Genomic DNA, 72,089 nt, shown 5'->3' on the forward strand with positions numbered 1-72,089 from the left:
ATTGCCATGATGGTGATGTGGGGCTATTTGAACAGCCCGGTATGTTGCCGGGAAATGTACACAGCATTTTATGAGCCCTGGACTTCTTCCTTTACTGGACAAAATGTCATTTCAATGCAAGTCTTTATATGTCAATTTAAGTGTAAAACAAATCACATGGATGAAATTGTTGCAGCTTTCAGATGTGTTCATACCCTGCACAAGGTCTCCAAGTTAAGTACTGCAGAGTAATGTGTTAATTTTTTTGTATTTCCTCATGAATATGATTTATGAATTGTACATCAACTTTCATTTCATCAAATTGTTTCTGCTTCCTCATTTTGTTGGAAGTTACATCTACAATTTTAAAGGAACGTTTTGTTAATTTGAAGAATTTCTCCAAGCATTTGCTGACTATTTTTTCCCCATTCTTCTGTTCTTGTAGTGTTGTAAATTTCATGTTTGTTTTGCACTTTGTCTGCCGCCAGTCAACATGTTTGAAACATTCAGTGACTGAACAAATTGAAGTAACTTGGCCTCCAGATGGATGGCTGTTTTTCACCTGAATTATCCTTGTGAACCTTGTCTGTGACCACGTGAAACAAAATGTGCAAGAGATCTTTAAGCAAACAAGAGTCTGTTTCTCTGACCGCTGTTGGTTTCCTCTGGAGTTTGTCCTGACATTTGGGAGTTGTCATTAGGGGGCGCTGTTGCATAACAAGGTGCTTTAAAATGCTTGAGGAACCAGGACAGGCATAACCTGCAAGGTCATCATGAATGAACACATACATGAATGGATTTTAAAATAAGAACAATGGGACGTATGTATTAATATGAGATTTACTTCTATTGTGAAATGGCCAGTGTTTAGAGACTAGAGTAGAGCACACGAATGCTTTGTGACAAAGTTATTTGCCAGCTTTTATTTGCATGTGCTCAGATATGTAATCCTGTGTGGTAGCAGTGGCTAAAAGGTTGTCTATATTTATGAATAAACAGGGGAAACCCCCAAAAGGGCATGTTAATAAACTGCAGAATTAATGTGGCTCTGGGTTCTATTTGGTGTAAAAGGTGCCTTTATAACATTTTTATTCTGAGATCCTAATTTAGCATTAAAAGGCAAGGTGCTCAAAAGCTCCATGCTGCAATGCTTTACATGCACAGCTACAAAGAAGGCGGTATATTGAAACCCATGATTTCCTGCAAGCTAGGACATACAGTCTGTGCTTCCCAATGTGAATCATTTCGCTGTTGAAAAATCAGCGAGAAAATCTCATTTCTTACGATATGTTTCACATAATTCACTCGGATAAAAGACTGGCCTTTATTGGCCTGTGCTTACAACGTTTGACCCCCTGTTGGACTGGCAGTAAAGCTCTTTGACCAACTGCTGTCTAATTTTTCTGTTGCCACCAAGTTAAACGAGAAGTGGTTGTGTTTCGGTGGGGTCTAAAGCGCAAGCAATCCAGAACCTGACGCCCGCAGTCAAGGGGTGCATGGCACAACAAAGACAGGAACGAGGAAACGTATGTTAGCTTGCTTGAACTTGATACAGAATATGAGCGTCCCATTGTGTTCACGTGCCCTCTTACAGTGCCTGAGAAATCTGCTGCTAGGCCTTCTTCATCTCAGTGAATCTTAGTGTTTCTGTAGCTTTGCCCTCACGTTCTGCTCTGACCTACAGTAAGCAACTCGCTATAATCAATGCACTCTGCTCCGAGGACTTACATAACTCATATAAACTGGACTAGGCCCCAGCTGGCTTTTGGTCCTCAAAAAACCACGTGCTCCGTTATTAATGTAACCATCCACCCGTGTTTGTCCACAGTTCAGAATGTTCATCAGGGTAACCATCAAACCGTGCTATGGTTCATAATTTAGGATTTTGATAAATATAACCACGCAACGGTGTTTGAATTGTGGTTTATCAAAGCAATGTTCATCAAAGTAATCATATACGGATGAGTAGCATGGGCGGCAGTGTAGCGTAGGCCTAGTGGTAAGGAGCAGGACTGGTCTCCGGTTCGATTCCCCACTGGGGCACTGCCTTTACAAACTTGGGCAAAGTACTTAACCCGGAATTGCTTCAATCGATGTCCTGCTGTAAAAATGTGTAACGTAAAATTGTAAGCTATGTAAGTCGTTTTGGATAAAAGTGTCAATAATGTAATGTAATGGTTTGGCTGAGTATAATTTAGGATATTCACATCATGCAGCTTAACGACAGGAATTGGCAACAATATTTTACTGTACCGTCCATATTTGGTCATCTCTAAAATATGGGGACAAAAACCTTACAGTCTTTCGTGTTAATAAAACCAAGTTCAAATCTCATTTATACGGCTTGATGATGTTTGTTTAGGGCGATTAACTCCCGGCAGTCATTGGCTACACCATCAACGTTTCACTTTGTTGTAACGGACTGCTTTGTCCTTGGTCATTGTGTTACTTCTCAAATCAATGCATGTTGTCTTATACATTAAATAATATTGGATGGATTTGTGCCATGACGAAAGGGTCGCCCGACAGGAGCTGTCTACACCAGTTGTTTACAAATATAAAATATTTACCACTCTGTAAAAATAATCAGTCGTTTAAAATGCCACAAGATTTATATGCGTGTATCAAATGGCGAAACGCCAACGAGAACAGTTGTAATTGACCCCACACCGTGACAGACGGCGACAGAGCAACTTGCGTGTGTCGTAGTAGGCCTACTGTGAGCCTGAGTCATATTCTCTCCAGGCCCCCGACGAAGATGTGGGGCTGAAGGGAGAGCCCTTTCAGGTAAGGGGGGAGGAGTTTGCGAGAGTCAGTGGGAAGCTTTTGAAACCTTTTGCTATTTACATGTATTGAGGCAGTCTTGCCGACATGTGGTGCAGTTACTGTGTTACTGCAAAGACTGCAAAATTGAGGCGAGATTATAAACCCTGTCGGAGTGGAGTGGATTGATTCTAGCCAGTTATAGGTTAGAGAAAAATAGCCCTATAATAACTACTGGAGACTAAATACTAGCTTTGCCAAACTGCTGTAATGCTGAAAAGTACAAAGCACAGGTACGCATTTGCACAGGGACAGATTACATCAGAAAGATATTGAAATCCGTATTGTACATTTCAGATATAAAATATGACGATTAAAACTCACTTTCATTACATCCTACATGATTTGTTTTCAAGAAAAGCCTTGCTTCACTTAGGACTTCTCAAGCATAGGCTACTTCCAGAGCTGTAATTTTGAAAAGATCTGTAAAGCCACTGGAGCCGTTTTGAAATACCTATGCAGTTGCTGAATTTTCAGAAAATAGTGTTTTTCTACATTTACATCTTGTGACGTGCTGACACGCTCGCAGATCATATTAGGAATTCGCAAAGTATATTCGCTTTTCCAAATGTGAAAATATGTTTTATTTTTTTACCTTTATTAATTTGGTAATCGTTACGCACAAATTGGCAATGCTGGTTTAAAAAAATAGTACAAGCGACTCTTGCACAAGAAAACAATTATTGTTTACTCCCCTGAGCCTATTTGGATCATAAAAATCACCAATTTCTTCAGAATTTAAACACCGTTCTTTGGGAAAAAAGGGAAAATCTCACAGAGACCCTCGTGACTGATTTCGTCTTCTTTTTTAATGTATTTATTAGGACAGAAGAAATGTCTTCATTTTGCGCAGTGATGTTTATTCTCTTTGTCTCTGGTTTGCGGTAGTTAAAGTCCTCTTACTGAAATGGGACCGATTCCCGGCCAGCGCTGCATGCTTTCCATTTGCACTGACTTTTTTTCCGACAGACAGAAGTTGTATATACAGGATACTAGTATTTCCTCTCCGGCTCCAGCCTCAATTTGAAGGATTGTAAAAGGCTGAACGCTTTCCAACTCTGAGGGTTTAGCATCGCTAGACCAAAACAGCCCACAGTCACTGACAGCATGCGGTAAGACTCACTGGCACAACCGCTTTTTAATCTTGGCTTTAGTTTCCAAGGCGACTTACCAGAGACACCCCAAGTCACCTCACTTGGTTCAAATAATACCACAGTCCTGTTTTTAACTGGAAACAAAAGGGAACACAATGTTAGTGGTCAAATAAAGACCGCTCTTTTCTAGACTGCAGAGCATTTACGTAAAAGTACTGTCATATGAGGAAAAATGCAACATCTTTAAAGCTTACATAAAGCTTGATTACACAGTATAATAAGATGATAACTTAATTGTTTGAGTTGTTTTCAATTGTTGTCAAAATCTGTTATACCCTATGTACTGTTACTTGATTGGACTTTTTTTTTAGCAAATCACTTCCATAATTTTGGTGAAGACAGCTAAGTAGTAAGGTTTTCGGTAAGGCGTTAAGGACTTCCCACGGGAGCAAATGGTTCTAAAAAGTGACCTTTCACCTTAACAGATTAAATATAATTCTCCTCCTGGATTGTACCAAAACAACAATACACAATACTGGAGAGAACAGAGACCTACAAACACAACAACATAAGGGACAACAACACAACCTCAACACAAAGACACATCATTTGTGTTTATTTCTCAGTTATTTCTCAGTAGTGAGGCCAGCTTTTCTGTTCTGTAAAATGATGTCCTAAGCCCCATTAAAACAAAGTACTTGCTCTCCAGCATTGTATTGGTTTGCTACATGGACCAGAAGGAAACCTGCCCCCTACTGTCTCAACAACACCACCGCAGGCAGCAACCTCTACATTCTGTCCATACCTTAGCCTGCTTAGCTTCAGCTATCAGGTAGGAGAGAGTTGTATCGTACAATTACTGAGCACACCTTAACCTTTGGCTTACAGATAAAATTTAATGGTGCATTCAATCAGGTTCAACTCCACGGTGGACAGCAGGAATTTAGGTTGTGCTCTTGTAATTTTGCCTTCCTTTCCAGTAACTCACCCCATGAAGCAGTCTATGGCCCTTTGGTGATTGCACTATATTGAGTAACATGCCACTGGTCAACTGATAGTACACTTGCAGTCCTCTGTGGTTGCAGTAGCCATGTCATTTTGGGTTTGAAGCTCTCCAAATGAAGTTTTTGCAGGATATCAGCACACCTCATGAGCCTCCACTCCCAGTGTGATTTCACAAGGCTCTGAAGTAATTGTCTTGATCATTCATACCATTCTTACTCTGCTGTCAACCTAGAAGGAACACTCTGAGTTCAGCCAGACAGATATCTTAACCAAATCTGAAGATGATATCAAAGGCATTGCCAGTAAGTAGGTAGGGTAGAGTGCTGGTGAAGCACAAAGGGTGTGATTTTGTTATGCATGATGTCAGATAATGCAGCATTGTTAACTCCTCACTGGGTTGCCAGAGTCTGTTTAGTTTGGGTCTTTGATCGGTATACCTTACACCACAAAATCCTTGCAAATGTGGTATTTCAGTCCAGGCACTGCAAAGTGTGAGGGGACAAGATTCCCTCTTCGTCCCAGCCTGTTGAAAGAACATTCACCACCATTCTTAAAAATGAAGCCAGGCACGCTTCCGAACGGGGGTTAGCTGTGTGACAGAGTGCCATCCAGGTCTCGGTGTCTGTCCCTGGCCCATGGGGTCCAGGGTACAGACCCGCGATTGTTCTTCTAGAGGAGGTTATTATGGGACTTTAGAGCTTAGCTGCATTGTTTGAATTCCAACGCCCTGCAGTCATCGTTTTTTTTTTCCTGCCAAGGAGAACAATAGGCTCGATAACTACCCCCTAATATGGAATGAAAACAGGCCACAAAGTGCCGCCTCAAGAGAAAGCAAGGGAAACTCACGGCCAATCAGGACAGGAGAGAGGGCCTATGGGGCGGGGGAGCTGGGTACATCAATCAGGTCAGGCACAACAATCAAGCACTATTTAAACTGATGTGATGCAAGATATATAAATCAATGTTAGCCTAGTACTTACTTCTGTCTTTGTGAAATTTGGGTCGGTTGTTTTATAATTAGTAAGTACATTGAGGCTGATACCTATTGGTCAGCTGAGGTGGGTGGTGGTGTTGATTACTGGGCAGAGACTATAACAGAGTTCAGTGAGATTCCGCTATGGACAGTGACATGCACACCTGATAGGGCCCACATAAGTCACACGGGCCTTTTTTGTGTCCGATCATATCTCTTGCAGCAAGTCATACTGTGCGATTATGAAGTTCATGCATCCACATTCTATTCAAATAGATTGTTTTATTAGATATTAAAACAATCTATTTGAATTCAGCTGGCTTGGATGTGTTTTATAGCTACCCATAACAGCATGTGCTCAGTAGCCATGGTATAGCGTTCTGGAGCTTAAAAACCCCTGGAAAAGTTCTTTTGAGAACAGCTGTTTGTCTCATGTGAGCATTCTCATTCTCATAAGGGAACAGATGGTCTGAGTTGGGTTGGAGTGACCTGTTTACATTCCAACCTGAGCCATGTCCACGAAACTCCTATTGTCCTCATATTAATATCTGTTACCAAGGTTTTGTTTACCTTTTGCTAGACTGAGTGGCGCTTTGCAAAGATCAACTAAAAGCATGTATTTCAGAGTGTCAGGATGTGCCTTGACCTTTATACAGAGTAATTACACTTGTCTCCAGCAGACTTGGAGTTAACTGTATGATCAGAATGTGTTAATATTGGGATGTAATGTCATGTTGCCATGGATTCTGTGCTTGATTTCTCTCAAATGCATCTTTCAGCTTACACTCAACCTGTTCTCTGCAAGCTGTCTGTAATCAACAGCTATCAACAACAGTAATAATAATAACACTAATAATAATAATTTCAATGTGATTAAGAGTAGGTCACTGCACATCTATAATGGTTGTAGAGTGATCACTCATGTGGCGTATAAAAGATATATGTATACATATACATAAGAATGCTTTTCCATAAATGGTTAAACCAGCTATGTTTTTAAATGTAGCCAAGCCTTATAAGAACATTTTGTAATTTTTGGATGTAGGAGACAATAGATTATTTCTCCTATCTTCAGCTCATTCACTGCAATAGACAGTGCCTAGAGATACAATGGCACTGCCCCACCTGAGAGTTGAATTTGTAACTCTAGAATTGTAAATTTAATGCCTTAACCACTACGCGACACTGCTGCCCTACCTGGGAGTCCCATGCAGTGAATGGATTAGGTGCATGGATTGTTTGCATCTGACATGCACTTACATTACATTCACTGGAGTGACTTACAATAAGAACATTCAGAATGGTTAGGAAAGTAGCCATAAAGACTGTATTGGATTATTTGGGAATGAGCAATGGTGCTAGTTCAGGCAGGGCGGAATCGCTGCGGGTGTGTCCAGCAAGAACACAGACATCAATATCCAGAACTGATTTTAATCAGGTGGGGTGTGTGTGGTTCTGCAAATACAAATACAAATACAAACATAAATCTCTTATTGCAGTTACATATATAAATGATTCATATTATACATTAAAGTACAAAAGTATATAAATAAAGTAGCTCCATTTGCATATTTATTAGATAACTGTACAATAGAAAATAATACTACTTATTTAACGAGTAACCATTAATCATTAACTTCGCATGTACAAGCGAAATTTGGGTTATTCTACATTAACTGGAGCTACATATTATAGCCAGAGGTAGTAGAGACAGTTAAATACAATTCACTAGTAATTGGCTACATCGAACATACATGATCAACTACGAATGAATACTCAACATTCTTAACAGGTGTTTTGTGAGTCGGGCAGTGCAACAGCCCACTAAGTTATATTAAACTGAGTGATAAGTTTTACGGTCGGAACGGATTTACATATACTAGGCAGCTAACGCCCAGCACCAACTATACAGGCATATTAATACTACATTCCTTCACATAACAGGGAAACATTGTCCATAACTGGTCCTAAAACATAAACGTTGGAGTACTTACATTTAGGATGCACTCACACAAACCGTAGCAGGAAAAGAAACTAGCATCCCCCCTATACGCGATGTTTACTGCTAAAATTGACGCAGTGTCTTTGGCACTCCTTCATTAGGAATTAGGCACATTCACGTGATAGCCGCATAGGTTGTAAGGACTGCTTATTGGTAGAACAGTTGAAACGTAACTATATTCTACATGGGCTTCGCAACAAAGACACTGAATCATTAGCGTCACCCATGTAATGTACTGCCACTGTGGGAGATACTGTTCCCTACAGAGGGAATAAGTGTTGTCAGAATATGCACAACCTTAAACTATCACCACCAATCTCCAGCCACCAAGCTTGCATCGCCGTAAGCTTGGAGGGCCAGAACATGTTTACTGCTCAGATTTAGCACCTGGAAAATGCCTAAACTGCCATTAGGCTTTTGTCATAACCCACCATCTGTGGTCCTGGTAGTGAGGAGCTTGTTCCACCACTGTAGGGCCAGAACAGAAGAGGGATGTGAGGGATGTGATGGATATGAGCAAGGTCTACGCTGTCAGTATGCACCATTCCTGTTACTACTTGGGGCTACCACACTCTAGTTCAGAGCTATAGTATAGACAGAGTTGTTTTTAGGTATAGATCTACAGAACTAACCAATCGAATCTTGGAGGTAGCCATCTTGTTATATTTAAGGAAGTCAGCTGGCTAATCAAATGATGGTTTAAAGGAATTATTATGACTGGGCGTAACTAACAGATATCCAGCTAACTGTTGCTATAACGCATTGATTCTCAATCCTGCTCCTGCCCGCCTGCTCCGCACGTTTTCCATCTTTCCCTGCTCTACCTACCTGACCGAACTCATCAGTGGCACTTTTGATTAGCCGAACACACCTGATTTAATGAAGAGCATGTTAATTATTTCAATCAGGTGTGTTTGGAGCAAGGATAGACTGAAGATAGCAGGACAGGGGGCTCCAGGAGTAGGAGTGAGAAACAGTATAACGGATATATTTGTTAAATGGGGCAGTCGCATCGTTGACGTCTTGTTCGAGTTCCCGGCACGGAGCGATCGCACTAGTCAAACGAACTGGACTTTGGGGGTCAAGCGTGCTCGGGCACGGTACGGATTGCTTAGTGTGAACAACCACGAAAAATGGAGAAGGTAGCGGTGAAGTTAATTGTGCTAGTTTCTGAGCGCAGCGAAGTGTACAACATGACAGTTAAACTGTATCATAACATTCACCATAAAGAGGCCGTCTGGAGTCAAACTGGACGGATGCCAGGAGTTTCTGGAAAGTGTTTGTGTTTACTGCTTGTCGTTAGCAAAACTAGCCCGTTAGCTAACGTTAGCTCTGCAACAATGTGTAGCCAGCTAGATCGCTAACAATGTACATGCTACTGTTGTTATGGCAACAGAAAACACTCTCAGCTGCTTTCTGGAAGCAAACGCTGCCAGCGTTTTTCATCAAAAAAGACGCTACGTGTGAACACAGCCTTAGAATATCCCCTAGCTAACTGTTACATTAAGCTAGCTGGCAAGCTCTAGTTCGAGTTAAACTGTCAAGCAAGCTAGCACGTGTTGAAATCTCTCAGTATTGTCAGGACAATCGCGGTTTGAGCAGAATATCAGAGCTGCTCAAATTACACCATGGCTAGGTAATGCAGGCTACTTTGACCATTTCCTAGCTATAACATTAATTAATGAAAAGGAACTAGCTTGCGGTCTTTGTCTTGCCTCTCATAGGAACAAGGTTTTGTTTAATTTTAGTTTATTAAGCTTTTTATACTCCTATTTTCACTTAGATAATGTGTGTGTGTGTGTTGCACAAATTTATTTCCTTTCGATTTCGAAGTTTCAGAGGTCTAAGTTACGTACAGACATGAGTGAAGCAAAGAGGAGGAAGCTTACAGACTTCTTCAAAAGGTACGTCAGACATCACTACTGATCTAGTTTAGCTAGGCACATGTAACAATGCCATTTGTATCTTTTGGTTGCAATATATTCACTAGTAATCCAATCATGATTTCATTTCTTGATATAAAAGTACCAAACTGAATGGCCAAGCTAGTTCAAGTTTATTGTCCCTTGGCACATTTTCAATCTGTTGTCAGATTTGTCATCATCATGTCATGCCAGCAGTGCTTTCACTTAATATTAAGGTTTTTCTTTTCCTTTGTCAATTCTCCTCATTTAAAGTTGAGCAGAACAGGGCAGGTGATGAGAGAGGAGCAGGGCAGCTTGGACAGGAGAGAGGGGCAGAGGAGCTTGAACAGAAGAGAGGAGCAGAGCATCTTAGGGAGGAGAGAGGTGCAAGGCAGCTTGGACAGGAGAAAGGAGCAGAGCAGCTTGGACAGGAGAAAGGAGCAGGGCAGCTTGGGGAGGAGAGAGGAGCAGAGGAGCTTGGACAGGAGAAAGGAGCAGAGCAGTTTGGGGAGGAGAGAGGAGCAGGAGAGGGGAGCAGTGTAGGAGCAGCAAGTGAGAACCTACCTGACTGCTGGAATAAAAATCAATTTGAATATTTCACCAAGACCTACCCATTTCCTATAGTTAAAAATAAAAAAATTGGGGTGCAAATCATGCAGGGAAGCAGGGTCACTTGGGGCAATGAGAACAGGAAAACTGAGGAACACATTCTCTAGTGAATGGCAGAACTGTAGGGTAGGCCCATATGGCAACAACAATGAGAAGCAAATGAAATACTGTAAAGACAAGATGAGAAAGCTCTAGAATCAAGCTTTCTTAAAACACAAGCTGAAATTTTAGCTTCAACTCACAATGTTTTCAGAACAGCATACTATTGCAAAAAATAACCAGCCTTACTCCGATCATCCAGGACTAATAGAGCTACAGATGATAAATGGTGTAAATGTTGGCCGTGTTCTTCACTCAAATGTCACATGTACAGACATTGTACATTTTATATCAGAAGAGATGAGGCAAGCATTATTGGCAAGTATCAGAGTGACCCGACCAAAGCTCACTGTTATTGTGGATGAAAGCACCTCATTAAGCAAGAAGTCTTGTCTTATTGTGTACCTCAGAACCTTAGTTGATAGCTGGGAGCTGTTGACCTTCTTCTTAAATCTTCCTGAGCTAGAGAATACAACCGCAGATGGAATCACTAGTGACCTATTGAACTGCCTGCTGAAACATGATCTTGATGATGCTTTTCTTAAAGAATGTCTGGTGGGATTCTCCTCAGATGGAGCCTCTGTAATGGTAGGCAAAAAAATGGAGTGTACTCAAAACTGAAAAGTAAGTTCCCAGGCCTCATAGGCTGGCATTGTCTGAACCATAGGTTGGAGTTGTCTGTATCAGATGCAGTAAAGCACTGCACAGAGACCAACCACTTCACAGCTTTCCTTGACAAGTTATACTGTCTGTATAATCAGTCACCAAAGAACTTAAGAGAGCTTGATGCTGTAGTCTCTGAAGTAGGTGTATGTTTGAGAAGGATTGGTTGAGTCTTAGGGATAAGGTGGGTGGCTTCATCTTTCAGAACAGTAAACGCTGTTTGGACAATGTATGCTGCACTCTACAATCACCTTACAGCTGCAAGTAAAGATATGAACTGAAATTCAAGTGAAAGATGTATGTATTAGGGGCTAGCCGCAAAGTTGAGTTCAACTGCTTTTGTTAAAAACCTTGGGCTGATGATGGACGCACTTGAGCTTAAAGACCTGTCTGAGGCTCTGCAGTCCAGAGACATTAGACTGTCTCAATCAGTCAATTTGATAAAAAGGCAGCTAGATGTTTTCAATACCATGAGCAGGAACCCAGACAGTGGTCCATTCTACAAAAATGCATGTGAGGCTGCGCAGCAAGGTGCTTTCAATGGCATAATACAGAGTGACAGCAGACAGAAGGTATGCAAACAAGCATGCAAACAAGAATGGTCACAAGTGAAGAGGAATCACTCTTTCAATGTGTCAATTTTCAAGTCAGTGTGTTGGATAAAAACACATGGCCAAGCCCGCTACCATTAATGTATGGGGAAAATGAAGTAAGAGAGCTGTCCAATCTTTTGAAAATAGGATTCTCTGGTGTGAAACAAAGTTATAGGGATTTTAAGGAGAATGCCAAGGTATCAATGCACAGGTCCCTTCTGGAACTTAAACATGCAGTGGAAACCATTGCTGTGAGCAGTGCAGAGTGTGAGAGAGGTTTCAATGCAGTTGTGACACCGTTGCGCTCACAACTGAAAATTGAAAATGTCTCTGCTCTAATGTTCATTAAAGTGGTTGGGCCTCCTCTTACCTCTTGGGACCCCACAAAATATGTCAGGAAATGGGTAGCTACCAGAAGGTGTGCAGACCATTTAGCGTGTAGACAAAGATGCACTACCACACAGGCTTCCCCATATCAGCCCATCTGGGATCTGATGAACTAACTGGTCTTACTGATACTTTTACAGTAAGATATTGTGCACAGAATTTTTAGAAAGTCATGGAATTTGATTGTGTTCTCTGTGATGGAATTAACTGTAATATTAGCCTACCTTTTCCACTATCGTTTCCATATTGTAAGATGTAAATTAATTTCAGTGTAATGTAACTATTAAAAAGACTGTTCTATTCATATTACTTTGTATTATTATTCTCTCCTTTAGTGGTAACTACACCGTTCCTATATTTGATACAGATACACAGGAGAGTGCACTTACAAAAAGATTTTATTGTCATCAGCTGTAGTTTTGCACACTGCCAACAGTATGTAGAATGACTTTGATTTGCGTTTCAGTGTTCAGAGCAGAGGGTTGTCTCACCTTGTTATATTTTATTTACAGTTTGACAAATGATATCAGATTTTGTAGTCTTTGCTTAGACACGTGTGCACCCATGGCAACCCTGAAACCACAGAGCCCCCCCACATAACAAATCCCAATTTAACCTCTGGTTGTTATGGGAAACGACAGGTGTCACTACTCCGCTTGTGACTGGTCAGCTGTCAAACAAGCGCTTGACCTAGGGTTTTTTTCTGAGAAGTTGAACTTTTTTCAACTGAAAAAAACACCCTGAGCTGCAGAACAACACGCCAACGACGGTGTTAAAACGCTCAGGACGTTTTTGAAAACACGGTCTACTCCATGGGATTATTATGTAAAACAGACGCTGACAACTTAAAACCCATTATACAGACACTGCTTGCGGCTGGCCTACAGGGAATAGCTTAACGCACATTTTCATGTTTAACCTGTTAGGACATCACTTGAGCTACAGCCTACACTGGGGTGGTGATCAGCAATGTGTAGGCCTACTGTTGCAATAAGGAACATTAAGGCTTTTCTGCCATTAGGCTTTAAGAAACAAGCTTAACGTGCCTTAATGTACCTATAAACATCGATCAAAGAAGACCAAATTTCTCTCACACATCGTCATAAACACTTTCACATATCAAAAAATCAAAAACGAACTCCAAGGAATATGGTCGTTATCTTACGTTAAGCCTTTTTCTTATGCCCGGTACTTAATAAAATCGGTGTATCACAGTTTGTTGTTTGTTTTATAGCTAGGCTACTTTTTCAGTGTGCCGCAAGCTAACTTTAGCTTGCAAGCTAGCTAGCTAGTTGATACACCTATCTAGTATCTACCTAGATACACCTAGAAAGCTAATTTCTACTTCGATAGAAATTGAAAAAAGCACAATAAATTCCAAATGTTAATAAATGCTCGTGCCATTACGATCATACAATCCAAAATGGTCTATACTTTAATTCTGTCAGACACAATTGTGTCGTCTTTTACATATAATATATAATACATATATTCTTATATATCTGGCGGGAAAGCTGGCGCAATAATGTGCCGATCTCCATCAGATACATTATATAGGACGTTATTGGTACCTAATATTAAGTAGCCTACTCATTGTTAGATTTGCCCGTTTGTGTGCTGTGTAGCTATAATTGTGAGAGTAGAGTTGGCTGTGGGCGTTCATTTTTCGCCTTAAGAATATGATAGGCCTGCCTTTTCCTGGGTTACGCCTTTACCAACAAAGCGATTGGCCGTTTGGTGTAAAAGCAGGACTTCCGTTAATGCAACCGCCACACGGAGCGTTACGGCCAATGCCATTCATAAGGAGTGGTCAGTCTTCTCCTTTTTAATATCTCTGACACACCTCCCTCCCTCAATTTTAAATTTCAAATTTCAGTTCCAAAGAGCTTTATTGGCATGACAAGTATACACATAGGTACACATCTCTGTCAGTCGTGGAGCGCTCACAAATTGGAAATCTCATGGTACGCACTGTGCATACAGCCATACAGCTGCAGGCGCGCGTTACCTTATATGGTTCGTTATGTTTTCATTTGCGTTATTAAGTTTCTTATAGATTTCAGTTAGCATTTGCTATATTTTTAGAGTTAAATCGCTGTTTCCTCAAAGCCAAAATTAGCTAGAATTTCTCCAATCTAGTGTTCTAATCGCACCAGTTTTAGCATATGCGCTAAACGGCTAATCACACCGGTGTGACCGTACGCGCGAAAGGGTTAAAACGAAATTTGCCGTTCAGCACATCTGCGTTTGCCACGCCTTTCACTAATTCAGTTGCGGTCAAACTTGATAATATGATTAATTTGCGTTAAAACATCAACGCGTTAAAGTTTCCTGATTAATCCCGAACGAGCGTTAACGCGTTAACCTTGACCGCCCTAGTTTGTATTCACGTTGTCGCACGGAAGTGACGACTCTCTGTCGACCAATCAACGGACGGCAGTGGGTGTAGCGCCATCCTTTACAAAACGTACCACCGTGCTTGGTACCCCAACAGAAGGGTACCAAAAACCAGTATGGTACGGTACGCTTATTTTGGTACGGTTCGCAACTTTTGATGATGGAAACACAAGTAATTGCGTACCGTTCTGTACCGAACTGTACTGTACTGCTAGGTGGAAACGCACCAAAAGATCACTAAATTGCTCTCTCACATCTCACACAAATTTGGTGATCATTGATCGCTGTTTTGGGACATTAAGCCACGTTAAGCCTTTTCCTTATAGTGGGCGTCAATGGAGAGGAAAACGCTTAACGTAAGATAACGACCATATTCCTTGGATTTCGGTTTTGATTTTTGATAGGTGAAAGTGTTTATGACAAGAGATGTGTGAGAGAAATTTGGTCTTTTTTAATCGGTGTTTAGTTACATTAAGCCACGTTAAGCTTTTTCCTTATAATGGGCGTCAATGGAGAGGGAAACGCTTAATGTAAGATAACGTCCATACTCATGGGATTTCGGTTTCGATTTTTTGACAGGTGGAAGTGTTTATGACAAGAGATGTCCAATAGAAATTTGGTCATCATTGATTGCTGTTTTGGAACATTAAGCCACGTTAAGCGTTTTAGAATGTCCCCTTAGCTAACTACCAGATCGGAGGCAATCTGCCGCAAACTATCTTACGTTAACGTCCAACTATCATTTAGTAAAATCGAAACAGCTGGAGAGGCCTGACTGTACAGGCTGGAAGGCCAGACAGGAGAGAGTTGTAGTAGTCCAGTCAAAAGTTGTGTTGAGTTGATAGTAAGAAATGGGCAGATTTTTCATGTTATATAGCAGGAATCTGCAGCAATGTGTCATTACTGCTACACTGACTGTGAAGGACAAGTTAGTATTCAACACTACCCACAGGCATGTTTTCATTAAAGTGTAACTAAAGTTTCACTAAAGTCCTGCAAACGGGTTCGATTATGCCAGTCTCAATAACTCTCTCCTCATCCCATCAGCCGTGCCAAACCTGTAACAGGAGGACAAAAATCTGTTTGATGCCTGTTTGACTCTGATTGATATCTCCTTGTTAGTGCAGGATCACCTGAAGGGAGCTGATGTTTTTTTTTTTCATGCTTGCTGTTGCTCTTTGGGGCTTTGGAATGGGCCTGGGCGAATGTTCCGGCAGGGCACTTATTCAGGAAGAGAGTAATTACCTCTCTGTGTTATTGCAGTGGGTCTCTGGGCCTGTGAAAAACACAGGCGGTGGCCTTAATACAGCCTCAGAAAGCCAGGACGAGGTGTCTCTGGCCAGCTGATGATAAACATCCTGCCTTTTTCATCCCTAAAAAACAGGAGGGAGTTACAGGCAACAAGAATATAGGGGATTTTTTGGCTACCAACAGGGGACACTTTGAAACGTACCTGTCAGAAAGGCACAAGTCTCATGCTCCAGAGGCATTTCCTCAGTATTAATGCTGTGAGCTTCTTAAGCTGTGAGATAAACCACAGAATGTCTGCTCAATTATCAGTTTATACTGAAGCCTGCTGTCATAAAACTGTTGTATGGGACCTGAAGTGTTCCTTCAGTGAATATCACTGCAACAGGCACCCAGTACTTGCCAAATGTCCTCTCAAAGGCCATCCTTCTTTGTTGTGTGGTTGATGTATGTCCAACCAAATGCTTTCCCAGGGTTTACCCTTCAAATGCTCGTAATTTAATATCTGAGATTTTTAAGATAAATGTTCAGCAGAATTGACTGTAGCTGTAAATGGCGAATGATAACTGTAAGATTGCATATTGATGGTCCTTCAAAGGGTGGCCATAAGGCCCTTTTCAGCAATATTCAGTAATCTTTGGGTGCCATTAGATGTGTGGTTTAATTTGCTGTGTGTCTGTTCTCTGCCACATTAATCCAAGATTATGGTGCTTATTTACTGGATGACAGTAAAGTGCGCTCTCCCAGTGTGCTATATCGGTAAGGTACAGGGCAGCAGTGTTGGGCAGTGGTAAGGAGCAGGGCAACAGTGTGATGTAGTGGTAAGGAGAAGGGCAGCAGCATGGTATAGTGGTAAGGGGCAGTAGTGTGGTGTTGTGGTAAAGAGCAGCAATGTAGTGTAGTGGTAAGGAGTAGTACTCTGGTGATACTTAATCTGAATTGCCTTCATAACTGTCCTGCTGGTAACATGTAAAAGCTGTGAACCGTGTAAGTTGCTCTGCTCAGCAGACCTGCTGTTGCATGCCGGGATGTGCTTTGGCTGGCCCCAGTGAGTGGTTCCCACATACTGTCAGCTGAATCAGGCTTCCTGTCTCAGTGTCTGCAGCATTTCCTATTGAAACCCCACCATCTGCAGCTCACTACTGCACTTGGGCAGCCATTTGGGCTTCCCTCATTACCCTGAAAACCTCTACTCGGCCTCCTCTGTCCACAACGTTTGAACCAAGAGATGCAAAAGGAGGTACAGGAACTTTATGCCCGCAGACGGACTGTGACTTGCCCTCCTTCAGTGATGATGATACACACTTTTTTAAAAAAATGTGGCTGTCAGAAATGGAAACAATGCCAAAGGGAATACTCCTGGAATGTTCATTGTGTCCCAGCATTCCAGTTTCTTTACAGGAGGCCATTGTTGACAAGGAACTGGAGATTCTGTTGTGTTCCTGCTCAGTTACAGAATGCACACAATACACAATAAATGTTCTTCTTTACTTTATTGTCTTGAGCACTGAAACACAACATGTCTGCGCTACCATATACCATACTCTGCCTCCCTAACTGCCATGTACTGTATATGAAAGAGGGAGAATGGTTAGTGATCAAATTGTGTGTGCATGAAAAAACATGCATGTACTATAGCAGTGTTTCTCAACCCTCTCCTGGAGTACCCCCTGCCCTGCATGTTTTAGATCTCTCCCTGCTCCAACACAGCTGATTCAAATGATCAGTTTGTTATTAAGCAGCTTCAGGAGTTCATAACGAGTTGATCATTTGAATCAGCTGAGTTGGAGCAGGGAGAGATCTAAAACATGCAGGGCAGGGGGTACTCCAGGAGAGGGTTGAGAAACACTGTACTATAGAATATAATTGACAATATAGTGCATTTTGTCCATTATCTCTGTTTTGGAATCACCAGGCTGATCTATATGCTCATCTAACAGTGACCTTGCATGCAGCCAGTGGCCATACATTGCATGACAAGTCCCACAGTGCACCACAGTGAAATGGCTGCCAATTGGAAGATAGGTAATACTCCACTGACGTCATCTGAGCAAATTGCATGCACTTGACAAGTCGCAGGGTGAATAAGAGTGGTGAGATAAGGAGATTCTGGCAACATACCAGTCCCTTTACCTGGCAGAACAAAGCTGCTTGGCTCTGCCGCTGTGCGATCCTGGCCATTGTTGATTGATGATTTAATCAAATTGAGCTCAGGATGGTGTCAGTAGTTCTTCAAAACATTTGATGATGTATTAATGAAATCTACCTGAATGAAATTGATGTGTACTGTGTGTATTTACAGTCAAGACCTTCAGTATTGGGCTTTATATGTTAACATATTGGTTTCATAAGAGATTAAATTAATGTGTATTTCATATGAAATCCCTTCAGTGAGATGTTATTATTATTGTTACTTGGGAAAAAAGGTCAGTAAGCAAGTTGAGGCCAAGCAGTCTATGTTTTATTTAAATCTTCACGCTTTACATAGTGTACAGTCAACACCAATGGGCAGTCATAAAAGCCAGAACTAATAAATAAATCTACAGATTAAAAAAGCAAACTACACTGCTGAGATTACAAAATTGGCCCAATAAGTCCTCCAAAAAGTAAATCAAAACCTGCAGTAAGTTCAGAGAAACTCTCAGATACAACATCTTATATAGGGTATAGAAAGTAAAATGGTGCTCTGGGCTCATTTGGTAATGTCTGTGCTGAAGCATTCACTTGGCTAGTACCATATTGGTACATAGGACCAGATACTATGAAGACTTGAACAGTGGAGTCACAAACATCGCTCCCCGTCTTAATGCTCTATGGAAAAATAAAGAAAATAGCAGACAAAATATTTTTATTAAGGAAAAAAGAATACTGAGCGCTAATAGAAATTGCATTCTAGGTATGGTAAGATTGTATTCTCTTTCACACATCTCTACACTTCAGTCTGGAAGAGTCTGGATTAGTTGGAACAGTCTGGAAAGTCCTTGGCAAGGAAGAACTTGGCAATCATGATTGGAACAAGACATTTGCCCTCCATCGGTCCTGGACAGAAGATCTAAGTGGAACTCTGCTGTTCACTGATCTGGGGCTGGTAGATGGAGGTCTTTCACTGATCTGAGATTGGTAGGTGGAGGTCTTTCACTGGTCTGGGGCTGGTATATGGAGGTCGGTCACTGATCTGGGGCTGGTAAATAGAGATCTTTCACTGATCTGAGACTGGTAGCCAGAGATCTTTCACTGATCTGGGGCTGGCAGAGGCTGTGGAAATTCCTTGTCCTACTCCTGCCGAAAAAAAGACAAAAAAAGACCATTGTTAAATTATGACGCTCCAGAGCTAAAATATGGTACTGTAAGTGGGAATAAGAAAAGGGCCATTTAGTCTCATTTCTGCCAGTGGGAGAGTGCTAGTAACTGTCCTCCATTTTTTTATGTGACCTTTGACTTTTTGTTTGAAGGATACAAAATGCAGTCCACCTGGGTAGTAGCAGAAAGTGTCCTCACTGCTATGAGGACTAGCAAACACCTCTGCGGAAACCACCTCTTGACAAATTGTGCTCTATGGAGGCTGCACCTTGGAAATTGGAACCTGGAACACATGACTCAAGGGAGAGGAGAGACCGGTTCTTCTCTAGTTATATTTAGAGGATCCTCTGTGGTGGTGGTCAGGGACCAGGCTGGGAGTGTGGCCAGGTTAGGCCTGACCCTGCTGACACACCTGTCACCATCTCTTCACTGAGCACAGCACAGGCCCTGCTGATCAGGGAACAGCATGAGAGCTCTGATAACACTGCAGCTGGTTCAGTACAGGCTGATCAAAGAAGATCGGGCTGTGATCCCTGCCTGTCTATGCCGTCTCCTCATTAAACCTGTTTTTATACTCTCTCAAGGTGATTGGACACTTTGGAATGAAACAAAATGAGTCAACTACACACAGTGTCACTGACTCATACAAACCAATCAAAAGACTTTGCTCTCCATTGGAACACTGCAGTTACACTGGTGACTCAGTGAGTCAGCTCATGAAAACTCCATCCATTCATGAAGCTTCACTCAACCAGCAGTACTACAGTGTCATGCATATACACAAAAATCGTGTACACAAATTACATAATATTGTCCAAAATGTAAGGAATGTACTTTAAATATCTGTGAAAATATACTGTGCACATCAGAAAATATATCATTAATGGTTGTCTTCAAAGGAATAATTTTACTTAAGAAGATGTTGAAAAATTACTTACATAGCCAGACATATGAATTATTACACATTCGCTAATGTTTATAAAACAATAACCACTGCTTAATTTTTGCTGCAGTTTTACAAAATGGCACAAGTTTGTTGCAATTTATAACAGTGAGGGTTTAGTCACACTGCCATGCAATAGCAGGCTCTCTGGACAGCTTTATGTGAGTGGTCCCAAAAAGAACAAACAGATGACTCCAGGGCTATCATATGCCAGTATTTGAAATATAGCTGCGGATTGGGAACAGCCGGTATAAAAAGTATCTTCTTGTGGGTCGTGCACAGATAGACAGACCGACTGACTGTTAATGTTTAAACTAGAAGAGGGAGTGTTGCCTGAATGGCTTTAGTCTGCCTGGATACAGCAGCAACTTCTTTTTTTTTTTCCTCAGAAAGTTTTCCCTCAGACTTGCAGGCTCTGTCTAACAAAGGCATTTCTTCATTTCTAACCCCCCCAACCCCTCTCTCACCCCCCCATCCCCCCCTTTCTCCACGGCTTTGGAACAGCTGCTCCCAGTGTCGTATCCTGACAGACGACGAGTGTTTTTTATTTCAAAGTGTTTTTTTGGAACAGATGGCCACGGGAGAGCTGGGGAATGTGCCAGCGCAGGGCTGGGGGATGTGCCAATTCCTGCAGAGAGCGGGCCCTGTGGGCTCCACTCGCGTGCCTTCACCCTGCCCTCTGCCCTCCGTGGCGCCAGCAGGACTTCCCAACTAGCGCTGCGAACATCTGGTGTCTGGGACTGCCAGGAAAAAAAGAAGCAGAGAAAAAAAGGAAAGAGCAGCTCAGCTAGTTTTGCTCTGAACGAGTCTGAGCCTGGGGAGAGGCGCCGGCTCGCGCAGGCAGGGTAAAGCACTAAGGCTAAAGTTATGCTATGCTAACACGGTCTGCAGGGTGGGGTGAGGGGTGTAAAAGATGGCACATGGGGCCGGTGAGCCAAACCTGATGGTAGGAGCCTTGAAACAGCTGTCTTGTGCCCATGCAGAGTGGTGTCACCCAGTGTCAAACCTGGCGGCATGCATCCGTTTATCTTTGCATGATAAAAGTGAATCATGAACTGAACTCATTTAAAAAATGAGTAAAAAAAGTAGGCTGCTGGTGCATGCTGCACAGGAGGATGTCTGCAGGGAAGCTGTTTGATGCAAACACGCGATGTCAGTGACTGATAAGCAGTGGAAACATTCGGTCTGAAAAAATAAACTTAAACTCGGTGACACTAGGTGCAGCAGGTCGCTGACGTTTCAGTGCAGTTCATGTGTCTTCCCAAATCACTGCTCTCCGTTATCATAATTCCAAACCAGACACAGCTACAGGGGGGAGGTGACAGGAACAATTGGGACAGCACCTGGACTCATGACAGGTGTTTGTTAAAGACAAATTTTTATCCTAGATTAATGCTGACACAAACCAGTCAGAAAGTGTTTTTAGGTTTGACAGCACAGATAATACAGTAAATTAAAGGCATTTATATGTCTATAAAATTATACAAAATCTCTGAGTTTCTTACTTGAATTGTCATGAGACATCTTCCTTATTGGGTAAAAAGCGAGTCTCTGGCAAAACTTATAAGCTAAAATGTTACAATTTTAAGAAAAGAAAGCTATCATAAAAAGATTTGTACACTGGGGTGTTTAGCTACTGATATACTTCTTTGATTATCTTTCTAGCCAATCCCTAGTTCTCAAACAGTGAGCAAACAGCTTATTCCTGATGTGAAAAATTAATCTCAACAAAGTAGCTATGGTAGGCAACACTGAAACTGTAAAATTTCACATATATGTTGATATAGAGATAAATATATCCCATTTGTAAAGCATTTCTAATTGTGAAACTGAACACTATGTGCATGTTTTTAACACTGTGGTCACTGTCATTTTGTTATTTTGACATTTTTCTTTTTCCTGGAAGAGTTGGGTCGCAGAGAGTTCGGTGCCTATCCCCCTGCCACTCTCTGGCGAGGACCGGACGTGCGGGCCTGAATGCAACCCTGGGAGCAGAGTCTGGAACGGCGGCAGCAGGCGGATGCTACTTACAGCATTAATGTGGAAATGAGAGAATTCTCAGCCTGCGCCTTATTCATGCATTAAAAATCCCTCTGATTTATGACCAGCCCTGACATCTGGGTCCTTTGGAGCAATGAGGGGGGGGGGGGGGGGGTTCAGCTCCAGTTTACGTGACTCCTATTGTCATAAAAGTGCGCATGAAAGCATCAATCAGGCTCTTTATTCCCGCAGCCCAGTGCTCTCTCCCCTCTGGAGGAGAGCTGGCTGAGCATTGCGCTTCCTCTCTGGTGCCTCTTGATGCTGATTCCCCTTAATGGGGTCCCTATTAGCGACGCAAAGGAATGCAGGGGCCTAATTGGAGCGAGCGGGTTGGTCACCTCGCACTGGCCTTTCCATGGCAGGAGTTGCCCCTCCCTCTCTCAGACCACGGATGACTGCCAGCTGTCCCCTTAACATTTGCACAACAACAAACACATATGCACACATGCACGCCATCAGAGATGAAAGTCTGACAGACCATTTGGGAAAAACACCCTCACCCTGGTGAAGGCCACATGTCCAAATGTTTCACACTTTTAACCTCATCTCTATTCAGAAAAGCTGAGTGTAGATCTTTTATGAATGTGGACTGGAGGACAGGGCTTGCCTGACCCTGGGTTCGAAGAGTGAGAGAGCGAGGGCCCAATCATGATTTATTCATGCAGATGCATACACTGCAACATCCACTGCTCACATTATTATACCTGTTATCCATTTATACAGCTGGATCTTTGCTGAAGCAATTCAAGATGTGTCCCTCAGTTACCACTCCATAACTGCTGCATGCACACACACACACACACACACACACACACACACACACACACAGGGGTCCAAAATTATTGGGACACTCACTTTTTTTCTGGAAACTCACAATATTTTTGCTGCATATTCCATCAGACATTGGGAAAGTCATATTTATGTCAATGTCAATTTCAGCTTCATCTTCTGTGACCATGTTCTCAACTATATATATACAACTATATATATATATATATAACTATATATATACACACAAAAAAGATACATGTGAACAGACATATCTACCATATACCACACAGAGACACACACATGCATGCGCGCATGCATACACACACAAACACACACACATGCACACACAAACAAATACACGCACAAAGACATATCCACTATCTTCTACACACAAAAACACCCCCCCCCCCCCACACACACACACACCTGCCCCACATTCCAGGGTACTGCCTGCCCTCTTACCTTCCTCTTCTTGGAGCGGCCTTCCGCCTGCAGGGTCCGAGTGCACTGCTCCACGCATTCGGTGAAGCTCATATTGCTGTGGTCTGGCGTGTAGTCCAACTCGGCCAGCTGGGCAAGGGACAGGATGTAGTTACAAGCGATCCGCAGGATGGCCAGTTTGGACAGCTTCTGCCCATAGGAGTAGCATGGTACCTAGAGGGGACATGGTTCACCAGTGATTGTTTTCCATTAACCACAAGCCATGGCAGGGTCTAACACCAACACTCTTCACTCTGTCCCCCCAGCCCCCCATAAAACAAAAGCAGAACAGCGATTATAAAGATGCTGATCATGTAACTGCGTCCGCGTGTTGCTCAGGTGAGGGTATGTTTCTAAAAGAATCCTTTGAAACGTGGGTTTTGCACCCTGACCAGATTTCATATCAGGAGAAGTGAAGAAATGCAAAGCCCTGAGATGAGGAACAGTGGAAACAGATGGATATCTATGTTACAGAGAGACACTGTGTGCACAGAGGCCATGCATCCAAATCCAATGCACAGACAATGGTTATGAGAAAATAATACAAGCAGGGGTAAAATGCCCATGCCAAAAATATTCGGACTTGACATTTTAATATCAGAAAAGGCCTAGCATATATTACAAAATATATCAAATATTGTGCCTACATGTACAGGAGCTGTCCAGTTCTAAACTAGAGCTTGTGAGATGAGATGTGTGTTTCCAGTCTCCATGATATCTATAGTACAATTGTGATGGCATCATGGCATTGATACCCACTGCATTCTGAAAATTTCTTTAATTAGAGCTGTTTCCTGTCACGTTTGCGCCAGGCCAGATGTTGGCTTTTTTCATCCCATATGATTAAAGCCGAACTCTCAATAGTCAGCTCTAATGTGTGATGAGGAACATAATAAACAGTTAATGGAGACCTTTATCGACTCACCAACTAGCACAAAGTGACACCTCTTTCCCAAAAACTGTGGCCTTGCAAAAACTTTTCCTTTGGAGATTATAGGTCAGCTGTGGTCACCTGAAGTCACAACCACTAAAACTGCTAGTTTTACAGCATGGTGTAAACTGGAGTTACAAGCACACACTACGCCGCAGATACAAGAGGACTGCTGTGTTTTGCAACTGTTTTGAAAATTGCCCCTTAGTATGGAAGGTGATGGGGGTTAAGTGCCGAAGGTGGCTCAGATGATAGGGATTGGGCAAGTCAGATGACAGCGGTTTGGTGTGGAAGACAGGTCAGGTGATGGGGTTTAGTGCAGGGAGCAGGTGAGGTGACAGGGTCTGGTGCAGAAAGCAGGTCAGGTAATGGGGGTTGGGTCATGAATTGGAATGAAGTGCCTAGTTTAGTCTAGGGCCTTTTTTGGGGGGTGGGGGCTTCATTTTTCTTAAAGGCTTACTAATTACCATACTGAGCTGAAAGCAAAAAATAATCTAAATGCTACTGAAAAAAGAGAAGCCCTTAAAGCTACCATGAAATGTGCATTAGTTGTGATTCTTAAAGGAGTAAAACTGGAAATTAAAAATCAAACTGAAATGTTTTTAACAGACAAATACTTCAAAGTAATTGTACCATCAATGGTGCTGACTGACAAGCACTTCAAACCGAAAGAGAAGAAACAGAAATAGCACTGATACAAAATGGTATCATATCATATTCAAATACAGAATATTGCTTATTTCATCTGTGTTAATTCCTCTGACTTTTTGCAGTCTTGCTTCCCCGCCACTGTTGCTCACTGAAAGTCACTGACAAAGCTACCTACAAACAAGCAGAGCCAGGCAGACACTTCCAGCTCTACAGGAAGTACATTCGCACATTACATTCCACACTTACAACTTAGCTAATTACCACCAGAACATAACAGAAATATATTTAATAAAATAAATGAATAACACTCATGAGTATTCACAACAAAGATCAAAATGTGACCAAAGTTGAAAAATATATATTTTAAAGTGAAACATTTGTTAACAGTAAATTTGGCATCTAGCTTTGGTTTCTAACAAAGAAGTAAGGATTATCTGTGCATCCATGTGCTATACTGAATGTGCTGAGTGAGAATTATCTCCTCCTCAATGCCCCCCCCCCCCCTTACAAAAACAATGTCTAATTTATTTCACAAGTTACCAATAAGTATGCAAGTGGATTGGACAGGTAGCTAAACGTGCAGCGTTAATCAATATGTTTCCTCCTCCAGAGGGCAATATTTACACAGGCACTAAATAGGTGCCTAGCCTAGTAAATAGGTGACAGCTGAGGCTGCATGTTCACAGTCTAATAGAAACACAGTGTGACACTTTAGTATACATTCTAATCTAAAAAATAAACTCATTAATGATGTCATCATAGACGGATTAGGTAAATGTTGGTAAACATTTGTGCAGTTATTGTTGACATTGGCTTAGGCCAATTATAACAATGATAACATTGTGGCTTGGTTTTAATTCTCAATGCTTCTGATTAATAAGCTTTTATTTGCAGTTTTGATTGAATACTAATCAGGTTTTTACCTGACAGTCATCTGCATTGAACTTCTGATGAGAGAAGTGTAGCTAATGATTATTTAGTGACGACCATATTAGCTGAATACTGATCAGTACTACTTAATTGGGTTGGGTTTATGAGACATCAAGTTAAGCACATTAGCATTCATTCTACACATTTTAGTGTTTTATATTTGTTAATCCTCAGCTCAATAGTCGCCTTGAATTTGGATGATTGCACATTCAAACCAAAATGTGTATAAATTTCATTTGCAGTTTGCCGGTTATGATCCATGACATATTTGCATTTGGATTTGGATTTGACCACAAGTGTCTGTACTCATGCCTGCATGTGTCTTCAACTCCATGTGGATGGGGGCTGGACAAGGTCCAACAGAAGAAGGGAATGACCATATCCTTTCACTGTGGGATTATGATTTTTTTCTAAAGTTGAAAGGTTGTCATAAGTATTTGTGTGGCACACTATCATCTGGTGTCTACGGCAGGAGGGGTGGATTAGGATGGCAGGGGGTGTCCTGCTTAATAGCCTAAAAATGCAGATCTCTTTTTTTAATCGTTTTTTACTTAATATTTTATTACTTTTTAAATTATTATTATTAGTAGCATTATATTTATGTTGTAATTACAAACTCAGTAGCAGACATTCCACTTGTTCTTTACCTTAAATTACTTATTTACATAGAAACTGATCGTCAACATTTGTGTTTTTCTTGTGAGATGGTATCAGATGGAAATAATGCATTGTGTGTAGCAGCTGGGAAAAGCGCTGATATTTCTGAAAAAAAGAGTGTTGTCGGAATTCTTCATGCTGTAATTTGCTGACTTCGTGCCAGAATTGGAAATAAAAATATTTTAGGATCCCTCTGGGAGTCTGTTCTGGAATGATGTTGAACCACAGCTTTAGTGTTAAGAGCAACTTTCCAGATTTTCTGCCCCACCGTTCAGACTTGTGGTAATGCTGAATTGTCTTAACCTGACATACTGTATTGTGAGAGTCGATTATTCACGTAATTTTGTGTGGACATTTTAGAGATCCCGTAATTGCAGATCGCATGCGTGCTGTCAAAGCACAATGTTTCAACAAGGCGCATTCAAATAAATATGCATACTTTTGAAGACGGGTAAAACACACAGCTTTGACAACACTCATTTTAGAAGCCATTAGCTACACTTGCTGTCTTTTTTATATAGATCATACAGATCATTATCTCTACGATTAGCAGTGTACTTTGCACTGTACAGTAAATTTTAAAGTACACATAAAGGTTTGCTTCAAACATGAAAACCAAGGCAATGTTTCAATTTTAGCTGTGAATAAGCATTACAGTTAGTAACATTTGAACACTGTGCTACAGTTACACAGCTTGTCTGTTCGGTTGAAATACCTGCTTCCTCAGCGCCTCAAAGGCGGCACTGATGGTATGCACACGGGTCCTCTCTCTGGCATTTGCTAGCAGCCTCCGTGTCTGCTGAATGGCTTTGATCTCAGTGACGACGCCAGACGTTTCTCCCAGCCGTTTCCTAGGCGATGCCGCCTGCTCGCTGTTATTGATGTAAGACGCCTGGGGGACGGAAGAGAAAGATCTCTCGGATGACCGCTGACACAATACAATCCGCGAGTGGAGCGGGTGGTCTACCGCAAACGGCTGTGGATGGTCAAAGCTGGTGACCTGCGGCGACGTGTTTGTGAAGGTGTCTGTTGCTGGGGCAGGGGACGATCGCTGGGACCGGGGAGTCGCGATATGTCCCGTCATAGAAGATAAAGAGCTAATCCTCATATCGATAGCTCTGTTAGAGTTTCTTCTTGGGTGCGCGAGGCGATCCACATCAGATGCCACTCTGCCCCGATCCTGCAACCTTTCAAAACTCTTATTTCTGCTCGTGTCTTCCATCAATTGCCTGGTTGAAGCCTCAACCATTGTAGCGCCATGTTTAAAACTTTTAAGTCCGTTGACGTGTTTGACTGGATCTCGACCTTTTCGTTTGAACTTTTTGATGGCAGTTATGTCCTTTCCATACAGCGTCTTCCAGTTCCCCTCACTACCAAGTTGTGTGTTCCTCATGTTAAGAGAACTAACACTGTATAATTATACTAATAACAATAAGCCACTTTCAAAAGATCAAGAATTCTGTATAATAATAATCTAGCAACACTGTAAATATTAAAACAAAATACCTGCAAAGCAAAAGATCATTCTGGTCTTTATAGAGGTAATCCGTCTTGAACAATGTATCTGTGATTATCTCCGTGAACTGTTTAACCTGTTACGTATCACAATTATTAGTCTAAAGAATTATTTACAAAATACGCGTACACCGCAGCAAGCCTGCGTGCGTGTTGCTTCCTAGGCTTCGCGCTGTCATCTGCAGCCTTTGCAGCACAGGCAGCATTTTTGTGAATGTGCTCTGAGATCCATCTGTATTTGTTTAGCCTCAGTTTACACAGAAGCCCCTGTTGGTGGGATCAGTCAGTACGCCGCCTGTAGCCGGAGAGACCGCCTCACAGTCGTCGAGCTCCGCAGCGCCTCACAAATACATTCTGTTCCGAAACGCCAGGGTTCTGCACGGACTGCATTTAGCCGCCTCCAGAATTAGCCCATTACACGGGGTGCTTGCTTAACTGGCACACAGCAAAGAGACTGGGACCTTTAACGCGAAAAAGAAATTGTGCCTTTTTTTTAACTATTTTCCTTAATATGTCTCGTGAACTTTACTTCGAGGAAAAATTAAGCACACAAGGTAAATTGCTGATACATTTTTCAGAATGAGGACCTGTTGCAGGTGCCTTTTAAAGACACACAAATACTTTGTCATTGAGATGATAATTTGTGATATGTCGTCACGGTTTTGTCCTTTGTAGCTCAAAATAAATTATAATAAATTCAATAAAATATAATATAATACATTTCATAAAAAATGGAAATAGTCGAATAGGCCTACCTAATAATGTAATGTCAAAATTAGACTGAATAAATGTAAATGGAAATTGAATTTACAGTATATGCAATATAAAATTCAGTAGATAACAGATGGAAGAATAACTGCTATGGTTTAAAATAGTTAATCCAGCAAAATTCCTGTGGGCTATTAAAAAGAACATTTTAAAGTGTCAGTTATACTGAAGCCATGAAACAAAAGATAAACAACAGAAGGGGGTAAATTTGAGATAAAATCAGAAATGGTGTTAAGGGGAGATGATGGTGATGGTGATGAGGGGAGAAATTGTGTTTTGAGGAAATGATTATTAATAATAAAACAAGTTATAAATAAAAGTAACAAGACATTAGAGTTCTGGTATTTGCAGGTAGTTCAGTTCACCACTGAGCCAGAGTGAACAACCTTCCCCACTTCATGTAGAGTACCTATATGGGGAAGTGAGTTTTCCAGCATCAAGCATCTACAGTCAACAAGGTCTGTTTCAGCTTTTTTTAGGAGGGACTAAAATTGGGACTGAACCAGGAAACTGTTCCATTATTGTTATAGAAAGAGAAGAGATGGGAAAAGTATGCTGTTTACTCACACTTTGATAATAAACAGCTAATGTGGCCATCTATTCTACCAAGAAGCTGTAGGAATCATTTGGATGGTTGAATATTGGCTGAAGGAGTAGTACTCTATGCTCACATGCATTGCATTAGTTATGGACACACCACATTGTCCATACATCCATGTGTGGCTGGTTCTTAACAATGCTGCATAATACTCAAAGAGGAGAGGTCAGAGCATGCTAGAGAGGTCTGAGGTTGAACCCTGTTTAAGATGTAATGCCAATATCTGCTTTTGATTAAATATATACCATCCAAGGGCCCTAACTTTTTTAGAGGAGCTGTGGGCTAACTCTCTTAGTAGAATTGATGTTTTCTCAGGGCATGCATGAATCCAGTTTATTAATCCATTGAGAGATGCGTGGAAGGCCCTCACAGTTCCCTTTAAAAGTTGAAATTTTTAGCAGCAGTCAGAGCCAGATTTACAAAGGTTTCAATTGGCTTTTATAAGTTGTTCATATCACCTAGCATTGCTGATATTACATGTAACATTTTACTTGTAGGATCAATGGGACTCTAGGAAACAGAGAGAACATTTGTATAATATTACCCTACATGCCTATGCATCAAAATAGGGACCCAACATTTGAAAAACCAATGAGCACACTTTGCAGTTTTGAACTTTGACATTGTAACAAAAAATCATTGGGTTTAGAGGGACAGCCAGGACAACATTTGTGTGAAAATAGCCATGAATTGCAAAAGCTATGCTGGCTGTCGTGTTTCTCTGATTACTATAGATATGTTAGATGCTCAATTTACAGGATTATCTGGGTTGTGGATCCAAGAATTATGTAATGTAAAGGGAACAGGCTGCCCATAGTAAAATGACATATATTGTAATATACTGAGAAATATGTTGTTCAGCCCAAGAGTGTATTGGAAATATAATTAAAATACATTTTTAAAAATCTATATATTTCAATATAACAAAACCCAACCCCAGTAATTTACTATTTTACTATTAAATATATTTATTGAGCTAAAAATAAATTTTCAGCAACACATTCTCTATATATACATTTTTGGATGGGCGCATCCCATTACTGTGAACAGTGTTACCTTATTGCCCAAATGTGACTGTAGTTGCATTTTGAACACATTTTTTTAGTGTGCATGTGAAAAGACTGAGGTTGAACAAAGTGTGAAGTTAGAATAGAAAAATGCAGAAATGGTATAAAACAGGTTTACAGCAGGTTATTTTTGATTAAACTTTTATTTTTGCGTTTAAAATTCATGCACAGAAGCTTTTGTCTGTGACCTGAAGAACGCTGTCAAAGAGGAAATAAAGTTTTATCTGTGATATATAGGAAATACTGTAGAATTCCAAATGCATGCAGTATATTAATCTATGAAAATTATTAATTTTGGACCACGTCTGTCATTTAAAATATAGGTCTCTGAAATAATACTGTGGTTATGCTGTGGGATTTCAATCATTCATGGTTTTGCCATTGATACAGCCATAAACTCCTGACCCAACTATGGGCATAATTTTAAACATTATAGATGCATGACAGAGACACCAGTTTTTTCCATTGTGTTTTGCCAAAATCTGATAAACTGTTGAATGAAACACTAATGTCATTGCAATGCAGGTACACTCACAATGCTGTTGGACACAAGAAATCCCCAAAGTGAAGCCATTCAGATCCTGAAACAAGGGCCAGTTTCTGTCTTTACTAAGATGATGCTGTATAGGATCAGGCATTGTGACTTTACTTACACCGTTTTCTTGCATACCATGTTGAACTGAACATCTGGTGAAAGTTTTGTAGTGTGGAGGATATATTTCATTGAAACTTTATTTCTCAATGTATCCTAGTTTGTTTTGGAAAAACCACAAGAACACTGCAGTCTGCTGGCAGGTTGTGAACCACATGAGGTTTAGTGGCTGCTGGTGTCTAATTTCTAAATATTAATTCAAACCTCATGTTATTATTATTATTATTATTATTACTATTCATTTATTTGACAGATGTTGTTCAGGGAAGCTTACAAGGCATTAGAAAATCTGGTGGAGAATATAAATAGCATATATATTCCAAGTTCTAATATCTAAAAGACAACACATTACCAATTAATAAATTAAGGCACACACCTAAAAATGTAACATTTCCAATATTACCTTAATTACTAGACATCAGTAATTTGAAAAACAGAATTCAGGAGGGATCAGGTCTGAGGACAAGCAGTATAAGACCAGACCCAAACAGGATGTGCCTGGGAGAGGAGGAACCAGTCAAAGAAATGGGGGATCAGTCACAAAGAGGAGTAATCAGTCACAGAGTATTTAGCACTCTCTTGATCTTATCTCTATCTATGCTATCTATCCCTATTTTCTATTTTAAAAGTACTCTATACTAGTTAAGCACTTAATTTGGTATCTTACTGACCTGTTGTAATACTTCTTGATAACTACTCTTAGCATAAGCCGTTTTCACATATGAACTCCGGACAAAGTGCGGAGAATCAGGTCCGCAGCTTGGCCGGAATTTCCCTTTCACACATGTAGCAGGCAACAGGAGATTGTCCGTGACAGACGCGTTCTCACCTACAGGACACACACCGCTTTGGTTTAGGTGAGGGGCGGCGCCTGGGTAGAGCATGCAGGAGGCAGGACATGACGCAAAAACTACGCTGCAGAAATCGCACTGGCTTTATTCGAAACCGCCTACTGTATACTGTGTACTGCGTACTACACAAGTATATACTGTATACTGCATGCTATTTTTAGTGTAGTACCCAGTATGCGACCATTAATAATTACATTTGTAGTATGTTACATTGTCCCTTGAAATCATTGCGAGTTTAGAAACGTCCAGATTTCCTCGTGGTATTTTCCAGTTAGACGCCACTTGCATTCTCACGAGTGAAAAGTATTTACGAGATCACCTAAAGTATTTGAAGTATTTTCAGTTTTTTTCTTTTCAATGTCTCACCTTTCAGTGGTACGGGTACATAATGTGGCACGGAGGAGGAGAAGGCGAACATAGCTATTGTACTTTTGGGTAGCCTATAAAAAATCACACAGACATCCAAATGGTGCTACCGGTACACATAATTTATTATTAATTATACATTTATTATAATAATAAGGGAAGTTTTTGTTGTTCGCTATGTAATGTTAGGTCACCAGTTTACTTATCTCACTATACCTATCACTATTACTTAGCTACAGCTTAGCTAGCTAATAACCAGATAATAAACTACTAACCAGTGTTATTAATCATCGTAAGAGACAAGTTTTGGCAGTATAGCTATAGCTAACTATCTCTTTAATGATCATTTGACTCAAAATAGCATGACATTGCGCACATATCCGCAATGTCAACTAAACAGTGGAAAGCAATATACAAGCACGCGGAAAAGACTATGAGGCAGATGTTTGTATTCTTCCGGTTTCGCGCCAGTCACATAATAGAAACGTCATCAACACGCCCACTCGCTCGCGGTGGATTCTCCGGAACGTTGCCTGCTCTATTCCCACATGGGCTCACTCCGACATGAGGCGGACTTTGTACTAGAGAGCTGGCAGAACGAAATCCATCACATGTCCGGTCCGACTGATTCGGACATTTGCGTTCTCACATACAGCTCCTCCAGCTAAGGGCCGAATACATCCAGTACATGTGTGAAAGGGGCTATAGTGATGCAATTATTTGAAAGTTGCTCTGGGTAAGAGCATCTGCTAAATGATATAATGTAATGTAATGTCTTGAGTGACCAGCATAGAAACCGGACATATTGGGGTCCAGGAAATCACCTTAACAGCAGATTATTGAAGAAAGTGCTCACCTCTCCTGCAATAGGCTGAACTTTCTACATGTGGTGCTCTTGTTTCTCCCCCCAAAAGTGTTACATTTCAATCTCTCTCTGTGCTCTAAAAGGAACAACACCACAAATTGAATTACCCAAGCCTTATTTAGCCTTATTTTACTTTTACTGCACTTGGATGCTCTTCAGGCCAGTGGAAGCAGTTATCCTCTGGCTAATGGAGGCAGTTATCCTATGGCTAATGGAGGCTGTTATACTCAGGCCAGTGGAGGCAGTTATCCTCAGGCCAGTGGAGGCAGTTGTTGGCCTTGCATTTACTGTGAGCACAAGCTGTCAGCAGTTGCTTTATAAGCCCCCAGAGGAAAACCAAGTTCAGAGTTTCCTCTTTCCTGGGAGAAGTTTTGAGTCAACACAAAACCTCAAGCAGCCATCTTTTCTAGGATGTGATCAACAGTGAACACCATGTCCTATCACAAATGATCCTGGCAGAACTTTAACAGTTGGGCTCCCCACTCTCTGACTGGCTGGTAGCATCATCATCTGCAACCGGGGTAGTTTGACAGAGTGGGCATCTCCGGCACCAGGTGTCTCTGACCTCAGCAGCGTCCCATACCAGTGAAAGTTTCCAGATCCCTTTCCTGCCCAGTTGAATCCTGGCACAGACAGCATGTCCTCTTGTTTTCCACCTTGGAGAAGCAATCCCTGAATTTTACAGCTCTCATCCAGAAGTTCAGGTAATCCCCTCAAATCACACCACCTGCCTAAAACATGGAAAAAAGTGTGACATCAGCATAGTTCAAGTAATCATCACTGTTGATCCTGGCCTTTGAGACCATGAAGAAGGTACAGCCGGGAACTTCAAGAAGTGGACAACTAAATTCCATCTCTAGCTGTGTTTGGTGGTGGTAGTGATGTGTGTGTGTGTGTGTGTGTGTGTGTATATGTGCTGGGGGGGGGGGGGGGCTCTAAAACAGTGGACTCTAAACCTTTTGTTCAGTGGGAGATCTCAGCCCTCCATGGTAAGTGAACCCACTGGGTTTGAGGTCTGATGTGTTTTTCACAAACCTCCAGCTGAATTCACTGTCTTGGCAATTTAGATAGGAGTTCATCATGTGAAATATTCACATTAAGCAAATATGAATTTCCATTTTTATACTTCTGCAAACACAGCAATAGCCATTGTAGTTCCCCAGCCCAAGAAGTGGTAACTGTGGGGAAATTCAGAGCCAAACTCTGCAGCTGTGTAGAGATATCTCTGGGGATGGATGTTATTTTGGCTATTTATGTGTGTTACATAATTTCCATAAATTATGCCCTTGTCATTCATGGTGATTTTCTCATCTGCAGTATTATTTCGTTATTTCTCTTGTTTTGTGTATGTCTGAGGAATAGGGGATAAAACATGAGGATTTCTTCCAGCTTCCTAATATGGTGGAGCGTGCAGCTTCTTGTGTGCACATTTTACCTACTGATCTTTATGGTCTTTGTCTTATTAATTTTGAATTTATGAAGTTGTATATGCTTTTACATTAGGCTGACAATGAGCTAACACAGTATCAAAATGGGAACACTTTGGAGGGATGCTGGTTTTATGTGACAGGATTTCATTAGAATGCTGATTTGATTGAATGGATACAGGAAACTCTTATGTAGAATCCTTACTTTCTATGGAGGCAGTCATGCACTTCAAAACACGACACATGACAGGGACTTTCGTTTTTTTTGTCTGGAGTTAACCATAATATCGTCTGCCAGGGCTATTTTTTGTCCTCCCCTCACTCTTTGGTGTAATGTTACAGCTTTGACACAGATGTAAAACAAGTTCTTTAACAGTGATCCCAAGGGGAGTTCTGACTGTAGGATTTTCAGAGGAGTAAGAGGGAGTGCTAGCAGTCAGTCATTGCAGTCAGTGCCTCTCTCAGTTCAGTTCAATTCTGAATATTTTATTACTATTAAACAGAGCAATAAATATTGCCAAGGCATTTACATTTACACAGTAACATGATACACAACCATGACATGCAGGAAAATGTGCAGTATTTAGTGTATGTATACACGTATATATATATGAATGGATTTCAAGGGGGTCACTGTCCATTGGTGACCTCTGTTCCCTGAGGAGGAGGGGCAGTGTATTGCCACCAGTGAAACTTTAAGAAGCTGGGATGAAAAGAATGATTACGGAGAAGACCTTTTCCCTTATGTAGCTGTATCTCTGACATATTGTGAGGAAACACTCTGTGAGTGTGAGCATGGCCTGAACTCTCTGGCCTGCCTGTTGGCTGACTATGCACTTTGTCAAGTTATTTCTCAGTTTTCTATCAGGTAATCTGTCATGGTGTCTCCTAAGAGCCTTGGGTCCTGATTGTGCTTTTGTGATGGCATCCCAATAGGTGATGCAGGGTTTTGTTTGCTGAATTTCAATTATTGTGTTTGAATGGTGCTGTTCTGAAGCTTTATGTGGTTAGTCCAGTGAGCCTCAGGACCATCAGTTGGATGGAACTATTTTTGAGGCTTAACTCGTAGGATTTCTTGTCAGGGCTCCGCCCCCTTAAGCCGCGGTGTTTTTGTTTTCCCTGTCCTTGTGCTTTTGTTTTCCTTGTGTTCCTGCCCCGCCCTGCTCCCCGCCTGGTCCCTGCCCACCTGATTCCCTCATTGCCTGCACCTGCCTGCCTGCTCACCTGCTTCCCATCTCCTCGTTACCCCAGCCCTATATCTTCCCTGCGTGTCTCTGTCTTGTTGCTAGTTCGTTTCAGTGTGTTTCACCTGTCTCGTCCCCGTGCTTTGTTTTTCGTGATTTACTGCTACATTGCCGATCCTGCCTGTTTCCTGACCACGATTCCTGCCTGCCGTTTGGATCTGATCGCTGCCACTCACCTGCCTGATTCCTGACCCTGTTCTCCCTGACTCCCGACTTTGGATTTGCCCCCGGACTGCTTCTCTGTGTTTCGAACCCTGCCTGTCCCTGGATTTATGAACTGCCTGTCCCTTTCAAATCGCCTGGAACCGTAACATCCTGCGGTCCGCGTTTGTGTCCCGATCACCGGCGCTAACATTTCTGGGCCTTGTGATAATAGATGTTGGGGTCACTGTCTTTTAGAAGCTCTGTAATGGTAGACCCCATACCTCAGGTTGAAGTCTGACTTGGATTTCGGTCGTGCGCTGTGTGACGGAAAAAATAAGATTCTGTCGCTTCTAACTTTCTCTCCGAGTGATTATTTTACATGCAACAGCACAGCCCTTGTCTTTAAATTACGTGTATGGTGATTTTGACAGACGACGTTGCGGTTATAAAATCAGAATTTTAGCAGTGCAGACCAGCAGCTTGGAAATGGCTTGGAAGTGACTGCTGGTTAACATGTAGTCTTAATAGGCCGCGTTTGAGTCACTATTTCATACTCGTCCCGTTGTCTGACAACAGAAACAGAAAAATATATAAATGAGAACAGCTTTTTTGGGAATTTGTGAGCACAGAGAGTAGGAGAGAAACAACCAGATGCACAGGGCTAACACCATCTGATACTAGGCAGAATGCAAATACGGTGTGATGATGTCACAAATATGTTAATCGGTACATGACGACATCTAGCGATATTAAGCAAATTTTCGAGCAGGCTTTAGCTACTTTTCATTGAAAGTAGTTGGCAACACTGGCCCAGGCTGGTTGGTATGGTAGTCAGAGCGCATACTCAACCGTTGTGACAGCACTCTGTCACACTCACATAATATATCAAAACATCTTAAATTCACATCAGAGTCATAGAAAAAATTACTACGTGTTTATGACGTGAGATGTCAGACAAATTTGGTAATCATTGGATGCTATTTTGGAACATTAAGCCACGTTAAACCTTTTCCTTATAATGGGCGTCAGTGGAGAGGAAAACACTTAATGTAAGATAACGTCCATACTCACAGGATTTCGGCTTTGATTTTTTGACAGGTGAAAGTGTTTATGACAAGACATGTCCGAGAGAAATTTGGTGATCATTGATCAATAAGAATAAGAATAAGAAATACTGTATTACTCCCAAAGGAAATTTGAGTGTCACAACTGCACGGTCCGGTACACATCAAAAACAACAAAAGAATTGCTGTTTTGGAACCTTAAGCCACGTTAAGCCTTTTCACATTTAGAGTTTTAGAATGTCCCTGAAGTGGCGCTGAACGTTGCATCTTTTACCTACTGAAACGCTGGTACCGCAGATGAGGCACACACACTTGTCCTTCACATTTGTGGAAAAAAAAAAACTTGCGTTCCCATTCCTCATGGAAATAGTATGTTTTTTTTGGTCTGGCCACTTTCTTTGTTCATCATAAATCTGGCTATTTTATATGCTAAACTGGCTTGCTAACACCACCAAACTCCTTGCTTCAGCTCAGCAGCTACCTCAGTAGCTAGCCTACAGGGTAACTGATGTGACGACGTGTTGACAAACTTGACAGTAGCATAACTTATTTGATTGACAGCTGATATAATTTTGTATTGGAGGGGGGTGGGACATCTGTGTATTTGATTGGACTGAAATGGGAAGAGGTTTCTAGGGTGCATTTATTTGTTGTCGGATTTTTTGTACATAACCTTTGAACCTTTTGGCGAGCTACTCAATAACAGGCAGCGAGCTACCGGTAGCTCGTGAGCGACGTTTTGGAGACCCCTGTTGTAGAGCATTCAGGTAAGTAGGTTTGTTTGTTGTTCTGAATGCCAGCAACAAGGCCTTGATGCGGGCAGCTACAGGGAGCCAGTGGAGGGAGACAAAGAGAGGTGTAACATGGGCCCTCTTCAGCTGGTTGAAAACGAGACATGCAGTGGCATTCTGTATCAACTGCAAAGCCTTAATGGTGCATGCAGAAAGGCTAGCCAAGAGACCATTACAGTAATCCAGTCTTCATATGGCAAGAGCCCGGATAAGGAGTTGTGCAGTATACTCAGATAGGTAGAGTCTGATTTTCTGGATGTTCTACATGATTTAGCTGTCATTGCAATGTGCTCCTTCGGTTTAGCTGGTCATCAAACACTACCCCCAGGTTCCTTGCAGACCTAGATGGCCCTGTTCACACCTGGCATTAACTTGCGTCTTGGGTGATCCGATCACAAGTGGACAGCTCTAAGTACAGGTGTGAATACACCCAAGACGCATTGAGGACGCATTGAGATCCGATCACTCAGACCACATTCGGAGGTGATCTGGGCCACATATGGCCACATTCTTAAACACTAGATTGGAAAAATTCTAGCTAATTTCAGCTTTGAGGAAACAGAAATTTAACATTAAAAATATAGTAAATGCTAACTGAAAACTATGAGAAGCTTAATAATGCTAATGAAAACATAACAAACCATGTAACGTAACACCTGCACTACATAGCATAAAAATAAGTTACGTGAGAAAGGGTTAAAAACAACAACGCATTTGGTCTTTGCAAACGGAAATGATGTACGTGTTATTTGCATATAGAGTGGGTAAGTGAGATCCGATCACAAGTGGTCACTCAAGATACATGTGGAGATGCATTCTAATGCCAGGTGTGAACTGACGTACTTAGAGTTGTCCACTTGTGATCGGATCACCCAAGACGCATGTTAATTCCAGGTGTGAACAGGGCCTTAGTGTTGTTGAGCCAAGCTGGACAGTGATGTCATGCTGAATGGATGGGTTGGCTGGGATGATGAGCTCCGTCTTAGACAGGCTGAGTTGAAGGTGGCATTCCTTCATTTAGGTTGAGATGTCCGAGAAGCAGACAGAGATTTGTGCTGAGACCATGGGGTCATCAGGATGGAACGAGAAGTAGAGCTGGGTGTCATCGGCATAGCAATGGTAGGAGAAGCTGTGCGCCTGAATTATTGGGCCCAGTGAGTTTGTGTACAGTGAGAAGAGGAGGGGGCCAAGCATCGATCCCTGAGATATGCCAGTGGTTATCCAATGTGATTTAGATACCCTGCCCATACCTTGAAGGATCTGTCTGTGAGGTAGGATTCAAACCAGCGGAGGCTAGTGCTGGTGATGCCAAGATCAGCAAGACTGGACAGAAGGATCTGGTGATTCACTGTGTCAAAGGCAGCAAACATGTTATGCCGGTGATCGGGGCACAAGCGCGGACCGCGGGATGTTCCGGTTTCAGGCGATTATAGAAAGGATCAGGCAGTTCGTGAATCCAGGGACAGGCAGGGTTCGAAACACAGGGAGGCAATCCGGGGGCAAATCCAAAGACGGGAGTCAGGGAGAACAGGGTCCGGAATCAGGCAGGTGAGTGGCAGCGATCAGATCAAAACGGCAGGCAGGAATCGTGGTCAGGAAACAGGCAGGATCGGCAATGAAGAGGTAAATCACAAAAACAAAGCGCGGGGACGAGACAGGTGAAACACACTGCAACGAACTAGCAACAAGACAGAGACACGCAGGGAAGATATAGGGCTGGGGTAACGAGGAGATGGGAAGCAGGTGAGCAGGCAGGCAGGTGCAGGCAATGAGGGAATCAGGTGGGCGGGGACCCGGCGGGGAGCAGGGCGGGGCAGGAACACAAGGAAAACAAAAGCACAAGGACAGGGAAAACAAAAACACAGCGGCTTAAGGGGGCGGAGCCCTGACAAAACAGGTCTAGTAGAATGAGGGTCGATGACCTGGAGGCAGCTTTTGCCGATCGCAGGGTGTCGACAACAGACAGGAATGCTGTCTCCGTGGAGAGGCCAGTTTTGAGGCCAGATTGGTTGGCATCCAAGAGGTCATTCTGGGAGAGGAAAACAGAAACCTTAGTGAAAAACTTGTTCAAGAGTTTTAGATAGGAAAGGGAGGGAAGAGACGGGTCTGTTATCTTCTAGTGTAGGGCTGAGTGTAGGCTCTTTGAGCAGTGGGGTTACTCTAGCCTGCTTAAATGCAGTAGGGAAAGTACCACCAGGCATCACAACTGCAACACTGTTGCCATGTCATTCATGTAGATGTATTACCATCTCTCACATATTTCCATGTATTACTCCTTCTGTACCTGCAGTCAAGTTCTTCTTTACTCTCCCCCTCCCTCTTTGCAGTAAGGGCCTCTCTTTCTCCCTCTCTCTTTTTCTGTGGTAAGGCTGACTCTGTCTCTCTCTCTCCCCCTATCTCTCAGTCTGATGTCAGGACATTTCTTCCTCAGCAAATAAGGATCCGTGGAGGCTTACATCAGGGCTTTTTTTAAACACAAAGGCCTCCAGTTGTTCCCGGGCAGAATGCCAGCCCCCCAGCGACCTGCTGCTTCCTCCTGATATTACATTCCTCTGGCATGTCCTCTGCCCTGGCTGACGCCAGTCCTTTGCAAGACCCCAAGAGTAAACGCCTCCAGCTGGCACCACCTCAGTTTTTCTCTGAAGGGACAATTCATAACACCCTTAAAAGGTCTTACTATTTTAATTCAGCACTCAGCACTCTTGCTATCTGGGTGGTATTTGCTTGCCAAATTAGAATGTTGTTTGCATACGTGTGTGTATGTGTGTGTGTGTGTGATTGCAATGGTGTGAGTTTGGGAGTGTGTGTGGTTGTGTGTGTGCATACATGCATGAGGCAGGCATTTGTTAGGAGACTCTCTTTTATGGGTAGCATGATATCACAATTCTGAAGCCAATTCATTTGTTAAATTAATTGCACAAAGTGGCTTGGCTTTCAGCATGTTGAAAGCCACACATTCTAGGTCTATATGATGGATATCTGCCTGTGACCTAACCACCCAGTTTCCCAGCAGCTGGTTCTGGGCTTGCAGCATAACACCACTGAATCCTGGAGGGATGGATGTGGCATTGCTGGGTCAGTAGGGTGCGTTTCTTCCTCTAGACAAAAATCAAAACCCCAAACCAAATGCAGTGATATGGACTCTGTGCCATAGGAGGGGGTGTCATTCAGATGTAGACTTTACAGTAAGCCAGAGTCCTGACTCTCTGGGGTCAATAAGGACCCTGGGAGAGCTGACAAAACTGGGTACCCAATCATTCTACAGCCTAATCAGGTTATATTGAAAATGATGCCTCTCTGATGTTCTGATCAGTAGCTGAAGCAGTAACCTTATAACACTCAAGGGGTGCTAGACTCTCAGGGCTGGAAGTGGTCAGTTAACCCCTGTGGGTGCCAGTGTGGCATAAAGGTAATGAGCAGGGTTCATAACCTAGAGGTTGCAGGTTTGATTCCAAAATGGTGCACCATGGTTGTACCCATTGTCAGGGAAAATAACCAAAACCACCTCAGTAAATATCCACCTGTACGAATGAATAATGTGTAAAAATGGTAAACTGTACTGTAAGTTGTACAGGAGAAAAGTGCCCACTAAGCAAATGCAGTGAAGTGACTGCTTTAAAATACTTGTATGAAAGGCACTACGTGAATGCAAGCCATTACTGTAATTATTAGAGCTGCCTTGTGACTGTTTTCTTTTCCAGCAGGATCTGAACCTCTACTGAAAATCTCATGGGCTTCCTCCCAGCTTCGGCCTTCTCTCCACCCTCCTCTGGATATCAGTTACAGCTAATTACAGCAATTAACAATGGTTTGCTATTACAATCTTGGCTTTTATTAACTAAAGCCGGCAAATGGATTAATGGTACTGTTTAAAGTCTGATTGAAACTGTAGATTTGATACAATGTTTACAGTATGTATGAGTACTTGCATGCACGATTTGAACATTCTGAACTGTGTCCTGTAAGGCTAGACCCTGACCTTCCTCCTACAGTCAGTGACACAAGCCAAACTTACTAACAGCCAGAGTGAACAGAGAAACACAACAATCTGTATTTCCCCCTCTCTCTGACTGCCTAAAGCTACCAAGAACCCGGCCACCAAATGTACTGCAGATTTATCAGTTTGAGGGGTTGTACATGGCTCGGTTGTTAGGGGCAGTTGCTCCCATTCAGGTATGCCAGTGAGTGTTATGTACAATGGGTGAGTGTACTGAGTGTGCCATGCAACCCTTGCACACAATTTCATAGAGAAACACTTTAACTGTAACAATAATTACACTAAATTAATTTCATTAAGCAGATACTCTTATCCAGAGTGACTTACATAGGTTATCCACCTGGTTGCTACTTTTACATATGTCATTTTAAGCATGTGATGCAGAAGCCATGGTTACGGTCCACATATTCAACAAAATGTGCAAAATGTGACAAGCATCAAAGTGTCAATAATAGACATATTCCTTGATATATGCAGCATGTTCTGATAAATTATATTAAAAGGTATTCCCTTTATTTTGTTTCTCATTTTTCTTGTTATGTTTTTATAAGGGTGGGACCTGGGACCCTTATAGGAGTGTTTCCTGATGATGTAAAACCATACTGCACTTTGTGTTTGCACCCTTGCCTGATTGTCTAAATTCATGTCATTCACTTTTTGAATTACATGAATTACATTCACAGTAACTGTGGGATATATAGTATTTCGACTTGCATGGTACTCTGAACACAAATTAACTAGAAGCCCCTGACTGATAGACACCACTCCATGACACGGTAGCAGAAAATAATGATAATAATGCATACAGTTATAAGATGTAAGATTGCTCCTCTCTGCCAGCACAGACAGATTAATTACCCTGAGCCACCCCCCCGCCCACCCCAAAAAATTACCTGAATATGTCATATGTTATATATTCATATTGTGGGTTTAAGTAGTTATAAACTATTCCCTGGATTAATCCCTAGACCCCCATTCAAATCAAATCATGCCTCATCCCTTATAATTCCATGCATGTTTTGCTGAGTTTCCTTCACAGAATATTTGGAGGTGAACTTCCAGCTTGAGACAGGTTTTAAGCGCAGCGTGATGCATAGGGCACACTGGATGTGAGAATTCCTCTGTCAGAGGCAGTCCTCTTTCTAACCGCTACATCTATAAACACTCCAGCTGCACTCCAAACACAGCAAAAAGTTAGCCTAGTGAGCCAGGTAGCTGCATAGCTGGAGTCTGTAGGGGGATTGTGGTCAGAGGGCCATTCTCATTTCACTGCAGTCTGCTGGGCTGCTGATGCTGTGCCTCACCCCACATTTCAGAGATGCATTATCTAGCAGAAGTAGAGCTCTAAATACAATGCTAACATTTGTTTACCAATCATTTTCACCATTACTGTCTGTTCAGAGAAGCATAGTCTTACATGTAATTGATGAAGATCAGTAAATGCAGTCATATACTGTTCTAAAGCATAAGATTCTGCCTCTGTTTCATCTGCATCCAGGAATACTGCGGTCTGGCCAGCGGCTCAGACGTTGTAGCTTGACCATGGCAATCCCTGGTTGATGCCTTAATTCTCCTGTAGTTTAGAGTGGCAAAAAATCTAATAGCTCACAACTCAGGAAGAGTTTCTCAGCCTTGGTGCCAGTGTTCAATCCATCTGAGCTCACAAGTGACATAATATAACTGAGCTGTTTACGGATTGTTTATGTGAATTTGACATTGTTTAGCATGTCGCTGCTGGAATAGTCTTGCTCACAGAAAGACACAAGACCATTCTTTAACTATGCTAATTTGTTCCCTACTATGTTAATTTGTTTTTCTTAATAAAACAGTTCTTAATAAAACTGCTTATTATTATTCAACATAATTAAGATGATTTAATTGTTTAATGAACTGTTTCAGGTCCTATAAAAAATAATTTACCACTAATTTGACTTCATTGAGACAGTTTCCAAAAATGTGTTTGATGCACAGATAACAAAAATATGTTGACAAACTTCCTTTACCTGTATTTTTACATTAGAACAAATAGAAATCCAAAAGTGATTTCTATCACAAAGCATTAATAGCCATTTAACTATCAGCATAGATCAGTATTCAATCAACAGACCAATTAAACACAATTTGTCTGTAACCTTAAAGCAATTAGAACAAAAATCAATAAACAGATCAATTCCTTACAACCATGGAAGTGAAACACTTTCAGAAAATGTCAGACCTTTTCCCCCTGAAACAAAGTGCCTTGTAATATCAAAGGACCTGTTTCATTTGCATATCATCGATCAATCCTATTTTGTAATACAGAAAATAATTTGATGTAGCTTTCACGCCAAACATAATATTCCTTCTTTTAATGCATTGAAATCTGGGGGTATGGGGGTATGTCTACACAAATTAAACATATAACATCTATAAATTGATAATTGCAGCCTATGTAAGTTGCTCTGCTTAAGAGCGTCTACTGAATGACGATGATGTGGTCACAACATGCACTGGTGGAAATCCTCACGCGCCATCTTGTGGTCTTTAAGATTGAGACGTGTTATCGGTTCTCTTGAGGTAGACAATCATTAGTGATTTTAAGTCTGCACATTGTACTGATAACGTAAATTCGACTTTAGCATTAGGAACCAAAAATCAATGAAACTGCTGAAATCAACTGAACAAGCAAATTGTCAACTGATTGGAACCCAGCTGGAAGGAGTATAAAATACAGTGGAAGAAAATGACCAGAGTAGATATCCGCTGTCGATTGATACCTACTAGGTCGCTGTTGGTGGTTCATTAATAATTAACCAAAACATTGCAGTTCTCGTGGTCAAGTCAACAACCAAAAACAAATATTTTAAATGTACGTAAAGAAAATTCCTCAGTATCCCTCAGTTTAACATTAAACTGTGCTCCGTCACATCGATTTTTTGTAGTGGTGTTCAAAACGATTCTTTTTAGTGATTCGGTTCCTTTCGTTCAGTTCAATAAAATGATTCAAATCTTTGACTCACTGATTCGTTCATTTCCATATCCGCTTGGGCGGCATACACGAAACTGTAAATAGTTTTATTGCATTTTAAAAGTTACTCTACATTGTTCCAAACATCATGTCCATTATTAGCCTGCTCTGCGGCATCACGTGTGAAACCAAATGTCAATGAAATTAATAATAATTAAATCGTAATATTCATTACATGAAACTGCACCATGCTATTCAAGTATCATGCAGCTGCAAAGTATACTTCGTCTTTAGGAAGGTAACAGAACCCCACATTTTAACTCGTATAATAGCCTAAATACATGTCATTTTCTAAAACAAAAAAAAAGCACTGAGGGAAAAAAGATCCAGGCTTATATCCAAAGCGAAAAACTTCGTTTTACAAGTTTTGAACTAACCGAGCCCAAACATTTTAATATAGCTACTTGTAAGCCTAGTCAGTGATGTCGTATTTTTATTTGTTGTTAATGTAGACATAGTATGCTACAAATGTGATGCACAGGCTTATGCGTCACATTTCTGTTTTGTTTTGTAGATTACTATGCTGATTTGTCAGTATTTATTAATGAGGACTTTATTCACGTTAAAAGGAAATGTGATGTCAACATTAAATAAATCGTAGCCTACGTAAAATTGCAGTTGTGATAAACAAGAACTACAATACATTGTGCGCACCTAAAATATGCTACTGCTAAAAATATAAATATAAAATAATATTCCAGGTAGATGAGCAAAATAATATAATTTTATAATATTTTAATTCCTATAACAATGTCACGGAAGCGCTCTGATTCCTTTTGCATCGTCACAGTCAATGGCGGATGTAGCCCAGGCCTGCTATACTGAGAACTAGCGACTCTGGCAACACGTAGTCACCAGGTGTTCATAGTCCGTGAATCTTTGGAGTCCGAAGGAAACTGGTGAACTGAGGAACTTGTCAACAGTTCATCAGGTCAGTAGGGGGAGTTTAGAGTCATCGTAGTCACCTGATCTTTTGCATTGTCCCCCATCGTCAACTGTGCCGAGATGGCCAGTGGGAGTTGCTTCTAGAGTTTTAGCATTTCCATTGGCTAGTTGTCATCATGAAGGTACTGCTGATACAGTTTTGTGATAGGCTGCTTCGTGGACAGACCGTATATCTAATATCCACTGGAGGGAGAGTTATAGCGGCTATGCCAGCTAACCAGCGCGCATGTTTGCAAAGAGGAAGGAACGAATCTTTTTGACTAGGGATTCAGTAGCGTACACTCAGGCCACCTCAAAGATTCGTTCGTTTGCGAACTGCACATCACTAATTTTTTGAAAGAGTGATTCGAAAATCAGCCTGCACTTAGGCCTAATTAAAAATATCACAGACGTCAATAATGAACACTTCCGATGTTTTTTTCTTTTAACCGTTCTTCGCTTTTTACAGAGACTTAAATTTGTGTTTACTAATTCCGGTAATGAATAATCTACATGATGCTCCGCAACACATTAAAGAGAACTAGTAACTGTGTATCAGTGTGTTAACATGCAGCGACTGTTGGATAAGAAGTAAACAGTACAGATATCGAGAATGTTTATATAAAGTCACTTAAAATGGAAATGTTCAATTTCTTCTGTATAACACAGAGGAAATGTTGATTTTCCTGATTTGTGTTCCTGTCGAAATGCTACGTATTCTCTCGTCAGCGTGCTCTCTACCTCACGCTCTCCTGTCGTGGTGTGGAACTTTACGGGTCTAATTATCCCACCTGAAACAATCAGGGGGCTGTAGTATTTAACCATCGATGTAAACCGTCTTTGACGTATATTGCCATGTGTTTTTAAAATCATGGAGCAGCTCAAACGCAGCCTGCAGCTCTGGGGTTGGCTTGGTGTCTTCGGCATTGCTTTGGCACAGGACAAAAGGTTCAGAAGACACTCCTTTTCAGAGATGCGAAGTCAGTGACTATGAGAGGGTGATGCGGAGTTCCCGGTATCAGTAGTACTGATTGTGATGCTTTGACCAAGAGCAGTGTCACTATGGGAAAGCAGGTGAGTGTTTGTTAATATGTTGACTGTCACTTTGCTAGTGGTTACAATAATGCCTATCTTGTCTATTGAGATGCTTTTGGTCTATGCTTTGAATCTTCCCACTGCAGTAATGGTCAGTTTGTGGTTGTGGTGGCCAAAGATGCCACTGTGTCTTGGCTGAGTCTGGATACAGTTACCCTGCTGGAGGGGAGCAGTGCGCCACCCTGTGTCCATGTTAACTCCACTGCTGCCTTTGTCATCTTTCAATTCCCAGTCAGTGCTTGTGGCACCACAGTAAGGGTAGGTTTAGCATCTGGAGCAAGTTAACTTGCTGCATGCATGACACTGTATGCTTCCATTCTTTTCCAGGAGGAAGAGGGTTATGTGGTGTATGGGAATAAGATGTCCTGCAATTATGAAGTCCTTGTTTGACCTGCTGGCTCTATCACAAGGAGCAGTGTTTATGAGTGAGCTGAATGTCTTGTCTCTCAGTGTTCTGTGCTTCTGTTGGGCTGTTCTGAGTTCCCCTTGTGTCTTCCAGGCTGTTCTTCCAGTGTAAGGATTTGGGGAGTTAATTGGTTTCTCTGGTACCTGAGGGGAACAAAGTGGCTTCTCCCCCTCCACTAGCTGTTCCAGGACCTCTCCGTGTGGAGCTCAGACTGGCCAGTGGCCAATGTCATTAAAAGGCTGCAATGAAGGTAAAGCTAGTGCTCAATGATTAAATTGTTCTCTGAAGAATAATAATAATCTCTATCAATTTCTACAGCAAATGTGTACAACTCCTACTACAGTGAGATGGACTATGTGACTAAGGTCTTGCAGCAGCCTGTATATGTGGAAGTACGTATACTGAAGAGGGCAGATTCCAACATTGTCCTGACTCTGGAGCACTGCTGGGCCACATCCACCTCCAGCCCTCTCAACCTGCCCCAGTGGAGCCTTCTGGTTAATGGGTAACCACCACCCTGACTTTTTCCTGTTCTTGTTCCCGCTGGTCCCCATACTCATTCTACATTTCTCTAAAGGTGTCCCTACCAGGATGATCACTACATGACCACCTTCATCCATGTAGATGGCTCCTCTGGGATTCCAAACCCCACCCACTACAAGCAGTTTTTCCTCAAGATGTTTATGTTTGTGAATGCTGCTTCCCTAGCCCTCCCCAAGGAGAAGGTTCTGTATCTGAACATACACTTTGCTGTCCAGAGTTTCCCCACTCTATTTAGCAGCCTAAATCCTAGTGGCTCCTCCCCCAGGTGTTCATCCACTGTAGCACAGCAGTGTGCCATCCCTCTGCTACTGACACCTGTGAATGGAGCTGCAGCAGGCAAAGTGAGTGGTGGTGGTGGGAATTCAACTGCTGAAGGCTTGTAGTCTGTATGCAGTATGTGAGCGTTAGCTCATCCCAGTGGGGAAGTCACCCTGATTGACCAGGAGGTCCCAGCTTCACATATGAGGCTGTCTGACAGTGAAGGTGAGGGAGAAGCTCCTGTAGTAGATGTGTCTTTAGGAACACTTTGTGGAATGAACTGTATATGCGACTGCACTCCATTCTCTTCTCTGCCTCAGGTCATAGTTTCACGCAGAAGCCAAAGACGAGACTGGAACTCTGCATGTAGAAATACTTAGTGAAAACTGAATTCTCTTTTTTGTCCGAGCACAAAACTACATGGTCATGAAAACCAAAAGTCTGATTATTCTGACAGTTCTTTGAACCATCACCAACATACATCTGATGAATATGCTTTGCAAGGGTGAGTTCTTATATGTTAAAATAATTTCAGTGATTGACTGGTCAGACAGTTAAATTTAATAATTGATCTAATTAAACAAGTTTCAATTGGGTTGAACCAAAAATGGAGGGCATCTCTGAAACTTCAGATGCTGGGTTACCTATGTGTGTGTTGTTGTGTCATTATTGTTGTGATAGCACAATGCTATTAGCTGGTCTATGTAGCATTCGTACTAGATTAGGGACATATTGGTGACGACTGCTCTACTGTCGTTCACATGAAAACTGTTTCATCAAATCTCCTTAAACATTTACATTACATTTATGTTTATTAATTTGGCAGACACTTTTATCGCAAGTGAATTACAAGTGAGGCAGAGTACAACACAAGCAAAAAGCCATATAAGGAGTCAACAATATTAGAAGTGCTGCATGGCCAGGTTTCAATAGTTGGCCAGACAAGGTACAAGCTAGCTGCCAGAGATACAAGCGCATTAAACCATTAGATCTAACCTTTTTTTAGTAAAGGAAAACAAAGTTTAAGACATAAGAATTTGCTTTAGGTGGTAGTGTTTCAGGTGATCAGGGGAGCACGGAAGAGTTGTGTCTTTCTTCAGATATAAGTCTCTGACTGTGAAGCAGTCACCTGCAGAAAGTCCTCTGCCTTAAGGGGGGCACTGACCAGCTCTTCTGCAGGTGGATTATGACTGTAAAACACTCAGCCTTAGTACAGTGGTCAAAGAATAGAAGTGTACTTCTTCAAACAAATCTGGTCAAAGAGTGGAAGTGGACATCTCCAGAAAAACTCAACAACCAGTGGGCCAACAAGTGAAACATTTACATACAACCTCACTGGATCAAATGACTCCATGCTGTATGTATGCAACGTGACCGTGGAAGTCCCTATCCTGATTACATGTGAAGGGAATGGAAGTAAAGTAACCATCAATGGCAAGTTCTGCATTTCTCATTTGCTGATTTATAAAATAAAGTGACACAATATTGATGGTAGCAAATGAGCAATTGTAAAAATATATACTGAAGTTTAACTGATTTTATGTTTGTATGTTTTTGATGTATGTTTTGGTTTATGCTAATGCTACAAGTGTTGTGTAGTGGCATGCATAATGTACGCATTGTACTTTATGTTTGCTAAGTGTGTGTTACACCTTGCAACTTCAGATTTCAGCTTCAGATTTGTGAAATGTAGACTTGCACTGTTGAAGCCATGCAAAGTCCACTGGATGCCTGTGTGTTTGTGTGGGCTGCATGTATTACTATCTATATCTTATCCACCTCTCCGACATGCCCATAAAACATAGCAAACGCAGAGAAGGCAGCTTTTCATCAGTATCTTGTGATTGCTGTGCTTTGCAGCAGCACTCTGATTCTCTTCCTCATCGTGCTGAACACATGTTTGTGGAAATCCAGGTGAGGAAAATGCCAGGATAAGTTTACATAGGTTTACATGATTTTATGTGGTGCTAATGCTGTGGGTTTATAAAGCAAGTGGTTTGGATGACATCAGTGGAATGATTCCTATCGTCCAGTCAGCACTCACTTCACTCTTTTCAATTCAATTCAATTTTATTTGTGTAGCGCTTTTTACAACACAAGTTGTCACAAAGCAGCTTTACATTGTTCCCAGGCCTGAGACCCCCTGAGAGCAAGCCTAAGGCAACAGTGGCAAGGAAAAACTCCCTAATTTACAGGAAGAAACCTTGAGCAGAACCCGGCTCAGAGGGGGACCCCATCTGCTTCTGGCCGGCACTGGGCAGATAGAATTACATAGAATACTTGAAATTATGCAATGTACTTTAAGATGTGAGTTTTGATAAACAGTAGTAAATAACAGAGTAATTATAAAATGTATCCCAGAGAATGTCCGGTTCTTGGCACGCAGTTGGCTTGATAGGCAGGGCAGCGAAGTAGCAGGACTGGGGATCGGGGTGTGATGCTTGGACTACAGCTCCGGGCAGGAGCCCAGAGCAGGGACAGGAAACAAACAGAGAACAATGATTAGTGGATGGTAAGAATGAAATGAATGTACAGGAGGGGCAGGGAAAAGGTGCCAGTGTGCAACAAGGAAAAAAACCCTGGCAGACTCTTTTGAAATGTGTGTTCAAGTGACTGCATTTGTCTCACTGCATTGCTCCTGTGAGACTGCAGAGATTGTTGTGGTGAGACAGCATCGATTATGCAACGCAGCGATTTTCAGTTAATCGTGCTGCACGTATATGAAGATTTTTACGGATGCAGCTGACAGTGAGGGAGGAATTTGGAGCTTTACTCTCCGACTACAATTCACGTTCATTAATGAGGTGAGAACCAGACCCGTTATTAACCCAAATATTCTCGAATGAATTGAGAAGTGTACTATCCATGTAGTAATAGAAGACGTTTGTTGTAGTAATGATGACAGTAGCGCACACAGTAGTAGTAGCCCTAACCGGTTAACATTAGCTAACATTATTGTGACTAGGGTACTGTAATCTGACACAAAATATTGGTCTGTCCTTTGCATCGTGATGAAGTAAGCGTGCTCGGGCCCGGAACGTTAAGCGCAATGTGAACGCAGGCCAGCGGGGGAGTGGGGAATGGGGAGGGGGGACAATGGTGCTCGGGCACGCTTCAAGGCAACCAGGCCTAATGTGAGTACACCCTTAAAAACTATTTCCAGTCCTGTTTTCTATTACGTTAATGACGAGCAAACACACCGCTGCTATCTCCACAAGGCGGCGCATGTTGCATTTACTTCACAAGGAACTACATATCCCAGCATATTTCTGTAACACTAGCGAACTGCGTGGCAAGAAACGCGGGCCGAGATGCGCAAAAATTTGCGCATATTCACTGATACCTATTGAAGTGGATTGACTGAAGTGGCATTGTCGGTGTAAGGGGAAGTCATGCTGATTGTATGCTGATCACAGAATCTGCGCAGGAACTGCAAGAGCGCAACCCCCTCAAAGACAACCTACAACGGCGTCTCGGCGACTGGAAGCCATGTAGCTCACAACAGCGAAGCTCAGCTGGCTAACATGGAGCGCCCCGAAGCGCCATTTACATTGGCTTATGTTGTGTTTGTGTTCTGCTTTGTCTTCACGCCTAATGAGTTTCGATCAGCTGGGGTCACCGTGCAGAATCTGTTTTCAGGATGGCTAGGAAGTGAAGATGTTGGTTTCGTTCAATATCACATCAGAAGAACTAGCATTACTCTTCTTGTTCATTCCTTATTACCTTTGGGTAAGTAGCTTCGCTAACAAACTAGCTAGCAATGTTTTGCTACCGACCTCGGATAACTACCTTTGTAAGCCTTTTAGGTTGGTGGCTTGTTAGCCAGGCGCTGTCTTGAAAACAGTCGCAATGGAGGTTACATACCTTATCATTCATAGCTATCTAATCAGATATTTCCCTCAATGTGTGTCTAACTAGCTAATCAATCTGAATGAAAAGTTGAAAATAGAGTTCTTTATTGCCTACTGACTATATAGCTAGTCGGGATTTCGCTTAGCTTACTGTAGAAAATTTAGCAAGCTAGCAAATTGCTGTTTCGTCGAGGTTGATCTTGCCAACTGTCTGCCCCTCGCAGGTTATTATTTAGGAATGTGTATCGCTGCTCCGGATAAGAATCTGTGGTATGTCCATTCGGCGAGCGAAGGCTGGCAGCTCTACTTCGCCGTGTCGGTTGCTCTTCCACTCCTTAGCTGGGCGGTCGTGTTGCACTGGTCGCGAATTAAATGGGGAAATCACCCCATATCCAAAAACTTGGCCGCGCACGCCCTGCCCCAGTCCGGCTGGAGGGCAGTGGCGTCCTCCATCAACACGGAGTTTCGTCGTATTGACAAGTTCGCCACGGGGGCTCCCGGCGCGCGCGTGATCGTCACGGACACATGGGTGATGAAAGTCACCACCTATTACGTGCACGTAGCGCAGCAGCAGGACATCCACCTGACCGTTGTGAACTCCAAGCAGCACGAGCTGTCGCCGGACTTCAACACGCCTGTGCAGATTCTCACCATCTCCGTGGCTAGTATCAACCCCAGTGTCAAGCCTTTTGACATAAGGTAATGTACAGTGACAGAATCTAAAAGGGAAGACAGACCATTCCACTGATTCTCAGTCCTGGTCCTGGGCCCCCCCTGCTCTGCACGTTTTCCATCTTTCCCTGCTCTACCTACCTGACTGAGCTCATCAGTGGCACTTTTGATTAGCTGAACACACCTGATTTAATCAAGAGCATGTTAGTCATTTCAGTCAGGTGTGTTTGGAGCAAGGATAGACTGAAGATATGCAGGACAGGGGGGCTCCAGGAGTAGGATTGAGAAACACAAATTAGACGGTACTGGTGCAAATTCACAGCTACTTTAGATTTAGCATTTTAATTCTGCCTGTGGCTTTCCTGTTGTAGCGGACTTTCAATGAGATTGAGAAATATGTGAAACACAGTGTGTAAGGTGCAAGGCTGTAAGCATTTTAGCATATTAGATCTTACAGATCTTATATCAGTAATGTTAAATTGCTTTGTGGTGTTAGTAAGGGACTCTGCACTCCAATCTTACAGATGTTTGTCTGACTTAACTATTTGCTGGACTGAATTATCGACAGAAGGCAGATAAGCCACAAAAGCCAGACCTGTGTGGAAACGGTTATGTGGAATCCACAGCAAGTGCTTGTTAACCACATATGCCTCTGGGCAAAGTCAAGGAAAGTCAGAAACACAAGTTAATTTAGCTGTTAATTTAGCTGTCTATGTCTCAGAGAGGGCATCCTGTCATGAGTGACCAGCACCCTAAACCATTATGATATAGTGTTCAAAACTGCATTAAGGAGACTCTTTCCAGACTGTTTCCTATGCTTTATATCTGTCAGCTACACCGGCAGACATTTCCATTAATGCCTTGTTCACACATCCGTTACCTTATCTGGAACCTATGCTAGTAATCAAGGAAATGAAGTTCATGGACACAGGTTAACCTGTTGTTCCTGGATGTTCCATAATGTCTGTGAGATATAAAAGTTTAAACTCTGCTCGACACAGACTAAAGGGTAAACAGCTGTTGTTTGTCTTTTTCATAAGGTGTCCTTATTAATTTTGACTCCCAGTGACATGGGAAGGTAGAGGTGCAAAAAGGGGCACAAAGCACATTACATACAGCCAAGCACAGCAATAAATGCATTCACAGATACAAGACTCCGTCTGAAGGCCCTGCAGTCACATCAGGTAGAACCAAGTGCGAAGCAGAACATGCAGTACAACCAAGTACATAAAACTGATAAGTTTACATTTTAAAGCAACAACATGATGCATGAACACGGTACATTAGTATCACATTGAAAACAGTCAAAGGTCAGCTCTGATGGAAGGTGTCTTATCAGATGTGGGGTCATTGTTTCAGCTATAACAGATTCACACAACAGATTAACAACAAGGAAATGGTTCCAGTGGCTCCATAGCCCACAGGCTGCTTTGGAAATATTTAGATCCAGTCAGCTCCTTGTAATTGATATTGCATAATTAGATACTGTTTTTTGTTGTATAGTATGCAGCTGTCCCTAGTTCAGTACAGTACAGTACAATTATTGCATGTCTCAGGATTTAATTGTATCCACAGGAAGCTGACACAGTATAGGAGTGCTAAATGCCTGTGTCAGTTTTTGATTTGCAAGGTTTAGTGATGTCATCAATCTGCTGCTGCTTAGGTTGAATTCCACGGAGTATGGGGAGCTTCGGGAGAAACTGCATGCTCCAATCCGCAATGCTGCTAATGTCGTCATCCACCAGACGCTGAGCGACCTCTTCCTGGAGACATTCAAATCCTATGTGGAGGCGAATGAGGTTTACCCGCTTCCCAGTGAACAGGTGAGAAAACACAAGCAGTAATGCTGCGTTCCATTTGAACTGGGAAGTCGGAATTTCTCAGTTCTCAGTCGGAAATTTCAGCTGGAACACCCCCTGAAGTCGGACTTCAAAATCCAAGATGGCTGCTACAGGCGTCAACAGTAGTGAAAGCTGTAGTATTATACTGTTTATTAGCACTTCTGTCTTATTTGTGTCTCATTAAATCAGTCGTACACACAGTACTGTCTAACATCTATCTGTGGACATGTTGCTATGGTGTCTGTATGCGCAAAATGCTAGCTTAACAGTAGTTGTCACAATAGGTTGCTTGCAGTGTCTGTGATGAAATTAACTATTTGGTTAGAAGAGACGTGATGAGGCTGTATTAGTTTGATAGCTAACTGGCTATTAGTAATATGACAGTTGAGCAAAGTGCGTGAAAGACAAAGTAGCTAGCTAGTAAGCTACCTAGGTTTCTACGTTCATTTTTTAAAATTGTAGCCAGCTGTGTGTTTGTTTGCAAGGGGATATTTGTATTTGTCAGCGGAATTCGATGGTAGTTAGCTAGTTACGTTTATTGTTTTGTTTTTATTGTAGCTAGCTAGCTAGATTTGTGTTTGTAAGGTGGTATTTGTACTTTTCAGCTGAATGTGCAAGTAGCTAGCTAGCTTATTTGGCTTTCACGCACTTTGCTAGCTAGCTATCAAACAAATACAACTTCATCATGTTTCTTCTAAACAAATGGTTAATTTTACATTCATACTGCAAGCTGAGGTATTGACTTCAGTACTGTTTGCTTGCTCACTAGCTAGCAACTTAATGTTAGTTAACTAGCTAGCATTAAGTGCACCAGGCCATTCATTCATTAGTGGATATGACTTCTTCTATGATGTTTTTGAGGTGGACCTCATATTTGTTCTGTAGTTCCAACACAGCAAAGGTTTTCCTGGAGGCGGCCATCTTGGTTTTCCGAGTTGTTGTACTGGAATGCGGTCAACTCAGGTGTGACGTCATTCCCAGCTCCGATGTCCGACTTCCGAGGGAAATGGAACGCAGCATAACAGTTCAGCCCTGCAGGTGGAGGTATTGCTGTCAATGCATTGCTCAGCCTCTTTTTCTGCCCCTCATTTCCAGGTGCTGGAGCCCTGTATTGGCTGCATGCAGGTGAACGCCAACACAAAGCTGCTGCGGCTGTGCCAGGAGGAGGGTGAGGGGGAGTGCCAACAGTGTTACTGCCGGCCCATGTGGTGCCTCACCTGCCTGGGCAAGTGGTTTGCCAGCCGGCAGGACCAGCAGCGGCCTGAGACCTGGCTGTCGAGCCGTGTGCCCTGCCCCACCTGCCGGGCCAAGTTCTGCATCCTGGACGTGTGCATTGTGCGCTGAGGGCTCCTCACACTGCCAACTGTAGACTGTCACACATGCGGCAGAGCCAGGGGCCACCTGTCCTCCTCTCTCCCACTAGCTGTCACCAGTTGGACCCCTGTAGCATCAATCATTTACCTTACAGTTATCATTTAAACGTGCATATCCAGTTGAAACACGAAATGAAGTCCACTGTGAGAATCATCAAGCTTTGGAAAATTTGGGTTATGAGCCCTGCCCCTTACTGCTACATCACGCTGCTGCCCTAGTATCTCTTATCACTCCCTCACTGCAAGGCTGGTTATTGGTATCAGATCTTTGCCTGCTATTACCTCTTGTTTTCTGCCTGTTTTGAGTCATGCCACAGTGGTGACCTTGTCCCAGCTGATATCTGGTGTTGTGTCTCTGCTCCTCTGAGATGTCATTTGTCCACTCCCTTTGGTGTTTGATGTTCCAATGCACTTTTATTTGGAAGTGAGTAATGACATGCAAGTTATTGGTTCAAAGTTTACCTGGAGCATGAGGACTGAAATCTGGGGTGCCTCTCATAGGCAATTCTCCATTAATTTAAAAACAAATAACGAATGATTTAAATAACCAAATGTATGAAAGTCATAGAATTATTACCATTGGGTATGTGAAGATTTGGAAATGTGTGCTTTCTGTTGTTTGTTGTCTGTTGTGTGCTTTCTGTTGTTTCTTGGAGTTTGTTGTGGTTTCTTGGGAGATTTAAGGAAATAGTTGTTGGTATTAAAAATACTTGGGATTCTTTATTGTAAGGTGAAAGGGGCTCTTCTATGGGAAGAATAAACAGGGAATTCATTTGGCACGATAATCCAAGCATTTATAAATTGACTTCATAAAAGCTGTTTACACAGTGTGTCCAACCAAACACCTTCGCTGAGTTCCATACTGTTGTACTTCTCCAGTTGTTCCACAGAACATGAGAAATTTCAAACTGGTCTGATAGATAAAGGAAAAATAACAGAATGGGGGATGAGGCTACTACCTTGGGTGTGCATAGATGTAATGATTACTACAGATTATTGTATATAGTATTGTCATTGGAGTAAATGAAGCAGAAAACTCCTTCAGAGTCTGGTGAGTGCTGGTCCTCCTGGGCAGATGTTGGCTGGAAATGTGATGGAAAAAGCCCACAGATGAATGAATGCAGTCTTTAGGTCAGAGGAAATTAATTCAGTACATGGGTTGCTGTTTCCAGCTTTTCTTCTGATCTGAAATGAAAGAGGACTTGGAGCCTTAGCAGCCATCATACTCAGTCCTTTTACCAGGATTGGTAAATTCTCTACCTGCAGTGGCTTGTTTTTCCCTGTTGAATTGTACTGTTAGAACTGTACTTTGGCGTGGTCCTTTGTGTAGGAGAGCTGTTGATTATTTTCATAACCAATGAACAACAGGTATAACTGAAGCGAAGGAGAGGTGATGGACAACTGCCTGTAGTTTTTCATATCATATTTCTTTTATCATTTATCATATTTCTTTATAAAGGGATACAGCTATTGTTATGCAGGACAGTCCTGTGTATACTAGACTCACTATAAAGAAATGGATGATCTGTAGGCATGAAGAATGTTATGGAGTGTTGTTTTTGAAATATACTTAGCTCTCAAGCCAAGCAGATATAGATTGGTCAGTTATGATGTACCCTGACCAAGCATAGAGGTATTTGATGCAGATTGCTAAACTGCCTGTTTTTCTAAAATGATAAAAGAATCAAATGAAAGCTCTGTTTTACATGTACACAGCCTGTCCCTTTGAGGATACACACAATTATTGTGACCTTTTATGAAAGCAGGCACTGTTTGTCAGATTGTCAGTCTTTATTAAAGTTTAAAGTCTTAATTAAAGCAAGTGTCATCTGTGTTATATTATGTCATTGGGAGAAGTAGTCACCTCTAGGTGGCACAAGAGACACAACATCACTAACCATTGGGTGTTCTCCAGTTGGTTCATTAATAATGGTTCTTTCCATTGATAGTGACTTCTGCAGGCAGTTACTCTCATGCTGAGCTACTCTTCCATCTTCATTTAAAAATAGTTAATACTGTGATTGTGGAGATGCAGAATCACTCCTGCTCAAGGTGACCTCGAATCTAAAGCATAGTCGGACCCTTGATCGGAGGCTGAGGTGATGTGTATTAAACGACTCCCAAAAGTAAAGGCTCAAACCTGGGACGTGTGCTATGCTAAAATGAACGTTTCAGTCTGTAGGGGTGTAGCTTTTAGATCAGTATGTGGTGTTTCCTGCAAAACGTGCATTCAGCTAATGTCTAATTCATAAAGGCGTCATTGAATCTTCTGTGGATCTTCAGACTCAAAAAGAGCTGGACTGTAATCTGTGATCATGAATAAATCTTTTTTTAATCACTTGTTATTATTATTTCTGATGTTGTGATTGCACTGTGGCCATTTTATGTACTGTCATGCACTCGTAGGTGCTGTGTGTCACAGTGTGTGCTGTCCTGCGTCCTTGGGGTGTGATCAGCAGAGACGATTTGGGTGAGGGATTGAGTGCAAAACCACAGCATGAAGCAAGCCCCTAAAGGCATAGCAATGCTTCTCGGGGAAAAAAAAACACTCAGACCTCAGTGGCTGTTTGGGTTTTTTTTCCCTCTCTCTGTGACTAAAAGCTGTCTGTGACAGGGGCTCCTTTGTTCGCTTAAAGACAACTAGCTTAAAACTACACTCTGCCTGGGGGAACCACTGTTTGTGCTTCAGAAGTCCAGTATTTGTATGACTTTACAACTTTATGCTCTTTAATTTGAATTGATGACTTCTTTCATGTCCAAAATATGGATCAGAGAAACCTCAGAAATCTGCAAATGTGGAACACAGTTCATGTATGAAAGACAGCTGTATCACCTGTCTGCTAATTTGGAGCTTTGTGCAAATGACAGCTAAATGCAGAAGACTTGAAGGCAAATGTTCCTATGTGAACAATCACTGTCTCAGCATTTCACCTGGGCAGCTGCCATACAAGGGACTGGACAATATCAGCCTGTATGTTACACATTTGCGTGTATATTCATTTGGCAGGTGTTCTTACCCAGAGCAACTTACAAAAAGTGCATTCAGTCAGGTTAGGCATGTAGCTGTCTAGATACTGAGTTATTAGTGCTGTCGTCACAGTGGGTGCTGTCAAAACCTGCACAAATGTGATTAACACATTAAGCTAAACAGCTTTGGGATGGCAAAGAGTGAGTTGCTATCATTCATTTCAAGAATCGCAAAAATTGAAGACACTGTAAATGGCAAAGTTTTGAATTTTTTTTGCCTAGTAGCACTCTTATTGGTATAGACCACAGACAAATAAGATTTAACAAACACGTATTCACAGAGCAGAGTGAATGAGAACGAAACCTGGTAGCTGTGATGTCAGTGGAAAATGGAATAGGACAGCTTTCCGATGATGCCCAACAGCAGATTAATGGTTTGGTGCAAAATGCTGAATAATGAGTTAGAACTAAGGTTACCAAAGCACCCTGTGTGAAAGCTGTCAGCTGTTGGCTCAGTGCTGAGCCTGCAGGTGGGGGCTGCTTCCTGTCATTGATTGAAACTAGGAGGTCACATGATCCATTTTCTGGCAGTGTTCGCCCAAGAAGAGGTGCTGATTCTGATTATGGCCCCCCAGTAGGGTTGCAGCTGAAAGTGACATGAAATCTACACTTGGTCTTACTCTTAAGCGTGTATTTCATCAGTTGTGGAATGAGCGTTCGGTGTTCTATTAGGTCAGGTTAGTTTCACTGGCTAATTGAAGTTAACAACATTATTTTAAGCGAATACTCCCATTACCTTGTACTTTGCAACCATAGCTTGTAGCTTTTTACATTGTATTGTAAGCTGTATTAGTTGTTTGTTGCATATTTTTTGTCTGATGCTGAGTTAATGTTGTTGTAATAATTAGCTGGGCGTGGAGATTTCGGTCATAACTCTATTTAGTTATTTAGTTGGCATGTGTATCTCAATTCTTATGACTATCTCCTGCAGAAGATGCACTCACTGTCATTGTCCTCCTCAGTCTCGCTCTATTCAAAACCTTATATATCCCTTATTGACCCATCCCAACAACCTGCCTGTTGCTGGAGGCCTGTGGAACTGTCAGTCTGTAATCTGAAAGGCTGCCTTCATCACAGCGTATGCCTCCTTTCTCTCCCTTTGATTCCTTACCCTCACTGAAACATGGATCCCCCCAGACAACACCGCAACCCCAGCAGCCCTCTCTGCTGCATTCTCCTTCTCACACTCTTCGACCCTCTGACGGGGATGGTACGACTCGGCTGCTGATATCTCAGTGCTGGAAATTCTCTTGTGCTCCCTCTCTCATCTCTTTATCTCTTCTTTTGAATTTCACACTGTTACTGTTACTAATGCCTCCAGAATGTGCATTATTGTTGTTGATTACAGACTACCTGGCCCCCTGGGAGACTTCCTTGATGTTCTCCTCAGCTCCTTCCCGGAGGATGGAAACCCCTTGATCCTACTGGGGGACTTCAGTATTTAATTTGAGACCCCTCAAGCTTCTGGATTCCTCCCCCTGCTCCACTCCTTTGACTTTGCCCTAATGCATTCACCTCTGACACACAAAACAGGCAAACAGCTGGATCTGGTCTACCTGAGGGACTGCTCCACCTCACATCTGAAAGTTACCCCCCTCCACCTCTCTGACCACTACTTTGTCTCCTTTTCTATACTTACTCCTCCACAACCTACCCCTATGCCTATCTGTGTCACTTCCAGTTCTCTCTTCTGTCCCTCCCTTTGATTCTTTCAACAAACATTCCACTGATTCCACTGCATCCACCCTTCACTCCTCTCTGTCATCTTCCCTTGATCCTCTCTGTCCTCTCATTTCTAGGCTTGTGCAACCCACCCCACCATGTCATTGGCTAAGGGATTCGGGAACAAGGGAGAGCTTCGTGCCACAGAACAAAAGTGGAGAAATTCCAGCTTTCCACCAATCTGCTGAACTATCAAGCACTCTTCTCTGCTTTCTCTGCAAGTGTAACTTCTGCTAAGGCTGCCTTTTATGAATTCAAGATTCAGAACTCACTTTCTAACCCACATAGACTGTTTTCCACTGTTTTCCCTACCCCTCCCAATCCTTCCTCTCCTCCACCCCCCTCTGACCTCTCTGGAGATGACTTTGCAGATCACTTCAACCAAAAGATTATAGACATTTGAAACTCCCTAAATTCCTCTTTACTTTCTGATGTTAATGTTGCTCATCTCCTTACATCACATCAACCTTCCACCTGTGCCCTGGATCCCATTCCCTCACCTCTCCTGCAGACCAGCCTTTTACCATTCACCTCTGGTCTGATGAACTTGTCACTCTCCACAGGTTATGTGCCTGCAGCCTACAGGAGGTGCAGGTCACACCCCTACTGAAGAAAAGGACTCACCCACTATCCAGAACTATGGACTGGTCTCTCTCCTTCCCTTTCTCTCTAAAACACTTGAATGTGCTGTGGCGAACCAACTGTTTTCCTTTCTCTCCCAGAACAACCTTCTTGACTCTTTTCTGACGGCTTTAGGGCTGGCCATTCCACAGAGCCTGCCCTATTCTCCATCACTGAGGCTCTTCAATCAGCCAGAGCATCATCCCACTCCTTGGTCTTAATTCTTCTGGACCTTTCTGCAACATTTGATACAGTGGACCGCACTCTACTTCTGTCTACCCTGACTATGTTGGGAATCAATCCTACCTCTCTGGATGCTCTTTCAGGGTGTCCTGGAACGGTGGGTTGTTTATACCCCACAGCCTGCCTACGGGTGTTTCTCAAGGCTCTGTACGTGGCCCCCTCCTCTCTTTACATGCAATCTCTTGGCTCTGTCATCTCCTCCCATGGATTTTCATACCACATCTATGCTGACAACACTCAACTGTTCCTGATTTTTATGCCATCTGACATACAGGTCTCTGCATGCATTTCAGCTTGCCTGAAGAACATTTCACAGTGGATGGTGAACCACTGCCTGAAGCTTAATATGGCTATGACTGAGATGCTTTTCATTCCATCCAGGTCCTTCCTTCTTCAAGACCTCTCCCTCGGCCTCAACTCTACAAGCCTTTTCATTGATAGCCCTGTCAAAAAGCTTTGGGGTAATACTTGATTGCCAACTGTCCTCCTCCTTTCAGGTTGCAGCGGTAAGTCAGATGCGCAGATTATTTTTGTACAACATCTGAAGGATCTGCCCCTACCTTAGTATGTATTCTGTACAGCTCCTAGTTCAGGCCCTGGTCCTCTCACACCTGGACTACTGTAATTCCTTCTTTGCTTGTCTTCCTGTCTGTGCCATTAAACCTGTACAACTAATGCAGAATGCAGCTGCATGACTTGTCTACAATGTCCCCAAACGTAGTCAAGTTACACCCCTCCTCAGCTCACTTCATTGGCTTACTGTCATTGCTCACGTCAAGTTCAAAACCTTGGTGTTGGCATACAGGACAGTGAATAGGACAGCCCCCTCATCCCTACAATCAGTCTTCAAACCGTATGTTACCTCAAGATCACTGAGCTCTGGGGTTGCTCCTCTCAGACACAATCCCTGTCTGTACTGGTCCCTCAATGATGGAATGAACTTACCATGGGGGTCAGGACAGCAAAATCACAGATGAAGACTGAAGACCCACCTCTGCAGACTGCATCTTGGTTCCACCTCATTCCCCACCCCCTAACACCTCCTGCTGGTAGTACTTGCTGTTTGTTTTAGTAGTATTGCGATGTGTTTTGTATTCTATGATCTAGTGACTGATGTATGGTAGTGTGTGTACTTAGGTTCTAGGCAGTCTACTCACGTTGCACAAGTTAACTTGTGGTAGGGCTTGAATAGTGTTGAAGATATTTTTTACATGAAGATATTTTTAAATGATTACCTTTTGGAGAAGAAGACACAAAATGAGAGCTTAAGATAATTTTTCAGTCTGGTATTTTGTAATTACATTTTCACCCTATGTTGATGTATAAGGAAAGAGGAAAAACAGTTCCCAGTATGCAAAAATAACGTAGACATCTTACATATTCACAAGCACACTGAATCACAAAATAATGTAAATTCAGATTACTGCCACAGGAATTGCTGGTTCAGTTCTACACAGCAATCCTCGGGTCTGACCTCAACCACCCTGGTTTGGCTCAGCCATCAAGCAAGACATCAATAGACTACAGCGCACCATCAGGACAACAGAAAAGATCATCAGAGTTAACCTGCCCACACTCTGAGATCTTTTCACTAGCCAGGAAATGGGTAGGCAAAATCATTGCTGAGCCCTTGGATCCTGGCTACCACATGTTTGAACTCCTTCCCTCCAGCAGGCACTTCAGATCACTACCCACCAAAACAAGCAGACACTGGAATAGCTTCCTCTTACACACCAACACACTCTGTTAAACCAGTGATGTGTCAGCTGTATCTCTGTTACTGCATGTTCAGAGTGCAATAGCTGTATAACTACAGTTGTACATATCCTACACATAGCCTGCACTCAGGTACACTCATTGTGCAATACCCATATATAACACAGTGCAATATTTGTATATAACTAATAGTTTTACAGATCCACAGCCTGCACTCATGTAGACTTTAAAATATTATGCAGTATCTGTTCATATTTATTTTTATATACCTCATCTATTCCATCCTTATTTCATATATGTGTCCTGCCCTACTCTTGTTGTTTGTTGTATCACTTGTTGTTTGGTATTTGTTATTAGCACAACAATAAGATTAATTATTATTATTAAAAACAAAATAATCAATGGCCCTTCTCTTGCGTATTGTCTCGGATTCCATTTTGACACAGTTTGAGTGGACATATACAGTATTCAAATCTGGTTGGCTGGCATGGATGCATATTATCACATGGTTGCTGTGGGTACATATTCATACTTATTTGGTGTGGGTAAACGTTGACAACAGGTTAGCTTGGATACAGATTCACACTTGGTTGTTGTGGGTAAAAGTTCACACTTGGTTGGTCTGGATATACATTCATATTCAGTTTCTGATCTGGTCATGCCTTCTCGCCTCCTGCAGAGATTGTATGCTCACTAGAGCTTCCTGTGCAGCAGGTGGAGGGCTTCTAGCTGCAAGCACCGACACACTTGTGTAACACTCTCCACCACAAACTTTCCACTTGCACGTACTGAGTTGCGGCTCACATCACACGGCCTACATCAGATCAGACCCTGACCCCCTTCTGGGTTTAAAGCCACCTGGCTTTTGGGGGGCGAGATGTGTGAGAACGAACAGAGCACTGAAAGGAAGGTGAAGGCACCAGGGATGGCTGGCCAGGGATGGCTGGCCCCTCTCTGCATCTGTGGGGGTGCCATCCATGAAATTCAGGCAGACACATTCTGCCCCTCTTGTGTGGTCTGAGTTGGGCTATGACATTTTTTCTTTACTGTCAGAGGTTGTACCATTATTACTACAACAAGGTCAACTCGTTTTGAGAAAAACTGGGACCTGTAGGGTGAGAATGCAACAAAGAAAGAAGAAAGTGTTGCTTAGGTCTCATCCTCCTTTCAAGTCAAGCTCAAACAAGCAGCAATGATTATAACAGTGCCAAAACACCTCCACAAATTGTTATTGTATGTAGCATCAGATCAATTACTTTAGCAGAGTATTTTTATAATAAAACATTTTGGTAGAACACCAGACCAAAACACACATGTGAACGTATGCGGAATGCATCTTCCCATATTTTCCCTTTGAAATATGCACATACATCAGCTTTTCCCATAAACAAAAAACTGCCATAGAAACTCTGTTTCAGAGGGTAACCACAGTGACCTACTGTGGAATGAAAATTAGGAACTCCAATGGCAGGCTTAAAAGACCAGGGCAGCTCATAGAGTGATCAGAACTTGCTCAGTCCCTCCCAGTTATAGGCTTTACACTTGTGTTGATGTTCAGAGAGTGCAGCACTGGTGGACAGAAGTGCCAGTAGAGTTCTCTGCTGCTCTTTCAGCTGTTCACACAGATAGAAAATCTGAGGCAGGTCCAGTGCAGTGACTCTTCTCTCAGCTCAGACGATCAAAGAACAAATGAGTCATCTGGCTCAGATCATGATTTCACGCGTGTGGTTACAAGTGGCTCTTTGAGAAGGAAGCGCTTACAGGAAGAACGAGCAAAAACCAAAGATGAGGCTGAAACTCTGCATGTAGAAATACTGAATTCTCTTTTTGTGTCTGAGCACAAAACTCCATGGTCATGAAACAAAAGGCTGGCTATTCTGACAGTCCTTTGGACCATCACCAACATACATCTGATGAATGTGCTGTGCGAGGGTGAGTTTTTTTTATGTTTAAATAATTTCAGTGATTGACTGGTCAGACAGTTAAGTTTGATCTGTCCACATAGCTCTTGCTGATGAGTTAGTATGCAGTAATTTTATGACCACCACGTCATTTTAATAGTTGTGCACAAAAGGAATGAAAAGAAGCCATGTTTTCCTCTGTCCATTCTAATTTCCATCAGTTGTATATGTAAACACAATAAGACTAAAATAAGAAGTACATATTTTTAAGGATTATCAAAGTTGTCACTCAGTTTTCACAATCCTACAAATTTTAAACCTAAATACCTAAATTGTAAGTTGATTAAGTATGTAAGCACCATTTCTTGCAAAATAATTGATCTAATAATTGATCTGGTCTATATAGCATCTATACTACACGTTAGGGACCTACTGGAGACCACTGCTATACTGTTGTTCATATGAAAACTGTTTCACTAAATCTCCTTAAACACTTTCTCCAGGAGGATGTAAGTGTCTGACTGTGAAGCAGTCACCTGCAGAAATCACTCTGCCTACAGGAAGCACTGGCCAGCTCCTCTGCAGGTGGGATTATGACTGTGAAGCACTGAGAGCCCTAGTGCAGTGGTCACAGAATGGAAGTAGACATCTCCAGCAAAACTCAACAACCAGTGGGCCAACAAGTGAAACATTTACATACAACCTCACTGGATCAAATGACTCTGGGCTGTATGTATGCAAAGTGACTGTGGAAGTCCCTATCCTGATCACATGTGAAGGGAATGGAAGTAAAGTGACCTTCAATGGCAAGTTCTGCACTTCTCATTTGCTGATTTATTCTTCTCCCACAGGCACAGACAACATTGCGAAAGGAGAGAGGTCGGTGTTTCCTCAGTATCTTGTGATAGCTGCGGTTTGCGGCGGCACTTTGATGATCCTCCTCTTCATTGCACTGAGCGCAGGTTTGTGAAAATCCATCCAAGGAAGACACCAGGACAAGCACATCTATACTAACACCTCAGAAGGTAGTATACAGGCACACGATCAACATACAATAAAAATAAAATCAGTTTCAGTTCAGAATTCAGTGAATAAACACAATATGAAAATCCAGCTCAGGTTATCTGAAATAGCTTTATCCCGCAATATCCAGCCCCATCTTTTAAACCAGCTCAACCACTGTGCCAGCGACAGTGTCACTGTCCTTCTTTTATGCATGGTCAGATCAGGTAATAATTTGTTGCTTTCTGTTACAAGGTGTGCCTCAAATGTGAACCGTAAGATGAAGAAGTCTTGAGTAGTGTGGGCCTAAAACATTTAAGGTGAACATGCTCAGTGCTTAGAGAGGCACAAACATTTCAGGCAGGGGCGGAGGAACCGGGGGTGACACATCCCCCCCAATATTTGTGTGGGCTGTTTTTGTCCCCCGCCCCCCAAACTAGTTCCCCAATAAATTAATTTCTTTAAATGAGTAAAAATATCATTTGTAGTCGTATCACAACAACCGGCAAATTTAGAATAAAAGTTTAATTTGGAAACGGAATATCGTTCTACCTGATCACGTTTCGTGAGCGCGCCACTTTTACTGACTGGATCATTATCAAAAAACACGCAAGAACAATCAACTTCAACCTAAGCCTAAACTTGTGAAGTCAACCTGTCAACTGTGATGAAATGACATAAACATTGCGTTGTATATGCTCTCCACCAATTTATTTACCCCCTGTTTTGCCGTTGATGTTCTGAATACAATAAGGTCACCCAGACATCGTAAAATCATATAAATGTTTTTATTATTTCATTTCATTTAACATAGAAACAACAACCCGTGTTGATGTAGACACAACTGGTTGCCCATACATCTTTTAATCATATACATGCTTTCATGCTACATGTAGCCTTTAGCCTCCGTCAGACTTTTTGTGTTACTCCCGCCTCTCTTTTTAAGGTCACGTACCAAACACATCACACACTGAACTGATTGGTTCTCACGTGGTTCTCATTTGCATAAAGTTGAGATTTTGCCATCTAAATTTCGCTTGCCTCGGCGAATTTGCCCCGATTTCGCCCAGTTAGAGCAAATTTCGCCCCCATACAAACTGAAAGAGAGCGAAGCGTACCGTTAAACATGCACCCGCTCCCCGGGAAAAGAAAAGAAAAAACCAGACATTAGATCGTTTTTGGAGTAAAGACTGTATGGTAGATGATAGTGATAGGCGTGTGTGGATTTATTTAGCGACCAGTTTTCATGTTAGTCATCTTTTGAATAATTTGGCGATAGCGACTGTCGCCTAGGCTATTAGCTAGCTAGTTTCTGTACTGTTGAAATCACTGTACGTTAAACAAAATTTGATTTCAGGATACGCTGAATTCATGTTAAACGACGACCGCAAGCACAGTAAACCCATTAAACAGGTGTTTATTTTCGAAGATAACTCAGGGCTCCCGCTCGTTGACACAGCAGATTAACTGGGACGACACAGCCAGAGGCTCTGGCTACAACAGTCGTTTAAAAAGCACGGGGCTAAAAAAAACATTTGAGTTCACGAGGTAACTGCCTTTGTAAATCAAGGACGTAGAAAGTATTCTGGCATACTCGCCGCATGCTATTTTCGGTATCAAATTCTCTGTAGCCTACTACTGAACAGTATTCTGTTTGAGTACGTTGTAAATTTTCATATATAACGTTAGCTTGTTACTTATTTCGCTGATCGTTAATGAACAAGCTAACGTTAGCTAGCCAACTGTTATGTCACTGACAGGCCTATTGCTGAGGTAAAGTTAGGTACTTTAGGTTAGGTTAGTGAGGTATCAGCTAGCTAGCTAGTAATACCGGTGGGAGAATTATGTGACCAACTTTGTGAAGAAAACTTAACCACAGTATTCAGTCGACATTTTAAGTTTTAGAAACTGCCAGACGAATAAATGTTTTAATTATGTTAAACAAAAAAACGTACACAAAGTACGTACTGTACTTCCACGCTTTCCTGTTGTTCAAGGCCATAGATTTTCATCAACGTTGCACCTGTTTTCCCTGGCTATACAGTGAGGGAAAACCTGTCTGCTGTGTGTAGTCCATAATTGGTAGTGTTCTGCTGTGATCGGATGGCATGTCATCGTTACATCAAAGTGTGACATTTGGTTATGTGGATTAGTGTCACACTCTCCATCTCCACTAGGAAAATAACTCATATATAGGCCTAATGAGACACATCCTAATGTTGCGTGACACACTTTCATGTTGGGTAAACTCTGCCCCAGATGTGCATCTCCTATGTCCAGATGAGCTTAGTAGTAACAGAGGTGTGCAGCTCTTCTTGAAAGCACTTAAGTGGTGTTTACACGTGCATACCTTCTTATTTCAAGCCATCCTGATATTGTTTTATTCTTCAATCAAGATACATGCTCCTTTAAGGACTGGGATTATGTATACAGACATAAAATTCATAGCAAGTTGTGTCCCCCCCCCCCCCCCCCCCCCCCATATCAAACTCCCTCCTACGCCCTTGATTTCAGGTGTAAGGTTTTCTGTGGCAGCTTCTGTTCGCTTTCTGTTACTTTTTACTAAAGGTCTGTGTATTAAATCTGAAGGAAAATGTAGATGGCCATGTTAAGAGACATTTTGACTGCATCAAAATGCATCCTGGGGAGCAATATAATTTTCGCAATTTTGGCCATCTGCACGACAGCTGAACTCCTGATTGTGTGTAATCAGTGAATAACTTTTTAAAATTCATAACAGAACCAAACCAAATTCCCTAAATTTGTGCAGCTCAGAATTCACATTTAAGCAGTGAAGTTAATACAAGGAGTGCAGCGTGGTAACAAATGGGTCAAGTGAAGAGTATTGAGTAAGATACAATTGTTGTGATTAAGTTCAGCATGCACTTGTTGAAAAGTTGCTCCTTTTCTTTCAACAGGTTACCTGGACAAATTTAAAAGGTAAGGGAAACTTAAATTAGAAAACTAAGCTTACTGTGTTCGATCTAACACTTAAAACGCCACAGGCAGTAAAGAATGCCAAATGCATGTCTAAATAAAATATTCAAACTGCCTGACATCCGTAAATATATTGTCATATATGTAGATTACGTATACATTAGGCTTATATCATGTATGTGTAAAATGGCGTTGTCTACACTTATATAAACTACACTAATAAATTTGACTTAATACGAACAAATTTGAATAGACGAAAGTGATGACTAGTTATTTACATTACATTACATTACATCATGTAGATATTTTAGATTTGTCTAGTGTATTTAGACATCTTTTGGGTAAGGATTTCTCCAGGACAAGAGATTCACAGTACCCTGGGATTTTCCCTGGGCAGAAAATAAGATAAAATGGAATGTCTGAATATAACACACAGCAAATGTTATAGGGTGACGTGCTTGTTCTCTTTATTTGAGAGTTGCATTATATTGTTCTGAACTCTATCTCCTGCAACTGCACATGCGCCTGTCCTCTTGATATGCTGGACAGTCAAATCGAAGACAACAAGGAGAACACTGGAAATGCTAGATGAAAAGAACAAAACAGATGTGATAGAAGACGATCTGAGTCCTGACGATGATGGGTAAGACTTGTTCTTTGTGGGATCCTTGGTGTAAGTCATTTTCTGTGGTGTAGGATGCATCACTCTACCGCTATACAGTCTGTCTGCTTGGCCGGCACCTTGCTTTTTGCAACAGTGGGCCATGTTCTGTGCGTTTAAACTGTGTGGGGAAAGCCCTGGAAGCCCTTGGATGCTCGAGGAGGGCGTGGGTGGAACAAAGCGAACTTGCCACTGTGGAAACCCTACAGAAACCCACATAAAGTGCTAGGATGGAAAATATTACTGCTGCTCTGCTTTTGAAAAAATATCTCTGAAGACATTGTCCGCCTGATACAAAGTGTATCTGTGGTTGATTGCCATCAGGCTAGAAGTAAACCTTGTTTCTTTGTGGATGACACATAGATTCATTTTCAGGCATGCTCTTTTGAAGGACTCATAACCGAAAGGTTGCCGGTTCGATCCCCGCTGGGACACTGCTGCTGTACCCTTGGGCAAGGTACCTAACCCACAGTTGCCTCAGTAAAAATCCAGCTGTATAAATGGATAACATTGTAAAACAACTGTAACCTATGTAAGTCGCTTTGGATAAAAGCGTCTGCCAAATGAATAAATGTAAATGTAAGTCAGTATCTAATATAACAAACAGGTTATTTCTAATTAGTGTTTCTCTCCAATTCTGATAAAATACCACTAGCCAGTAGTGGTATTCATTTACATGTATATTTACATTTATTCATTTGGCAGACACTTTTATGAGGTACAATACAACACAAGCGAGAAACCATGCAGAGTCAACAATAACAAGAAGCACTGCATGACCAGGTTCAAAGGTTGGTCAGGCAAGGTACAGACTAGCAGGTAAAGCTAATGAGTGTGTTAAACCATTAGATTAAATTTTTTAAAATAATTTTATTTTATGATTTAGTAGGAGACAGTTTGAGTCATGAGAAGTTCCTTTAGGGGGTAGTGTTTCAGGTGCTCAGGTGAGAGCGGAAGAGCTGTGTCTTCAGATGTTTTTTTAAGACAGAGAGGGACTCAGGAGAATGGATGAAGTATGGAAGTTCATTCCACCATTGGGGACAATGGCGGAGAAAGGCTTGGATAGTGATTTTACGCTGCAATGTGACGGGACCGCCAGGCACTGTTTGGTGGCAGAGCGTAGCTGTCAGGAGGAAACATAGGGTTGCAGCAGTGAGTTCAGGTAGGTAGGTGCAGTTTTGTTGGTCACCCTGTACGCAAGCATCAAGGCTTTGAACATGATGCGGACAGCTATAGGGAGCCAGTGGAGCGAGACCGAGAGAGGTGTACTGTGAGGCCTTTTTGGCTGGTTGAAAACCGGACGTGCAGCTGCATTCTGTATCAACTACAGAGGCTTAATAGTGTATGCAGGTAGGCCAGCCAAGAGGGCACTGGAGTAGTCCAGTCTTGAGATGACCAGTGCCTGGACAAGGAGCTGTGCAGCATACTCAGATAGGTAGGGCCTGATTTTCCTGATGTTGTTCAGCGCGAATCTGCATGATCTGGTAGTCGTAGCAATGTGGTCGGTAAATTTTAGCTGGTCATCAATCACTGCCCCCAGGTTCCTTGCAGACCTGTATGGAGTTAGTGTCATTGAGCCTAGCTGAATGGTGATGTCGTGCTGGATTGGCGGGCTGGCTGGGATGACTAGGAGCTCAGTCTTGGATATGTTGAGTTGAAGGTGGCGCACCCTCATCCAGGCTGAGATATCTGAAAGACAGGCAGAGATCCGTGCTGAGACAGTGAGGTCATCAGGTTGGAACGAGAAGTAGAGCTGGGTGTCATCGGCATAGCAGTGGTAGGAGAAGCCATGCACCTGGATGATTGGACCCAGTGCGGTTGTGTATAGCGAGAAGAGGAGGGGGCCAAGCACGGATCCCTAAGGTGCCCCAGTGGTGGGATCTGTCTGTGAAGTGGGACTCAAACCAGTGAAGTGCAGTGCTGGTGATGCCCAGTTCAGCGAGGGTGGACAGGAGTATTCATTTAGCTTGTTCTGGTCTGCTTGACTCATATTTTTATTTTATGAGATAGTTTTGCTGATGAATAAAGCAACAGATGTCAAAGCTTTATGTTGCACATTACCTTGAGTGGATACACTTCGGGTGTCGTGTGCTGGAAGTCGCTCTGGATAAGAGCATCTGCTAAATGAATGCAATGTAATGTAACAGGCACTCAGTATGTTTTTAGTGAGGGAGAATCATTAAAACCCACTCAGTTATTTTTCTTTAAGATTTTAGAAAATAGAACTGTACATAAATGATGTTACTGTGCAAGCATTAAAAAGTATACCAAGGTTGTGAGCTATATCAAATAAAACTTGGTTAATTGGTTTAATTTTCAAAATACAAGTGAAATCAGGCCTTAGTGTCAAAAATATCAAAGAAATCATACATTCAAAGCCATTAGCATTAAGGTTCTTCATGTCTGCTGACTGACAGGAGTCTTGATAGAACATATCATTGGCAGTGCTTTTTGGGAGGAA

At 42.1% G+C, this 72,089-nt stretch overlaps 2 protein-coding genes, 1 long non-coding RNA gene and 1 pseudogene across 3 annotated transcripts; 3 read left to right on the top strand and 1 right to left on the bottom strand.

Moving 5' to 3' along the window:
- Nucleotides 1–18,224: 18,224 nt before the first annotated feature.
- On the bottom strand, nt 18,225–27,974 carry atoh8 (atonal bHLH transcription factor 8). The gene is made up of 3 exons (XM_036550733.1): nt 27,195–27,974; nt 23,293–23,484; nt 18,225–19,055 (listed from the first exon to the last, which is right to left on the bottom strand). Exons 1-3 carry the CDS (start codon nt 27,870–27,872, stop codon nt 19,050–19,052), a joined length of 876 nt encoding a protein of 291 aa, XP_036406626.1. The 5' UTR covers nt 27,873–27,974; the 3' UTR covers nt 18,225–19,049.
- An 18,656-nt stretch (nt 27,975–46,630) lies between these two features.
- LOC118793056 lies at nt 46,631–48,431 on the top strand (annotated as a pseudogene).
- A 2,972-nt stretch (nt 48,432–51,403) lies between these two features.
- Nucleotides 51,404–58,049, top strand: tmem129 (transmembrane protein 129, E3 ubiquitin protein ligase). The gene is made up of 4 exons (XM_036550689.1): nt 51,404–51,790; nt 52,137–52,611; nt 54,248–54,407; nt 55,521–58,049. The coding sequence occupies exons 1-4, from the start codon at nt 51,586–51,588 to the stop codon at nt 55,767–55,769; spliced, it is 1,089 nt and encodes a 362-aa protein (XP_036406582.1). The 5' UTR covers nt 51,404–51,585; the 3' UTR covers nt 55,770–58,049.
- Nucleotides 58,050–64,982: 6,933 nt separating this feature from the next.
- LOC118792880 lies at nt 64,983–65,987 on the top strand. Its single transcript, XR_005005634.1, has 3 exons — nt 64,983–65,059; nt 65,532–65,757; nt 65,880–65,987. It is a non-coding gene; the product is annotated as an uncharacterized LOC118792880 (long non-coding RNA).
- The last annotated feature ends 6,102 nt before the right edge of the window (nt 65,988–72,089 follow it).

The sequence above is a fragment of the Megalops cyprinoides genome, chromosome 18, assembly GCF_013368585.1.
Source record: "Megalops cyprinoides isolate fMegCyp1 chromosome 18, fMegCyp1.pri, whole genome shotgun sequence".
NCBI classification, from domain to species: Eukaryota; Metazoa; Chordata; class Actinopteri; order Elopiformes; family Megalopidae; genus Megalops; species Megalops cyprinoides.

What these genes read in the sequence shown, in the direction of transcription:
- atoh8 (XM_036550733.1), bottom strand. Translation starts at nt 27,872, where the DNA reads ATGAGGAACACACAACTTGGTAGTGAGGGGAACTGGAAGACGCTGTAT. An exon ending in TTGAGGCGCTGAGGAAGCAG is followed by an intron (nt 23,485 to 27,194) that starts GTATTTCAACCG and finishes TGTCCCCTCTAG; the next exon opens with GTACCATGCTACTCCTATGG.
- tmem129 (XM_036550689.1), top strand. Translation starts at nt 51,586, where the DNA reads ATGGAGCGCCCCGAAGCGCCATTTACATTGGCTTATGTTGTGTTTGTG. An exon ending in GTCAAGCCTTTTGACATAAG is followed by an intron (nt 52,612 to 54,247) that starts GTAATGTACAGT and finishes GCTGCTGCTTAG; the next exon opens with GTTGAATTCCACGGAGTATG. An exon ending in ACCCGCTTCCCAGTGAACAG is followed by an intron (nt 54,408 to 55,520) that starts GTGAGAAAACAC and finishes CCTCATTTCCAG; the next exon opens with GTGCTGGAGCCCTGTATTGG.